The sequence below is a fragment of the Hemiscyllium ocellatum genome, chromosome 1 (genome assembly GCF_020745735.1).
Source record: "Hemiscyllium ocellatum isolate sHemOce1 chromosome 1, sHemOce1.pat.X.cur, whole genome shotgun sequence".
Lineage (NCBI taxonomy): Eukaryota > Metazoa > Chordata > Chondrichthyes > Orectolobiformes > Hemiscylliidae > Hemiscyllium > Hemiscyllium ocellatum.
Window position 1 is genome coordinate 35,597,562 of NC_083401.1, and position 72,089 is coordinate 35,669,650.

General features: G+C 42.3%; 1 protein-coding gene across 2 annotated transcripts; it reads left to right on the forward strand.

Annotated features, from left to right (window-relative positions):
• The first annotated feature begins 210 nt into the window (after positions 1 to 210).
• tacc3 (transforming, acidic coiled-coil containing protein 3) lies at positions 211 to 54,286 on the forward strand. 2 transcript variants are annotated; one of them, XM_060828737.1, is made up of 17 exons: positions 211 to 387; positions 11,172 to 11,310; positions 13,188 to 13,339; positions 15,169 to 15,230; positions 16,393 to 17,506; positions 22,031 to 22,085; positions 26,431 to 26,638; positions 30,865 to 30,923; positions 36,081 to 36,199; positions 38,116 to 38,179; positions 38,329 to 38,478; positions 40,384 to 40,460; positions 40,568 to 40,611; positions 40,781 to 40,941; positions 49,967 to 50,073; positions 53,675 to 53,795; positions 54,092 to 54,286. In XM_060828737.1, the coding sequence occupies exons 2-17, from the start codon at positions 11,173 to 11,175 to the stop codon at positions 54,155 to 54,157; spliced, it is 2,697 nt and encodes an 898-aa protein (XP_060684720.1). In that variant the 5' UTR covers positions 211 to 387; position 11,172; the 3' UTR covers positions 54,158 to 54,286. The 2 variants fall into 2 exon arrangements, with proteins under 2 accessions (XP_060684720.1, XP_060684728.1); XM_060828745.1 differs by having other exon boundaries at positions 211 to 263.
• Positions 54,287 to 72,089: the final 17,803 nt, after the last annotated feature.

A 72,089-nucleotide genomic window follows, 5' to 3' on the forward strand; every position in this document is an offset into this window, starting at 1 on the left:
AACCACAGCAAAGGATGAGAAAATAACACACCCGACACCGCCAACAACGCATGCGCGGTGCCAACTCAAGTAAACGCGAGAAGAATGAACAAGGGAGGGGACCGCCACTGATTGGCCCCTTTGAAAGCAGTTGAACTCTGACCCGAAGGCACCGCTGCTTCGAATTGGCCGCGGGAATAAACGGCCAGATTTCAAAATTTGCGCGAGGAGGACAATTCGAGTTGGAGCCGCGGGAGCAGGCGGAGAGTAGGAGCTGGCCGCAGGTAATACCTGTCTGTACCGTCATTATCATCCAACACCTGGAGGGTGAAGGAGGCGGGAGGAAGGGACGATCATTTCTCGGGTGTGCGGCTTTTACTCCAGATTGCCTTTGCTTTAGTTGAAAAGGTAATGCATCTCTTTTGGGTTTTTAGTCTTCGCTCTATCTTGTTTCTGTGCCCGGGAATTCCTTTTGGGTTTCTTTTCTTCCCCCTCCTTCTAGACCGGCTGGGCTATTTACTGCTGAGCTGCTGATCTCCTTGACCAATTCTCTTTATAGTTTGCACATCATTCCAAACATTTTGCTGTTCATGCAATATCCCCGAGTACGGTGTTGTTTTTATATATATAAAAAAAAAGTGGCGTGAGTGTTGCTGGCTGGACTGCCCTCTCTCCTTGTTGCCGACCATAAGGAGGTAGTGGCAAGCTGCTTTCATGAATCACGCTTTGGTGAAGGGGCACTCAATGTTGTTAGGGCGGGGGATGTCAAGACTTACATCCAGTAATGTCCGAGGGACGGCAATTACCTTCCCAAGGTGAAATTGAGGACTGCAGATGCTGGCGATTAGAGTCAAGGTGTGGTGCTGGATAAGCACAGCAGGTCAGGCAGCATCCAAGGAGCAGGAAGGTCATCATTAAATTTACAAGTCAGTGTTGTGTAGGTTGGTGATGAATTTGGGTGCTCCCATGCACTTGCTGCGCTCATGTTTCTAGTCGAAAGTGATGTTGTTGTTTTGAGGAACTTTGGTGAATTTATGGTGTCCTGCAGATGATGGGTGTTGCTGCTACTGTGTGTCATTGGTGGGAGGAGTAGGCTGCTTTGTGCTGGGTTGTGTGAAGCCTCTTGAGCTGTACTTATCCAGGCAAGTAGGGAGTTTTCTATCCTAACCCTGATGATGAGTCCAAAAGTGTGGTGCTTGAAAAGTGCAGCTGGTCAGGCAGAATCAGAGGAACAGGTGAGCCAATGTTTCAAGCATAAGCTCTTCATCAATAATATGACTTTGATATCCAGCACCTGCAGCCCTCCCTTTCTGCACACTCCTGATGATTCCTTGTACATGGTGTACTGACTTCAAGGAGTTGGGTAGTGTCAATTGCTGCAAGATTTCTAGCCTCCCCTACTTTTAGAACATAGGAAAGTACAGCACAGAACAGGTCCTTTGGCCCACAATGTTGTGCTGTGATTTAATCCTTATATAAAATATGGTAATTTAACCTATGCACCCCTCAACATTGCTATCCATGTGCATGTCCAGTAGTGGCTTAAATGTCCCCAGTGACTCTGCTTCCACCACTGCTGGCAATGCATTCCATGCATTCACAATTCTGTGTAAAGAACCTACCTCTGACATCTCCTTTAACCTTCCTCCTAATATCTTCAAACTGACTTCTCGTACCTGTCAATCCTTCCCTGGGTTAAAGTCTCCAGCTGTTGACTGTATCTATTCCACTCATTATTTTGTACACCTCGATCAGGTCTCTTCTTTCCCTCCTCCTCTCCAGAGAGAAAAGTCTGAGCTTTTTCAAGCTTCTTCATAAGGCAACCCCTCCAGTCCAGGCAGCATCCTGGTAAGCTGCCTGTGCACCCTCTCCAAAACCTCTATCTTTCCTATAGTAGGGTGACCAGAACTGGAGCTGAAAAATGTGTTGCTGGAAAAGCACAGCAGGTCAGGCAGCATCCAAGGAGCAGGAGAATTGCTGTTTCGGGTGCAAGCCCTTCTTCAGGACTCTGGTTCCTGAAGAAGGGCTTATACCTGAAACATCGATTCTCCTGCTCTTTGGATGCTGCCTCACCTGCTGTGCTTTTCCAGCAACACATTTTTCAGCTGATCTCCAGCATCTGCAGTCCTCACTTTCTCCTTTTTGACCAGAACTGGACACAATATTCCAAGTGTGGTCTCACCAGGGATTTGTAGAGCTGCAGCAAAACCTCGTGACTCTTAAACTCGATCCCCCTTTTAATGAAAGCCAAAACACCATATGCTTTCTTAACACCCCTATCCACTTGGGTGGTAACTTTGAGGGATCTATGTACTTGCATACCCAGATCCCTCTGTTCCTTCACACTGCCAAGAATGTAGCTGCTATATTTAGGTGATGAGTCCAGTTGAGTTTCTGATCAATGGTAATTTCCAGGATGTTGGTGGGGGATTCAGTGGTTACACCATTAAAGGATTGTGGTTAGATTGCCTTTTATTGTTGATTGTCACTACCTTACATTTGTGCGCTATAAACATTTCTTGTCAATTGTCAACCTAGGCCTGGATATTGTCTGATCTTGGCTTTGTGATTGGACTGCTTCACACACTAAGCAGTTGTGAATGATGTTGAATATTGAATATGTGAACATCCCATGCCTGAATTTTGGTGGAGGGAAGATCGCTAGTGAAGCATCAGAAGATGTTTGGACTTAAGACATACCTTTGCAGGGGTTCTGCAGATTTTTCCTGAAGCTGAGATGACTGACATCCAGGGAGCTGCTGACTGTCTGGCAATCCCTGTCATTACCTCAGGGATGGTCAACTTATTGGGATTGTATGGAACACCTCCCCACTCCCCAGTTGTCAGTGGGCAAATTTGTAAGGAGGTTTCGGTTATCTGTAAGAATAACAGGGTGGTTATGGTAGGGGTTTTGAAACATAGACTGGGACTGCTGTAGTGTTATGGGTTTAGATGGAGGGAAATTTATTAATTGGTGTGCACTGCTGCTGTTGTCAGTGGTGGAAGAAGTGGGTTGCTTTGTGTTGGATTGTCAGAAAATTTTGATTTACTAAGTATATCCACATACTAGAGAAGGTGTAAATCTTGACCCACTCTTGGGGAATGAGGTATGGTCGCTCAGTGGTTAGCACTGCTGCCTCACAGCATCAGGGTCCAATGTTTGATTTCAGCCTCTGGCAACTCTGTGGAGTTCGCACATTCTGTGTTTGTGTGGGTTTCCTCCAGGTGCTCCCACAGTTCAAAGATGTGCAGGTCAGGTGAATTGGCCACGCTCAATTGCCCATAGTGTTAGGTGCATTTGTCAGAAGGAAACGGGTCTGGGTAGGCTATTCTTCGGTGAGGACTTGTTGGGCCGAAGGGCCTGTTTCCACACTGTGTATGGAATCCAATCTAATCTGGTTACCATGGATGAGTTGGACTGATGGGTCTGTTCCTGTGCTGTACATCTCTCTATGACCTGGAAGTGTACCATCAAGCCAATTTTATGGCTCTCACTGAATCCCATGTGATCTAACTACAACCAGTCTACCATGTGGAACCTGACTAAATTAAAGCCTTCAATGTGGATAACTACTGCTGTGCCCTCATCTGTCATCTTGGTCATATCCTTAAACTCAATCAAGTTCGTGGGACAAGATTTCCCATGCGGGATTAATGGTGCCAGAAAAGCACAGCAGTTCAGGCAGCATCCAAGGAGCAGGAAAATCGACGTTTCGGGCAAAAGCCCTTCATCACGTATTCCTGATGAATACGTGATGAAGGGCTTTTGCCTGAAATGTTGATTTTCCTGCTCTTCAGATGCTGCCTGAAATGCTGTGCTTTTCCAGCATCACTAATCTAGAATCTGGTTTCCAGTATCTGCAGTCATTGTTTTTACCTTGCGGATTTCCCATGCACAAAGCTATACCGGCATCTCCAGTCAGGCCTTGCCTGATCAAATATATAGTCTTTGTCTCTCAGAATCCCCTCCCAACAACTAATCACTGATGTTGGGGGTCACTGGTATGTAGCTTGTAGGTATTTTCTTGCAGTCCTTCCTAAATAATGGGCACCACATTAGCCACCATCCAGATGTCTGGCACCTCACGTATGGCTCTGACTTTGGGGTGCTTTTGTTAGTTATTGGCAGCAGTCTCTGCAATTGAACAGAAATGTTCCAGACAGTAAGTATTTTAAAAGCCTGTGGTCTGGAGTTGGAACAATAGTAGAAAGCTGAATGGTGAAGGATCACCGGTTCAACACAATGGAAGTTACAAAAACTGACAACACTTTCGAGCTAACTAATCATCAGTTTAGTCCTTTTTTTAAATGTCACTTCAACTTTGAACAAGTGGAGAGATGGCAGTTGAGTTACAGCTTGAAATTGAAATCTCTAACTGAGGTATGTGGAGGCTCTATTTTAGCTTGTGTTAAACCCAACATTGATTGCTGATTTACTATGGTGTATTGAAGACAGGGTGAGGAAGAAAATTACTGACCATGTTGTATTGAATGGGACAGACGTGGTGGATGAATTGCTCCTGCTGTTATCTGGGTGTTGTCTGTATATGACAACTAAGATGCTTCAGGTTAATATTTCTTATTGCTGAAAGGGGTTTGCCTATGAAAAATACTGGACAAGGATAAGTTTTTGGTGACACCAGAAAAAGGTGTTGTGAATGGCTTCTTTGCCTTTTACAATTTGATTTTGTTTTTAAAAATGGGACCAGCAGAGTTTGGTCCCAACCAGTGGGACGGCTGGTGGCATTGTGCTGGAGGATGATGTGATCAACTGGATCAAAGCTTGCAGATTTGTCAGAGGGCCAGGAGGATAAGTTTCAGTGGAAGATCCATTGATTTGAGATGCACATCTTTGCAATTGGGCTTCTTCTGCAAACTGGTATTCTCCAGTGAAATTGAGAAATGGTTCAATGTCTGAAGCATAGCAAACACCATGGATCTTAAAATCCTAGTTGTAATGTTGAAGACCTGGGTTCCACAACTAGCAGCATCTCTAGCCGAACTGCTTTAGTATAGCTATAATATTGCTTATGCTGCAAATGTGTTGCTGGTCAAAGCACAGCAGGTTAGGCAGCATCTCAGGAATAGAGAATTCGACGTTTCGAGCATAAGCCCTTCATCAGGAATAAGAGAGAGAGAGCCAAGCCGGCTGAGATAAAAGGTAGGGAGGAGGGACTAGGGGGAGGGGCGATGGAGGTGGGATAGGTGGAAGGAGGTCAAGGCCTCCGTGCCTACTTTCACAACCAAGACTCCCGCCCACCCTCTGACGACCCCTTCTCCCGCCTCCAACACACCCCATCCACCTGGACACCCCGTGCAGGCCTCCTACCCGCCCTCGACCTCTTTATAGCCAACTGCCGCCGTGACATCAACCGACTCAACCTGTCCACCCCTCTCACCCACTCCAACCTCTCACCCTCAGAACGTGCAGCCCTCCACTCCCTCCGCTCCAATCCCAACCTCACCATCAAACCCGCAGACAAGGGAGGCGCGGTGGTAGTTTGGCGCACTGACCTGTACACCGCTGAAGCCAAACGCCAGCTCGCGGACGCCTCCTCTTATCGCCCCCTTGACCACGACCCCACCTCCCACCACCAAACCATCATCTCCCAGACCATCCAGGACCTCATCACCTCAGGGGATCTCCCATCCACCGCCTCCAACCTCATAGTCCCACAACCCCGCACCGCCCGTTTCTACCTCCTGCCCAAAATCCACAAACCTGCCTGCCCCGGCCGACCCATTGTCTCAGCCTGCTCCTGCCCCACCGAACTCATCTCCCAATACCTCGACACGGTCCTGTCCCCTTTAGTCCAAGAACTCCCCACCTACGTTCGGGACACCACCCACGCCCTCCACCTCCTCCAGGATTTTCGCTTCCCCGGTCCCCAACGCCTTATTTTCACTATGGACATCCAGTCCCTGTACACCTCCATCCCCCATCACGAAGGACTCAAAGCCCTCCGCTTCTTCCTTTCCCGCCGCACTAACCAGTACCCTTCCACTGACACCCTCCTTCGACTGACTGAACTGGTCCTCACCCTGAATAACTTCTCTTTTCAATCCTCCCACTTCCTCCAAACTAAAGGAGTTGCCATGGGCACCCGCATGGGCCCCAGCTATGCCTGCCTCTTCGTAGGATATGTGGAACAGTCCATCTTCCGCAACTACACTGGCACCACCCCCCACCTTTTCCTCCGCTACATCGATGACTGTATCGGCGCTGCCTCGTGCTCCCACGAGGAGGTTGAACAGTTCATCAACTTTACTAACACCTTCCATCCCGACCTGAAATTCACCTGGACTGTCTCAGACTCCTCCCTCCCCTTCCTAGACCTTTCCATTTCTATCTCGGGCGACCGACTCAACACAGACATCTATTATAAACCGACTGACTCCCACAGCTACCTGGACTACACCTCCTCCCACCCTGCCCCCTGTAAAAACGCCATCCCATATTCCCAATTCCTTCGTCTCCGCCGCATCTGCTCCCAGGAGGACCAATTCCAACACCGCACAACCCAGATGGCCTCCTTCTTCAAGGACCGCAGATTCCCCCCAGACGTGATCGACGATGCCCTCCACCGCATCTCCTCCACTTCCCGCTCCTCCGCCCTTGAGCCCCGCTCCTCCAACCGCCACCAAGACAGAACCCCACTGGTTCTCACCTACCACCCCACCAACCTGCGCATACAACGTATTATCCGCCGCCATTTCCGCCACCTCCAAACGGACCCCACCACCAAGGATATATTTCCCTCCCCTCCCCTATCAGCGTTCCGCAAGGACCACTCCCTTCGTGACTCCCTTGTCAGATCCACACCCCCCACCAACCCAACCTCCACCCCCGGCACCTTCCCCTGCAACCGCAGGAAATGTAAAACATGCGCCCACACCTCCACACTCACTTCCCTCCAAGGCCCCAAGGGATCCTTCCATATCCGCCACAAGTTCACCTGTACCTCCACACACATCATCTATTGCATCCGCTGCACCCGATGTGGCCTCCTCTATATTGGTGAGACAGGCCGCTTACTTGCGGAACGCTTCAGAGAACACCTCTGGGCCGCCCGAACCAACCAACCCAATCACCCCGTGGCTCAACACTTTAACTCCCCCTCCCACTCCACCGAGGACATGCAGGTCCTTGGACTCCTCCACCGGCAGAACACAACTACACGACGGCTGGAGGAGGAGCGCCTCATCTTCCGCCTGGGAACCCTCCAACCACAAGGTATGAATTCAGATTTCTCCAGCTTCCTCATTTCCCCTCCCCCCACCTTGTCTCAGTCGGTTCCCTCAACTCAGCACCGCCCTCCTAACCTGCAATCCTCTTCCTGACCTCTCCGCCCCCACCCCACTCCGGCCTATCACCCTCACCGTGACCTCCTTCCACCTATCCCACCTCCATCGCCCCTCCCCCTAGTCCCTCCTCCCTACCTTTTATCTCAGCCGGCTTGGCTCTCTCTCTCTTATTCCTGATGAAGGGCTTATGCTCGAAACGTCGAATTCTCTATTCCTGAGATGCTGCCTAACCTGCTGTGCTTTGACCAGCAACACATTTGCAGCTGTGATCTCCAGCATCTGCAGACCTCATTTTTTACTATAATATTGCTTATGTATGCTGATGTGGGTGTTTGCCCAGGTACATTCTGGTCACAAGTCGAACAAATTTAAACTAGTCTATTACGACCCAAGTCTATACCCATCTGCTAATGACGGGAGTTATCTTTGATAGTGTTACCAAGTGGCACCTGCTCAGTGATATTGGCTTCTGCTAGTGCCACTCCAAACCAGATCGTAACTGTTGTCTGAAATATGGAAGAATTTCTGGTTTGGTGAATTACTGCATGGACATGAAAATTATTCTGAATATTGAGGCATTGAGCTTGATGTTGAAGCTGTATTAGGCTTTACTCCATTTGTCTTTTAATAGAGAAGCCGCAAGAGATCTTGATACCTTTTGCCATCACTGGCTCCTGGTAGATTGTTATGATTAACTAATATAGCTTTACCTGTAAGTATTTTAATAATCTGTATTAGTTTAGGCAAGATGGGTGCCTGTCTTAACATGCAAGTGGTTTATTTTTTTTACTATTTGTTAGGCTGCTGGGATTGCATAGAGCACATCACTCCCCTAGAAGATGAGTTTGGTTTGATTTTGAGCCATTTTTTATCATAGTTTCTTGTTGTGGTTCTGTTCGCCGAGCTGGGAATTTGTGTTGCAGACGCTTTGTCCCCTGTCTAGGTGACAATCCTCAGTGATTGGGCTCCTCCTGTGAAGTGCTTCTGTGATCTTTCCTCCGGCATTTGTAGTGGTTTGAATCTGCCACTTCTGGTTCAGTTCTAGCTGTCCGTTGCAGTGGTCGCAGATGACAAGCAACATGAATTTGACTGGGACAGCACTACTATTATAGGACAAACCAAACAGAACAGCCAGGGAATTCCTAGAGGCATGGCACTCATTCACAGATCCAATCAATAAGCACATCGACCTGGACCAATATACCGACCACTGCAACAGACAGCTGGAACTGAGGACCAGAAGCGGCAGATTCACTACAAATGCTGGAGGAAAGACCGCAGAAGTGCTTCCCAAACAGAGGATGTCACCTAGACAGGGGACGAAACGTCTGCAACACAAATTCCCAGCTCGGCGAACAGAACCACAACAACAAGCACCCGAGCTACAAATCTTCTCTCAAATTTTCTTTTCGATTCTTTGCTTTTTGTTACAGTGCCCTACTGTGGGTTATTTAAACCAATCTATTTTAAGAATAGAACACATGACATTGGTGCTTGCACTCCACCCAAACATGGTAATACGTGAGCAGAAGTCTATGGGAGCATTGACAAAACTCTTCACTGCTAACTGGCAATAACTTCGTTTTGGCAGACAACAGCATTGCCATTTTCAAATCCTTTGCCATTGACTAGAAATGTCACTTTTGTACAAAAACAAGTAAAGTTTCATATTCTGCAATAAGTCCTTTCCAGATTGCAAAACTACCTCTCCTAGTAAGGGTGAGTGTAGTTCTGAAAGCAACTTTACCAATCCAAGGCAATTAAACTTTTAATTTTAACATAGTGCACGGGATGATTTGACTGCATTCTGTACCACCAACATGCAGCAATTTCATAAATTTTCAGCAGCAACTCTCATACCTCACTATCTTTGTGCCTCAAAACTGGATGGCAGATGGAATGTGACTGACCAGTCAGCGTCTCCATAATCTGGAAGTCTAACCCTTCATCTCTGGGTTAAAAACTCTAGCAGGCCCTTAACTGCACAATGGGATAATGGTAAGGATTTTAGAGGGTGAGGGTGAGATTTCAGTTATCTGGATAAATTTGGACCTTTTCCTTTTTCCTTCCTCTTTAAAAAGAGGAGAGTTGTCAGTCCTCCAAATTGAGATTGCTAGACAAATTTGAAGAAAATTGTGAATGCTGTAGCATTGAGTGATAGACTTGGAATTTCACCTGATCCCTGAAATGGTGCAATTAGATTGTGTGGATTTTGGAAGAAAATGAGGATATGAATCAGTTTGCAGAGCTGAAGGCTATAAGGTAGCCAGCCATTCTTAGTGGCTAGTTTAGCTACTTTTTTTCATTCATGCTAAGTATATTTGTCAATTTTCCATTCCCTGTATTTAATGACTCTATCAATTAAATGTCCAATCTTTTAAACTCGTGAATTGATAGTGAGAAAATAAATCTGGTATAGGAAAATAAGAATTTGGAGCATCAGTAGGCAACTCTGCTCTTCAAGCCCACTCTACCATTTAACGTGCTTATGGCTGATCTTAATCTGGTCTCGACTCTGCTTTCCTGCCTACTCCATATCCTTTTTATTCCAATTTTTCCTCACAAACTTATCTATTTCTTAAATCTGTACTCTGGGGCAGTGTGTTCTAAAGTTTCTCAACCCTCAACAAAGTAGTTTCTCTTCATATAACTTCTGAACTCCAGTAACCAGCCCAAGTTGTTCATCCTCTCCTCATGTGACAGTCCTTTCATTGCTGGAATCAGTCTGGTCAACATCCTCTGAACTGCCTGCACGTCATTCCACAAGTCAGGAGACCATAACTGAACACAGTATTCCAGATGTAGTCTCACCTGCTCCCTGTATATAATTGTAATAATGTAGCTTATATAACTGTAATAACACTGCTTTTATAATCCAGTCACTTGGCAATAAATGCCACGATTCCATTTGCCTTTCTTATTATATGCTGCACCTGCATTTCCCTTTCTGGCAATTCATGCAAAAGGACATCCAGATCTTCCTATACTGACGCACTTTAATTCTGCTTTCCTTTTAAATAATTTGACTTTTTATTTTCCCCCCAAAATGGATAACTTAATGCTTACCACATTAAACTCCATCTGCCAGATTCTTGTCTTTTCTCAATATTCACATATAAACCCTTTCTCCTCGTCCTGCTTTTCCACCTATCTTATCAGCTGTGAATTTTGTTACTGTCTGCTTGTAGATCCATCATATAGATGGTAAATAGTTTAATTCTAAGAACTGAATCCTTCAGCACCCTACTAGTTATAGTTTGTCATCCAGAAAAAGACCAGTTTTATCACAATTCTGACAGTCAACTAAATCCCTACCCAAGCCAATACTCCTACCCCTAACCCTGTGGAACTAACCACCTGTATCAATCTTTTGTGGCACCTTGTCAAAGATCTTCTGGAAGTCTAGATATACCATCGGATACCAATTAATCACTTTGCTGGTTACGTTCTCAAGGACTTGAAGGGCGCATTATGCTTAACAAGCTTCATGAAATCATTGAACTTTGCTTCCAAATGTTCAGTTATTTCCTCCTTTGCTGAATGACTTCAACAACTTGCATGCATCCCCCTCCCCCCCCCCCCCCCCCCCCCAAAAAAAAGACAAGGTCAAACTATCTATAGACCATAAGTTGGAAATTGTCTCTTTTTGAATGTTATATTAGCATGTTCCTAATCCACTGGTACTTCTCTAGAATCTAGAGAATTTTGGTATATCATAAGTAATGCATCTACTATCTCTGCTACCACCTTTAAATACTCTAGGGTGCAAAACTGTCAGGCCCCAAGGACTTAAAATTGAATTATTTTTATACAATGTTTTAAAAATTGGTATTTTATGGAAATCTAGACTGCTTCTCCAAGTGAAGATTGACTTTTTTCTCTCACAGAATGAATTTGGGTGAAAGCATTGCAATAATGAATGAACAATGTGAGCCATTAACGCTTGAGGCTACAGGGAAGCCGTCAATTCTTCGAATGTCTCAGAAGGAGAACTTCCCTCCCAAAGGGTCAATGAAACTATCAAAGGTAGGCTATCAAGTTAATTTTGTTAATAGGATGTGGGTGTTGCCAGTTAGGTCAGATTTCATTGCCCACTTTGTGTCAAGGGGAAATGGTTAGATTTCTCAATTATTATAAGACCATAAGACACAGGAGTGGAAGTAAGGCCATTCGGCCCATCGAGTCCACTCCGCCATTCAATCATAGCTGGGCATTTCAACTCCACTTACCCACATTCTCCCCGTATCCCTTAATTCCTCATGACATCAAGAATCAATCGACTTTTGCCTTGAAGACATTTAACGTCCCGGCCTCCACTGCACTCTGCGGTAATGAATTCCACAGGCCCACCACACTCTGGCTGAAGAAATGTCTCCGCATTTCTGTTCTGAATTGACTCCCTCTAATTCTAAAGCTGTGTCCACGGGTCCTAGTCTCCTCGCCTAACGGAAAAAATTTCCTAGCGTCCACCCTTTCCAAGCCATGTATTATCTTGTACGTCTCTATGTCTCCCCTTAATCTTCTAAACTCCAATGAATACAATCCCAGGATCCTCAGCCATTCCTAGTATGTTAGACCAACCATTCCAGGGATCATCCATGTGAATCTCAGCTGGACACGTTCCAGTGCCAGTATATCCTTCCTGAGGTGTGGGGACCAAAACTGGACACAGTACTCCAAATGGGGCCTAACCAGAGCTTTATAAAGTCTCAGTAGCACAGCGGTGCTTTTGTATTCCAACCCTCTTGAGATAAGTGACAACGTTGTATTTGCTTTCTTAATCACGGGCTCAACCTGCATATTTACCTTAGAGAATCCTTGACTAGCACTCCCAGATCCCTTTGTACTTTGGCTTTATGAATTTTCTCACTGTTTAGAAAGTAGTCTATGCTTTTATTCTTTTTGCCAAAGTGCAAGACCTCACATTTTGATCATGTTGAATTCCATCAGCCATTTGCTGGACCACTCTCCAGTAGCCTCCCACTTCCTCAGTACTACCTGCCTGTCCACCTAACTTCATGTCATCGGCAAACTTCACTAGAATGTCCCCAGTCCCTTCATCCAAATCATTAATATATAATGTGAACAGTTGTGGTCCTAACACTGAACCCTTTGGGACACCGCTTGTCACCGGCTGCCATTCCGAAAAAGAACCTTTTATCCCAACTCTTTGCCTTCTGTCAGACAGCCAATCCTTAATCCATCCCAGCAGCTCACCTCGAACACCATGGGCCCTCACCTTGCTCAGCAGCCTCCCGTGTGGCACCTTATTAAAGGCCTTTTGGAAGCCTAGATAGACCACATCCAGTAGGTATCCCTGGTCTAACCTACTTGTCACCTCTTCAAAGAATTTCAACAGGTTTGTCAGGCATGACCTCCCCTTACTAAATCCATGTTGACTTGTTCTAATCAGACTCTGCTCTTCCAAGAATTTAGATTCCATCATTCAGGATGAGGTTTCTAGAATTTTACCAATAACCGAGGTTAGGCTAATTGGCCTATAATTTTCCATCTTTTGTCGTGATTCTTTACTTTAAAGGACTGGCAGCCCACGGTTTGAATTAAAATTTCATTTTGGAAGTATTGAAGAGCTCAACCTATTCCGATCATGTTAAATTTCAATATAGTTGGCTTAGTGCTCTGGCTCCTAACTTGAGCTTCGGACCTTCCATGTCAGTTCCCCTTACATTTCTTAGCATCTTGTATAATCTAATGATGGGGATACAAGTGCAAGAAAACTAAGCACACTGCTGATATTTTCCTGAAGTGCTGATGCATTTGTTTTTTCAGATTTAAGTGGAGCATACCAGCTGAATTTAAATTCAATGCATTTGCCACAGGTGCATGCTGTAATATTGTTGGTATGCTTTGACAAAGTTTAAAGGTGGTTTTTGTTGTATTAGGTATCTTTTCAGACTCCTATAAGAGATCCTGTTACACGCAAAGTTCTCAGTGCACATCTGACTAATAGATGTGATGCTAATTCATTTGAGGCTGGAATAAGTAAGAAGAACACTGAGAATCGAGGAAATCCTGATGTGACTGAGACAAAAGGGTAAGAAATATTTTGGATTGTTAAAACGATGTAAATTGTACATCGGCATATGGTGATTTTCTAGATGTTTTGCACATTTTGGCTGTTTAAGTTGACTGTAATACCATAATCCTTTTTGGGCTTTTAAGGGTGCTTTTCACTTGTTCTTGTCTTGCAAGTAAGCATTTGTCAAATTAAGGCAAAATGAATATTTGTTTTTGTCAGCCCTGACTTGCTATAATCTGCCTCAAGTTTTTGGATTGAACTTCTGGCTGGGGAGCAGCTGGATTAGTGAGGCTGTATCAAGCTTATGTCTCTTTATATTGCACATAGCATTTCTTCCTCAGAATGAAGAACATTTTCCTTTTCTGCCCTTCCATGTCACATTTCACCTTGCTTCTCATAATAGTAACGCCTAACTTTGACTCTGCGTTTGGTTGGCTAACTTACCTGTTTCCGGTCTTCTCTCACACTCTTCTTAAACAGGGGTTTTGTGTTAGTGATTTCCTGCCCTTGAGGACTTCTGTCTCCAATAATCCAGTGATCTTGAAAGATCACCACTACCATCACAATCTTCTCAGCTATCTCCTTCAGACCTCTGGGGTGTAGTCTCTGTCATAGATTTACAGCACAGAAACAGACCCCTTGGTCCAACCCTGTCCATGCCGACCAGATATCCCAACCCAATCTAGTCCAACCTGCCAGCACCTGGCCCATATCCCTCCAAACCCTTCCTATTCATATACCCATCCAGATGCCTACATCCTGTCCCTCCGGATTCCCTCCAACAATTTTCCCACCACTGACATCTGGTTCACTGGTCTATAGTTCCCTGGCTTTTCCTTACCACTTTTCTTAAATAGTGGCACCACATTACCCAATGTCCAGTCTTTTGGCACATCCCTATGACTATCGATGATACAAATGCCTCTGCGAGAGGCCCAGCAATCACTTCCCTAGCTTCCCAGAGTTCTGGGGTACATTTGATCGGGTCCTGGGGATTATCCACTTTGATATTTCACGATATCCAGCACTTCCTCCTGTGTAATATGGCTGTTTTTCAAGATGCCACCATCTATTTCCCTGCATTCTATATCTTCTAAGTCCTTTTGCACAGTAAACACTGATGCAAAATACTTATTAGTATCTTCTCCATCTCCTGCAGCTCCACAAAGTCTGCCTTGCTGATCTCTCCCTAGTTACCCACTTGTCCTTTGATGTATTTGGAAAAATCCTTTGGGTTCTCCTTAACTCTATTTGCCAAAGCTATCTCATGTCCCCTTTTTTGCCCTCCTAATTTCCCTCTTAAGTATACTCCTACTGCCTTGGTTTAGTTGATTTTATCCACTGTTCACTGTCCCCAGCACCATCTCCTTAGGGATGGCCAGTACCATCACCTCTGCCCTCCATTGCGATTCTGGCATGCTGCTAGTGTCTTCCCCTGTGAAAACTGATTCAGTTTTTCTGCCTCTTTGTTCTGTACTATTTCAGCTTCACATTGACAGTGGTCCGATGTCATCTGTTGCTTTTTCATTTTCGTTTATTTAAAAATATTCTCGGGATACTTTTTATTCCAATTAACATGAAGATGCCAGTGTTTGGCTGGGCTGGACAAAATCAGTCACATGACACCTGATTGTTCAAAGGTATATTTAAAATAAGTTTTCAGGGTGCTGCCTCTTTGTCAGGTGAAGTGTAATCCAATTAGTTGCCCTGTCACTACTCTTTTGTGGTAGTTATTTATTTGTTTCTGGTCCCTTTTGCTCTTTGAATATTCAGTAACTTGAGATTCTGTTGTTACTTTGTATCTGGCATCAGAAGTTTTGTTAAACATTCTGTTCCCATTACAGACGCACAAATTGTGGAGGTGCATCTGACTCTCCAGAGTCTGATCTGCAAGCGGAAAACACAAGTAAGCAAGCACTCATTTAAACTGGTTTAACTGACATTGAGTTAAATCTAAATACTTAATTGAAGAGTATACCAATTCTAATGTTTACTGTGTTCAAAATTTTAAAGAAAAAAAGCCATGCTTAAAATGGGGTATTTACAATGTGGAAACTAACTTGAGTGCAGAACAATTACTGACATTTCTTTGTGTGAAGTTAAAAGAAACAAATCAGTAGTTCCTGATGCTTTTAGTGCTCAGTTACCAATTACTACATTAACATTGTTATGGAAATATGGCAATTATTTACTGGAATACAGTGCATATGAGAAGCAATATTGAACAAATTTCTCTAAGTTCACCAATCCTGTGGTGCCTCTCCTGTATTCAAGAAGGATTGGAAGTTCAGGCCAGTTCCTCTACATTTTCCAGTTTCCTTTGTGCCATCTTTGTATGCATCCAATCTGTTTTTGGGATTATCAAGTTATTTAATATAAATCAACCTGTTTAGAGTTGCTATGACCCACCTCTGGAGCAGGTGGGACTTGAAGATGGATCTCTTGGTCCACGGGTCAGATTATGACCACTGCATCACAAGCAGGTTTTTAAAATTATAACCAGTCTTTCACATCTACTTTTAAATTTGATTTCCTTGTTTTAAATGCTTGCCCCTTTTTGCACTATTTTCTCTATAAAATGAGAAGTCCTTATTTCACACCATTCCTATCACTACCATGTATAGATCAGTCATGGCATCCCTAATCTGACTTAATCTTGTGTTTTAAATTATCCTTTTATTCTGTTTATGGTAAACGTCTCATCCTGTTCAGTCCTGATGTCATTCACTGTTTAACCTTCTTTGCTTCACATGTTCACTTGATTGGTTTGTCAGTTGTCAGCCTTCCTCTTGGTTTTCTTTCTTCCTCTTCTCCCTCTGAAGTGCTCTAACTTTTTGGTTGCCTTATTCATTTCCTCCATAGGCATGTGTTTTCCTGACAGTACCATTTTAACACTTCCTACAACATACTGATTTGCTATTTAAAACTGCTTTTACTCTTTTAATATTTAAAAAAAAAATTAGGTTTTGGGTATAAGGTTTATTTTTAAGACTTCACTTTTAGGTTTTAATGAAATTTTATGTACAGCATGATTGTGGCTGATTCTCAATATTTTTTGCTATTGTCAGACACTAAACAGTCAACTGCTGATATTGACCTTGGCAATGAAGAGCATACTTCATCCAAAGGAACCTACACTCTTGATTTTGATATGCTTGATGTGATCAACCCTTTTATTGGTGTGTCAAAAATCCTGAACTCCCCAGCAAAGAAATTGACTGGCACAGAGCCAGTTAATCTGGAACAACATGCTAACATTTCTTCAACTAATGATCAGACTGTGCCTAACAACATTGAACAGCTGTCAAAAGCCACTCTCTGCAACAGCAATGCCAACAATGGTAGAAATGAATCAGCAGATACCCCTTTGCAGGTGGAAAGTCAAAGTAACAGCACGGAACAGGATTACGGAATGCTCATGTCACAGACCTTGTGTAACTTTGAGGAGGATGGTCTTGAGAAGATCAGTCCTAGCATAAGTCAGCAAAAAGTACAAGTTTCACAACTTCCCTTAAAAGAGTCTCTCAATCTTGATCATAATACTGATTCTATGACCCCATTCCAAGTGGCAGATCCAGGTCTACCATTTGAGCAGAATCAGCCTTCTCTACTTGGAGAAGATGTTGACCTGGTGCAACCAGTGCAATTGGAGGTTGAAGGCCAGGAACTGCCACCAAAAAAGTTGGGTGAGAGAATAGGTCTAGCTCAAAATAAAAGGGTTTGCAGCAAATCTGAGAAGCAGTCTAAGGAAGCTACAAAGCTGGATGAGAAAAATGATCCTGATGATGCCTTTGTCCCAAAGATGGAGTATAACATTGAATGGGATAAATTGGATGACCCAAATTTTAATCCCTTTGGTGGAGGTTTTAAAATTGTTAATTCTCCCAGTCTGACTAAAGCACCAGTAGCTCATTCTGATTTACCTTGTGAAAAAAATCCAGTTCAAAATTTTGAGTCGACTGCAAAGGAAATGAGTGAGGTTCTGAGGCACAGTGAAAGTTCTCAAAGTTCAGCTGAGCTACCAGTAGACAAATCTGATGGACTATCTGTAACAGATGATACAATAGAAAATGTGGAGCCACTTGGAAAAGAAATGGAAGTGGCACAGAAGCCAATAAGCTTTGCTCAGACAATCAACAGTAATGAAGCTACTACTCAGCCACTCAAGCAATCATCCAAAAAGTGAGTAGATAATCACTTTTGTCAACAATCGCTAAGGCATTTTGTAAATGTGCTTTTTTTTCACTTTTGTCTCTCTTGGGTCTAGGTCACCTTTTTTCTTTTTGAAAGATCCAATATTAGATCATTGTTGACAATGCTTGCATTTACTTCCATTCTTTGTTACCTTGGGACCAGAATAGTTGCTGTGATTTTGAAAAACTACCTACCTCCCTCCAGTTGAGGCAGTGTCCTAACCAAGAAAAAGGATTAGGCCTTTGCTGTTCTTTTGAGCCTTCCCTGCCTTTCAATGAATCATGTGGCTGATCTGATTATAGCCTTTTAGTCCACTTCTTTACCCAGTCCCATAATCTTTGATTTCCCCACTGAGTTAAAAATCTGTCCAGCTCTGCCTTTATTTAATGACCTGATCTCTTGCTCACAGGGAAAGGAATTCCATAGGTCAATAGCCTTAAGTTCCATTTTAAATGGGAGATACCTTTCTAAAACTGTATCTCTAATTCCAGATAAATTATGCAATCTAATTTGTAGAGCTGTGCTTTTTTCAGTTTCTCTCATTTGTAGCCACTGAAACAGCTTTACAGTCCATGTAGGACCCTTTACTGGACTACCTGTTTGGCCAAGCCAGTTCTGTATTTCACCTTGGGAGAATTATGGCATGTTTTTTAGCCCCCCTCAGTTTTATAAATCTTATTATTTCTTTTCTAAATTCCAGTGAGCAGAGGTTTAAACTTTCTTCAAAACAATCCCTTTAAATAACTAGTGTCAGGAGTCCAAAAATGTTCAAGGAGTTCTCGATGCAGTCTCTAGAATGCCCCATAGAATTGTGGCAAGACTTCATCTTTTCATAGTTAATCACTATTTCAAAAATGACAACTTTCCATTGGCGCTCTTTTATAATTACATAATGTATAAGAGGTTAAAATGCAGACTTAAGGACACCCCTGTACTGCAATTGTCTATTTATTTACATGTGCTTTCAAACCAGACAAACTTATTTTTCTCAATGTTAATTTCAACTGTCAAATTTTTGCCCACTTGCTCAACCATATCCCTTTGCAGATTTTATTGTCCTTTCAACTTTCCTTCCATACTCTACCAAATTTGATCACTGCTCAGTTGGTCCCTTCTTTCAAGTGACTAACTGATTGTAAATAGTGAAGGGCTTTACCCTGAGCCTTATGGCATTTAACTCTTGCAATTTGCTAGCCTGAATGGCCAACTTATTTTGAATGTTTGTTTGTTTTTGGTTAGCTATTCTATTTTTTTGTTACTTTTAACACCATGCACTCTGCTTTTGTACAACAGCCTTTCACTTCATATAGCACTGCCTTTTAATCTGTGTTTTTGGAAATCCAAAAGTGCTGGTTACCCTTTTTTTATCCACACTGGTTATTGCATCCTCCATTTTGACTAATTTGCAACCCATTTTCTCACTATTGGGAGATGTATATAAATAAGAATTGGGAGCAGGAGTAGCCCATTCAAATCCTTGAGTCTAGTCTGCCATTCAATAAAACCATGGTTAGTAGGAATATGTTTTTAAATTTGCATTATTCCTTATCCCATAGCCTTTCACCTTTTTTTGTTTTAACAAGAGTCAGACCACTTGTTAAAAACTAAGGACTCCGCTTTCACACTTAGTGTTCCAAAGATTGAGCTTAAATTTCACCTTGATTTAAGTGAGTGATTCCTCATTCTATATTCTTCCATAAGAGGAAACATTCTTTTCTTCATCTACCCTGTCACCTCTTGTCTTAAACTCTCAGTGGATGCAAGTACAGCCTGACCACCACCACAACAGCACCCCACCCATCCATCCCAGGTCTTAGTAAATCTTTGAACTGCTTTCAATGCCGTTTTATCCATCCTTTTTAAGTGTGATGACTAATACTGCGCCAGATGCAGTTTCACCACTTCCTGGTAAAACTGAAGCATAACCTTGTATTCCATTCCTGTCATTACAGATGAAAAACATTCCATTGGCATTTCTAAAGGCTTGCCATGCCTTTTTGTACTAACTCTGCAATTCATATGCCGGAATCTCACTTCACTAATCTACTTTATTTTAGTGGTGGCTCAGTGGTTACCTCTGCCTCCATGCCAGGGACCTGGGTTTGATTCTAGCCTCTGGTGATTGTGGGTGCTCCATGCTCAGGTCTCCTTCCACAATCTAAAGATGTGCAAGTTCGGTGAATTGTCCATTGCGTTCAGGAATGTATGGGTTAGGTGCATTGGTCAGGGTAAATGTAGAATAATAGGGTAGGGGAATGGGTCTGGGTGGGTGAGTCGGTGTGGATTTGTTGGGCCAAATGGCCTGTTTCCAGACTAGGGATTCTATTCTATAGTTCAATGTAGATTTTTTTTGATTTTTGTCTAGCTTCCTGTAGTGATTTCAACACTTGCAATGACATGTCAGACTAACTAGCTTGTAATTTCCTGATTTAACACATTTTCTGAAAAGATATATACTTGCAGCTTGATCATAGCACATCTGAGAAAATTGCAACTAACACCCCGTTGCAGCTATCTTAAGACTCTCGGATGCGGGCTTTCAGATTAATGCTTTTAGGTTTTAGTGCCAATATCTTTCATGGTTCTTTTCCTCTTGCATGTTCAATTCATTTTTGTTTTGGCCCTGATTTTTCTAAATCCGGCTGGTTTTATGATCTCTTTGCAGAAACATAATAATTATGGTGCAGATGATGGCTATTTGGCCTATGAGTTTGCATTGGCTCTATTATTGTTTGCCTGTATCCTTTTCAGCCAACCCACCACCCTGATTTGGACTGCATTGCCATTAGTGTTGCAGGATCAAACTTTTGTCTTGAACTTAATTGCACTGTGGTTCTACTCAGTCTTGAGGAGTATAGCAAGTGCACCACGACCACCCACCAAGTGCAGTTAGGAATAGTCATAAATGCTGGATAGCCATCAACAGTCCTCCCATGAATGAGTTAAAACTTACAGCAATAATTGTGTATCTTTCTTCCAAGCCCTGGTTGTTTCTTGACTTATGATAAAATGTGTACAGGGCTTTTAAACTAGTCCATCAGTGGTTTTGTTGAGGGGGGACAAAGCTCCCATTTTAAGTTCAATGACTCTTCTGACCTTTTTTGTTCTCAGAATCAGTTTCCATCAAAACTGATTCTGTATTTGATCCTCTGTCCAAGGTTACTTTCTCTCAACTGATTTCTTAGTTTAAGCTTGCTACCCACTTCTGAAATATGCCCATTCTAAAATATTATGCCTGAACAGTGTACATTTTTCAACCATGCCTCTAATAGTCATTACACTCCACAACTACCAGTCACTGGCCCAACATTAACTATTTTATCTCCGTACTTTGATTTGAACTTGACTAACCAAATGCTTCAGAACCCTGAAGTGTCTATCCCTGGACTGCATTATATTTACACTCCATTGGAATTTTCCATGTTGTAAAGCCTTTTGATTTGAGATATGAAGATCAATGTGTCGTTTGACTTGAGATTTATTTAAGCTTGCCAATTATGTCTGGGCTTAGTTTACCAAATTTGGCCTAGCCTGTAGGTTTGCATCAATGCTCAGTTTTTCTTAATTGCTCTTGGAAGTGGGTATAAATTACCTTGTGCATGGATTTAAGATAAACCATTTTCGTGGTGAGAACTGATTTGTGGAACTTTGAGTCAGGTTGTAAAAGAAACTAAGACAGTTGTATTTTTGATTGGATTTGGGTTGCAAATGTACAAGAACAAACTCGAAAACAGTCAGTTTGTCATGGAATAAAATTCCTGGAGATAGATACCAAACAAAACTACCATCAGATTGAAAGTTCTGGAAAGCTCCTCTAACCTCTTATTTGCTCTTGGAAGGCAACTGTTGACTTTCCAAGGTGCCCAGAGTCTGAAAATGAGTGATCAGACTTCTGCTACTAATACAAATTAAAATTTAAAAAAAGGATGTTTTAAATGAGCTGCAGAAATGATTGTATATTCTGAAGTTAGAAGCCCTTTCTACTTGCTGTTTTACCAAACTTGAGTTTAGCCTAAAATGCAGTATCAGCTTAAACTATGGGGAAAGAATCAATTATCCTGATTTTTAAGATGGCCGATGTTTCTGGTAGCATATGGGTTATACCTCAACTTGTCTGCCTTGCCTGTTTGCAAATGTGAATGAATATTTTGTCTTTCACGAGGGTGGGCTTTGTTTTTGTTCCTTTGGCATTTCAGGATGTTTTTCTGCTTTTTAGAGTCCTATTCCTTAATCCTTGGATAAGTCATTGGAAACTGTTCCAGAGCAAAGATTTGTGGCCGTGGCCATGCTTGATGAGAATACTTTTTTGAATGGCTTTGTGCACCTGCTATTTGTTGCTTATGGTCCATTCATGTGTTTGAAGTTGCAAATAAACTATTGTAATTTCTTCTTCCCATTGTTGTCATTCTAGACATGGAAGTTTGTCCATTGTTAAACCTCATTTTGCTTTGACAGTCTATTTGAATAGATTTGACTGATCAAAAATAATTGTGCTGATCTTAATATTCGCAGAAACACTTGTAAAGTTAAACCAATGATGGAAGTCTCTGCAATTCCCTGTGAACAGGTGGGTCTGAATTTCCAAGTATTTGCTGGTCTGATAAGGATTGTCTACAATCTAGTAGAGTGCTACTTGGATCACAGACTTCCACTATTGCTATTGTATCTGACTTGAAGGAAGGTATTCATTTGTATTTCAAGCAAATCTTGTTGGATTGACAATATGAAGATGGGAATGCTGTAAAAGAATGTATGCTGAGTAGGTAAAATGGCCCAAACAATGGGCTGAATAGCATCCTGTACCATAACTTCTGATTTGTGTAGTTGGGTTGGCCTGAAAACTGAAGGGGGGTGCCGATATCTTGGTGGCCAGGTTTGCTAATGCTACAAGGGAGGATTTAAGCTAGGTTGGCAGGTGTGGGATCCTCAACAGCAGGGAGGCAAGTGCAAGGCTGGAGGGAGATCCAGTAATCAGTAAAGTGAAGCAACTAGTCAGGCTGGAACATAACAGGAAGCAAGGAATGCCTGCTGGAATAAATTGCGTTTATTTCAATGCAAGAAAGCTGACCAGTAAGGCTGAACTCTGGGTGTGGATTGGTATGTGAGAGTGCGATCTCAAACATTGCAAACGTAGTTAAGGGAGGGTTAGGACTGGCAGCCTCATGTGCATTTTTTGATTTGAGGTGAGTAGTAATCAGTTGAAATAATTTGAAGGGTCATCCAGTGAGGCTTTGTGGGAGGAGTGAAGAAATAAGGGGACAGTGATGTTAGGGTTGTACTATAGGAGACACTGAACTGTAGCTGCTGGAGATCAGAGTCTAATTGCAGCGCTGGAAAAGCGTAGCTAGTCAGGCAGCATCTGGGGAGCAGGGGAGTAGATGTTTCAAGCATAAGCTGTTCATCAGGAATCAATGGGGATTAGAGGAGCAAACATTGCAGGGAGTTTGGAGACTTGCAGAATTTAATTTTCCTAATATAACCTGGGACTGTGAACATTTAAGGGCTTAGATGGGGTGGAAGTTAAGTGTGTTCAGGAAAGTTTCCTCTAGTATAGAGGGCCCTACTTAGGGGCAAAACTAGACCTCCTGTTATGAAATAGGGCAGGACAAGTGAGGTGACAGTGGAGGTGTGACTTGGGGACCAGTGACTATAGACCTATTAATTTTAAAATAGTTATGCAGAGGGACAAGACTGATCAGTTCAAGTTCTAAACTGTGGAAAGACAAATTTTGATGGAATTAGACAGGGGTTGTTTGAAGTAGTTTGTTTCCAGGCAAAAGGACTTCTGGCAGGCAGGAGGCCTTTAAAAGTGATAGCTAGAGTTTAACGTCTGCTTGTTCCTGTGAGGGTGAAGGGCATGGTTGGCAAGAATAACTAACTCTGGTAAGAGATTTTGAGCCTTTGACCAGAAAAAAGGAGGATGCATGGCTAAGGTACCAGCAGCTGGACCAAGGGAATCCCTGGAGGTATACAAGGGATACAGGAGTTTACTGAAAGAAATCAGGAGGGTGAAAAAAGGGGCATGAGACTGTCTTGGCTGAGAGGATTAGGGTGAATCCAAAGAGATTTTTTAAGTGTATTTCAGGAAAAAGAATAACTAGTGAGAATAGGATCCCTTAAGGGCCAAAGTAGATATGTGCAGAATTTCAGCCAATAAATGAGATCCTCAATGAATATTTCTCCTGTGTTCATTGTGGCGAAAGACACGAAGACTTTGGAACTTAATTTACTGGTGATATCTTGGACAGTACATATCACAGCAGAGGAGGTGTTCAATGTATTAGAATGTATGAAAGTGGATAAATCTCATGGTCCTGACCAGCAAAGCCAAGAACACTGCAAAAGGCTAGAGAAGAAATTACAGGGGCACTGGCTGATATTTTGCATCATTAGCCACAGGTGAGGTCCTAGAAGGCTAAAGGTAGTGAATGTTGTGCCATTATTCAAGGGCTGCTCAAAAAAACTGAACTAATACCAGTAGGCATAACATCTGTGGTAGATTAAGATTGAGAGATAAATGCATTTGCAAAGAAAGGGTTGGATTAGGAGTAATCAGCATGACTGAGTGGGAGACCATGCCCCTCAAATTTGAGTTCTTTGAAGTGACCAGAAATGTTGACAAGGGTAGGGTGGTAGATGTAGTCAATATGGATTTCAGTAAGGTCTTTCAGGTTCCAATGGTGGTCTGCTGTGGAAGGTAAGATCACATAGAATCTAGTATGAGCTGGCAAATTGGATACACAGTTGGCCTGATGGTTGGAAACAGAAGTTAATGGTTAAAGGATGCTTGTTGGACTGGAGGCTTGTGGGTTGTGGAGTGCCTTGGGTCTGTGGGCCTGTTACTGTTATCTGTATCAGTGATTTGTATGACAATGTACAGGTATGATTGGTACGTTTGCAGATGACTTAAAATAGATGATTAACCTTTCTCACTATCCACTTTATCAAAAATTGCAGCAGGACTTTATCAGCTGGGGAAGTGGACTGAGAAAGCAAATGGAATTTAATATAGATAAGTGAGGTTTTGCTTTTTTTTTGAAAGTCAAATCAAGGTAGGCATTTCATGGTGAATGGCCTTGAGTGCATTGGAACAGAATGACATTGGAGGTCAAGTTCATAGTTCTCTGTGGAGTCACCGGTAAACATGGCAATGAAGGCTTCTGGCACACTTGCCTTCAGTCAGGGCATTGAATATTGAAGTTATACAGGATTTTGGTGAGGCTGCACTTGGGTATTCAGTTTTGATCACCTTGCTGTGGGAAGGATGTTATTAAACTGTAAAGTGTGGAAGAAACCTACAAGGATGTTGCCTGGACTTGAGGGTCTGAGCCATAGGGGAAAGTTGAACAAGCTAGGACTTTTTCTTTAGAGTGTAGGAGACTGGAGGTGGATGTTATGGAAGTGTATACGATCATGAGATGCATGGATAAGGTGAATGCATTCAGGCACTTTCCACAGTTGAGGAATTGAGGAGTAGAGGGTTTAAGGTTGAGGGGAAGGAATAAAGAATCCAAAGGACCAACATTTCTAAGCATATGGAATGAGCTGCCAGCAGAAGTGGTTGAGATGGGTATACTAAAAACCTTTCAAAAATCATTTGGACAAATACATCAGTTTAGAAGGATATGGGCCAAGTGCAGGGAAATGTGGTTCATGTGGAAGGACGTTGATTGGCATGGACTAGTTTGGGCCAAAGGACCTATCTCCATACTGTAGGACTCTGACCTGTAACAGAAAGTTGATTCTGTAAATGATTCCAATGGACTGTACTGCAGCAGGATCTAGGTGTCCTTCTGCATAAAGTCAGCATGTAGATACAAAGTGTAAGACAAATAGAATGCATGCCTTATAACAAGGGAGTTAGAGCAAAGGAAGTGCTATTGCTCCCTTGAAATTCAACGATATTACCTTTGCTGAAATCCCTATTAGTCACATCCTGGGGGTGTTACCACTAACCAGAAACTGAATTGGACTAGTCATAAATACTATCTCTGCAGCAGCAGGTCAGGGGCTAGCAGTCTTGGAGCAAGTGACAGCCTGTCCACTAACCTTGACTGAATGTAGCTCCATCAACAAGCCTAATGCCATTCCAAGTCAAAGCATTGCAATTAGGAAGATTCAACATTTGTTACCTCCACTCTTTCAGCAGTGTACCATCTACAGCATGCATTGCAGTACCATGAGCTCATTTTAACAGCATCTTCCTATCTGTAACTCCCAAATAAACAAGGCTAACAGGTGCATAGAAATGTCACTGCTTGAACATATTCCTCCAATTTCGCCCTCCTTTCTGGCTCTGAACCATATTACTTCCATTCACTGCTGAATCAAAATCTTGGAACTCCAGAACAGCTGCAGATGTCCTCACCTCCAAAGACTTCCTGTTCAAGAAGATAGCTCCCAGTTGCATTGCAATTAGATAGACAATAACTTTGGATGAGCCAGCGACCGCCACATCCTTGAATTTATTTTAGTAAGTAATTGAGTGTAGTTCACAATTGTGATCTCCAGCACTGACGTGCGCACTCCCCAGAAATCAGCCTTGGTAACCATGTGTCTACAACTGTTTCCTATGACTTTTTAATACCTCACAGGAAATTATTAAATTTTCTTTTTCTCTTTTAAAAAGTGATCAAGTTTTAAAATTGCTTAATTCTTGAATTTAAAAGACTCTAGTTGGACTACAACAGTGCCATATAACTTCATTTTGATTTTGTCATGTGTATTTTGCAGTAATGATAAAATATAGTTAAGCTTTTGTTTGTCTCAAAGGCATCATTTTGAATAATTTGAGAAGTGGGGAACTTTGGGGAAAGACAGATATAGCTCTGAATCCATCAGTGCATCATGAAACTATATGTGGTAGCTGAAGATTTCCAATTATGACCTGACAAATGTATTCACTCTCTTAGGATCCCATCTCTTCACCTGAAGTTGAAAATATTGAGATGAGGCTGCCACTCAATTTTGAGCGAATAATTGCTGATGGCAGAGTACCATCAACAATGACTGATGCAGAAATACTGGATGGTATTGACTTCGGCTTCTCTGTGCCAGGATCCTCCACATTCCGTAATGTTATTGAAAGTGAAACTGAAGAATTCAGGCCTGCTGACCAAAGTAAGATTGCTACCTTGTCAGTCAAGGAATAAATCAAGCCTACTGTTTCCTTTTATCCAAGTCTGTCTCTTGACTCCTGCTTAAATTCTTTCACTTCAGCAGTAATTGAGCATTTATATCTGCAATCCAGCTGTCCAGTATTTGTTTTCTGTTCATATCAGACATGATTTTTGCCTTAAGACCAGTGGAAGATGGTACTAACCTAAGGTAGTAGTTCTAATTTGTGCATGAATATTAACATTCATTCAGAAAATGAATGTGAAACAAGGAGAATTAAATTCTTAGTGACAAACTTCAAAACCTGTCATGTCATAGTTTGGACTTGTAACATTGTGGTTGGTTTTGCTTGATTGTCATGTAATACTCCACTGCAAAGAAATAACCCTCTCTGTTTAAATATGACTGATTTCAAGCCCCTGCAAATACTTTAGAGCTAGGTTTTCCCCAAAAAAAGTTCTTTTTAAAATTTGAATTTTGTCACATACTCACATGACTACAGTCACAAGTTTACAAGTCACCCCTTTAGCTCCATCTGAGGTGAGTTTTGAGAAGATTTGTAACTGAGGTTGAGGTTCTGGATGTAGGTTTGCTTGCTGAGCTGAAAGGTTCATTTCCAGATGTTTTGTGTCCATACTAGGTAACATCTTCAGTGGGCTTCTGGGCAAAGCACTGCTTTCCATTTATGTTTGTATTTCTTTGGGTTGGTGATGTAATTTCTCTTCTTGGGGGTGGTATTTGGGGTCTAACTGTTCTTGTTGACAGAATTCTGGTTGGAATACCCTGCTTCTAGGAATTCTCATGCGTGTCTTTGGCTTGTCCTAAGATGGATATATTGTCCCAGTCAAAGTGGTGTCCTTCCTCATATGTAAGGATACTAGTGAGAGGGTCATGTCGTTTTGTGGCTGGTTGATGTTCATGTGGCTAGTTTTCTGCCTGTTTGTTCAATGTAGTTTGTGACCTTTCTGTCACTTTTTTTGTAAATGACATTAGCTTTGCCTGTTGTCTATATAAGGTCTTTCAAGTCTATTAGCTGCTGTTTGTGTTGGTGGGCTTGTGGGCTAACATGATGCCTTGGTAAACAGGCAGAAAACTAACCACCAGGACACATGAACATCAACTAGGCCCAAAACGGTGTGACCCTCTCACTTGTATCCTTAAATATGAGAAAGGACAACACATCCATCCTCGGACAAGCCAAACAGACATGCACGAGAATTCCTAGAAGCATGGCATTCCAACCAGAACTCTATCAACAAATTCATTGACTTGGATCCCATCTACCACCCCTGAGAAAAAGAAACAAAAAAATGACATCACCAATTCAAAGAAATGCAAACTCATAAATAGAAAGCAGGAGTTATCAGCAGTGCTTTGCACAGAGGCCCACTGACAATGTTACTTAGTATGGTGACAAAATGTCTGGAAATGAACCTTCCGGCTCAGCGAGTAAACTTCCATCTGAGGTAGCAAGGCACCTAGCTATAGATTGGGTGGGCAGAGAAATTAGAAAAATGTTCAGCAATAAATGAAAATAAAGAAACGTGATCAGGATAACAATCTTTCCAAACCAGACTATTAAGCTTCAGAGACCAGGAGTCCCAATTACATGCTGGGGCCCAGAGTCCAAGGCCACACTGGCTTTCCTCCTGGACATCACTGGCCATGAATGGGAGGGGAATGAGGAGTGCAGAAGAAATCGATTGAGTGGGCAAGATCCAACTCAGAAGTTCTAATCTATCACTTCGAACAGTCTAATACTGTTCTCTTCATAATAATTTGTGTTTGTAAATTATGAACTTAGTGAGGTTTTTGGTTGAGCAGGGATTTGTTTTATAGATTAGACATTGCTCCTTAAAGCACCCTTTTTCTTTTCCACCAATTGATTTTCTGCACAAGAACAGAGTTTCTAAATGCCAGTTAGGCCATGTCCACTAGGTATTTACATAAAGACTAAATGGAGCCATACAGTTGTTGGAACTCAATCCAGATATTGCTGCCTCATGACCCCTAAATTTTGCTTTGTGACTGACAGCTTTGTGTGACAGTGGCTTGGTGGTTAGCATTGCCTTCCGACACCAGGGACGCTGGTTCAATTCCACCTTCAGATGACTGCAAACTCCATAAAGGCATTCCAAGTCTACGTGACTTGCTTCCAGGTGCTCCAGTTTCCTCCCACAGTCCAAACATGTGCAAATAAGGTAGATTCGGCAATACGGCCAGGGATGTACAGGTTAGGTGTGCGAACCATGGGGAAATGCAGATAGGTCTGGGTGGGATGCTCTTAAAAGGGTCAGTGTGGGCTTGTAGACCAAATGGCCTGTTTCCCACTAAGTATTCTATTCCAAGCTCCTAAGATTACTGTCATTACACGATAACATCTGGTGACTGTCAATCATTCCCTTCTTCTCGTCTTCCCTGGGAAATCTTTGCCTTCTCTTGTTGCAAGTTCCATCTCTGACCATTGTGCTGGCTGCCATCAACATTTAGTACAAAAGTACTGTGGATACGGAGTAAAATTTAACTCAAAAGGTACTGGAGTGATTGTGTAGGTCTGGCAGCATCAGGGAATTTTAGGTCCATGTTTCTTCTGACTGATAATGACATGAGAATCACTTTGTAGGTAACAGGGAAGGCTTTTTCCTCTTCTAATTGGAGTAATTGTTCTTGTTTCATAACTGTGTCCAGAGCTTTTTGGCTAAACAGATGGCTGCCTTTGGTCAGGTATGAAAAATGGCATTCATAATTCAGTTGTGCAAATCTGGCATAAAAACATGTCACTAGAGAATCTTGGCAAAGCTGACAGCATCTGTGTAGAGAAGCAAGTTGGCATTTGGGCCCAATGATTCTTATGAACAGTCCCATTGGGCATCAGTTTTGAACTGTCACCAAGAACTCTGCCTTCTCCCTAAAGATGCTGCCAGGCCTGACGAGTTCCACCAGCATTTTGTTTTTGTTTGCTCATCTCTTGGAGAATCTGTGGTTCTGCTATAATGTGACAACTGTTCCTCTGCAACTTCACCCTATGGAAAACCACTCTATAGAAAATTGCATTGTGGAAGATCATTACTGAGCAGTTACTGCAATTATCAATTAGAAAATTAATGCTATCCAAACAGTGTCCACAATTGTGTTTATAGCCAATTCATGCTATTGAAATAGATGTTATAGCAGAATGACTTTTTCAGCTGCTTCAGGGAGTGGTTTGGAAATGACAGCAACTTCAAAACAGAAAATCATCCATTGGTCTCGAGCCAAAACCAAATGAGGATTTGAAATGAACATCTTTGTTACTAGTCGAGAGCATAAGTAGATACTGAACAAAAATTTGTAATGCAGATTTAACATGCCCAATTTGAAGTGAGAATTGGACAAGTCAAGAAAGTGGACCACAGGCTTTTTGTTGTGAATAGTTTGGAAATAGGTTTTTCAAACATTTGGCTCAAAGCTCTTTCCATTTTAATGATTGCATTTTTTTTGTCTGTCAGCACATAGTTAACTTCTCTGTGCTTGTGCATTCCTCCTGTGTCCCATTTTTTGATTTGATCTAGAGCAAAAATCTCCAGCTGAATTGAAGCCCATCTTATTGCATCTGGTCCTCTAATGTTGTAGTATGCTTTGTCTTGTGCTTTGATTCAAATGCCTTAAAGGGAATCCATTTTAGTTAACCTAATATTAGTGATGCAAATTTAATAATGACTTAGATTTGCTGAGGGGTTAAGGAATGGTAACTATTACCTAGATATTAATGTCCCAGCTTGGAAATTAATCTTTTTGGGTATGAGACAAGCAATCTTAATTGGATAAAGACATAAAGTTGAATGCCAAATGAAAAGGCTTCATGCACTCTCTACAAATATTTTGAAGTAAAGACTTGAAATTTGTAGAATGTGTCCATGTAGTATAGGTGTGAATTTTTAAGCTTATGTTGCAGAATTGGGCATGAATGTTTGGTTATTTTAAGAATGGAGACTTTTTTGATTGGCAAGTCAAACAATTAGTGTTTATCTACTCTGGTTCCACAATATCACTTCCTTCACAGTTCTTGAAGTTTGAGAAACTTGGTTGGCTATTTCAGTTGATTGGATCAACAATCATACATGAATTGGCTTCTATGATGACCTGACACCATGTTTTTGGTTTGACTAATATATGCACTGAACTTAAACTCTTCATGTTTGGTAATGATTGAATTTGTATCTTCAGCTGTTTTAGTTTTTTGTTTACAGTTCCAGCTTTTAATGATCCTATAGAAATTGATTACCTGGAGCAGTTTGGCCACTCTTCAGTAAGTATGGAAACTGGTTCAGTAATTTACTCTGACCTGTTTGTTTTCATTAATTTCAAATGTTGGAATTCACTAATTACTGAGTAATAGAGATACAGCATGAAAACAGACCCTTTGGTCCAACTTTCTATGCTGAGCACATATCCTAAATTAATCTTGTCCCATTTGCCAGCATTTGGCCCATATCTCTAATCCCTTCCTGTTCGTATACCAATCCAGATGCCTTTTTTAAAATGCTGTAATTGTACTAGCTGCTTCCACTTCCTGTGGCTGCTCATTTCATACGCTCTCCACTCTCTGGAAAAAATTGCCCCTTAGATACCTTTTTTAAATCTTTCCTCACTTGTGTTAAACCAATGCCCTCTAGTTTTGGACCTGGACTATTTACCCTATCCATGCCCTTCATGATTTTATAAACCTCTATAGGGTCACCTCTCAGCATCTAATGCTATAGGGAAAATAGATCATAGACCAATAAAGCGCAGAACAGGCCCTTTAGCCCTCAATGTCGTGCCAATCTGTGAACCATTATAAGCTTGTCCCCCTACACTATCCCATCATCCATGTGCTTATCATAGAATTGTTTAAATCTCCCTAATGTGACTGAGTTAACTACATTGGCAGGTAGGGCATTCCATGCCCTTACCACTGAGTAAAGAACCTGCCTCTGACATCTTGAATCTATCACCCCTCAATTTGTAGTTATATCCCCTCGTACAAGCTGATGTCGTCATCCTAGGAAAAAGACTTTCACTGTCTACCGAATCTGATCTTGTATGTCTCTATCAAATCCCCTCTTAGCCTGCTTTCCAATGAGAACAGACCCAAGTGTCTTAGCCTTTCCTTGTAAGACCTTCCCTCCAGACCAGGCAACATCCTGATAAATCTCCTCTGTACACATTCCAATGCTTCCACATCCTTCCTGTAATGGGATGACCAGAACTGTACACAATATTCCAAGTGCAGCCACACTAGTGCTTTGTATAGTTGCAGCATGACATTACGGCTGGGGAACCCAATCCCTCTACCAATGAAACCTAACACGCCATATGCCTCCTTAACAGCACTATCAACCTGGGTGATGGCTTTCAGGGATCAATGTACATGGACTCCAAGATCCCTCTGCACATCCCCACTACCAAGAACCTTTCCATCAACCCAGTACTCTGCCTTTCTGTTATTCCCAAAGTGTACCACCTCCCATTTAGCTGCATTGAGCTCCATTTGCCACTTCTCAGCCCAATTCTGCAGTTTATCTAAGTCTCCCTGCAAACTGAAACATTCTTCCAAACTATCCACTACTCTGACATTAGTGTCCTTTGCAAACTTACTAATCCATCCACCTATATCTGCATCTAAGTCATTTATAACAATGACAAAGCAGTGGTCCCAAAACAGATCCTTGTGGCACACCACTAGCAACCGCACTCCAGGTTAAATATTTTCCATCAACCACCACTTGCTGCTACCTTACAGAAAGCCAGTTTCTAATCCAAACTGCTAAATCACCCTCCATTCCATGCCTCTGCATTTTCTCCAGCAGCTTACCATGTGGAACTTAGCAAAGGCTTTACCGAAGTCCATGTATACCACGTCAACTGCCTTACCCTCATCTAGTGCTTGGTAACCTTCTCAAAGCTCATTGAGGTTTGAAACACGACCTGCCCTTGATGAAACCATAAGACATAGGAGTGGAAGTAAGGCCATTCGGCCCATCGAGTCCACTCCGCCATTCAATCATGGCTGGGCATTTCAACTCCACTTACCCGCATTCTCCCCGTAGCCCTTAATTCCTCATGACATCAAGAAACCATGTTGACTATCTGAATTCAATTTGTTGCTTGCTAGATGATAAATCCTATCTCTCATACTCCTTTCCTACAACAGAAGTAAGGCTCACTGGTCTATAATTACCTATGAGAAACTCGTCTCTACGGAGTTTCTTGAACAAGGGCACAATATTTGCAATCCTCCAGTCCTGGTATTAAACCTGTAGACAATGACTACTCAAATATCAAAGCCAAAGGCTCTGCTCTCTCCTCCCTAGCTTCCCAGAGAATCCTCCGATAAATCCCATCCAGCCCAGGGGACTTGTCTAATTTCACTCCTTCTAGAATTGATAACACCTGTTCATACCTAACCTCGATCCTTTCTAGTCTAATATCTCGTACCTCATTCTTCTCCTTACAATATTCTCCTTTTCCTGAGTGAAAACAGATGGGAAATGTTTGTTTAGCACTTCTGATCTCCACAGGGTCCACACTACTTCCCACTTCTATCTTTGACCCTAATCTTACCCTAGTCATCCTCGTATTCCTCACATACCCATAGAAAGCTTTAGGGTTCTCCTTTATTCTAATCGCTAAAGACTGCTCATGTCCCCTCCCTGCTCTTTATTCCCTCTTTAAATCCCTTCCAAGCTAACCTATCTCTGTCACCTCATCTGAACCATCCCATCTCAATGTCACAAGCCTCCCTCTTCCGCTTAACCAGAATGTCTTTAGTAAACCATGGTTCCCTTACTTTATTGCTTTCTCCCTGCCTGACAGGGACATGCCTATCAAGGACACACAATATCTGTTCCTGAAACCAGCTCCACATTTCGATTATTTCCCCATCCCCTGCATTCTGTTACTCCAATCTATCCCATTCATTATTAAGTACCAGATCCAGTGTTGCAGACAGCCTGTTCTATAGTCTATTAACAACACCGCATACTCAAACTACTGTACCTGTACCTCAACACTGGCTGAGTTTCCTCATTTCCCCCCCACCCCCCCCACCTTGTCTCAGTCGGTTCCCTCAACTCAGCACCGCCCTCCTAACCTGCAATCTTCCTAACCTCTCCGCCCCCACCCCACTCTGGCCTATCACCCTCACCTTGACCTCCTTCCACCTATCACATCTCCATCGCCCCTCCCCCAAGTCCCTCCTCCCTACCTTTTATCTTAGCCTGCCTGGCACCCTCTCACCCTTCCTGATGAAGGGCTTATGCCCGAAACGTCGAATTTCCTATTCCTTGGATGCTGCCTGACCTGCTGTGCTTTAACCAGCAACACATTTTCAACTGTGATCTCCAGCATCTGCAGACCTAATTTTTTACCTTATGGTATTTCCAGTCAATATTGGGGAAGATGTCCCTCAATGACCACATTCCTTTCATTCATATCCAGAATTGTTTTGCCAATCCTCTCCTCTGCCTCCCTGGAACTTTTGTGGAAGCCTATTTTTAAAAAAACTCCCAGCAATCTGACCCCTCCTTGTTTCTAACCTCTGTCCATACCACCTCAGTAGATGAGTCTGCATCAAAAGTTCTTTCAGCCACTGTAGACACACTTCAAGCCAGCTTACTGTCTGCCTGCATATTCCTATGACCATGAAATCCTGTCCATGTCCTCCTCACACTCAACTGCCTGTGCACTGCAACTGCACCAGTTTCCCACCCCCCTGCTGAGCTAGTTTAAACCCACCTGAATAGCAGTAGCAAATTTCCCACCCTGGATAATAGTACCCCTCTGATTCAAGTGAAGCATCCTGTTTGTAGAGCTTTCTCATTCTCTAGAACGAGCCCCAGTTATCCATATACCTGAAATGCTCCTTCCTGCAGCCGCATGTTCAGCTGATATATCTCCCTATTCCTCATCTTGCTATAACATGGCATGGGTAACAAACCAGAGAACTTTGTTCTAGCTCTCAGCTTCCACCCTAGCTCCCTGCAATCTTGCCTTCCATCCCCATCCCTCTTTCTACCTATGAGGTTGATACCTATGTGTACCCACAACTTGGGGCTGGTCACCCTCTCCCTTCAGGTCCTCTAAGACATGACCTGAGACCTCAGACCCTGACACACACCAACCATGAGTCACGTTCATTCCCAACAAACCTTCTATCTGACAGAGTCCCCAATGACTAATACACTCCTTCTTTTCCCCACTTCCCTACTGTGCTAGAGACCTGCAACCCAATGCATGCTGCCCCCCCCAAAAAAAAAGTATACTTGTTTCTCAAAAGGACGCCACAGGGAATCTCTGCACTGAATTTTTTCCCCCTTCTAACAGTTACCCAGCTTTCTTCGTGCCTACTACTTCCCTGTAGCTTGTCTATCATTGGCTCTGCCTCCTGAATGATCCGAAATTCATCCAGCTCTCGCTCCAGTTCCTAACACTCTCTTGGAAGAGTGAGAGTTGGGTGCACCTCCTGCAGATGTACTTGGATGGGACACTAATGGTGTCCCTCACCTCAAACATCATGCAGGAGGGACATTCCTCTGCCTGCACTGCCATCCCTACTAGTCCCCTTTCTTTGAAAATAAAAAAGCTTACCTTCCGCAAGGACCATTTCCTTCGCCAGTCGTTGGTTCGTGCCACTCTCGCCACCAATTCCCTAAGTAACTATTGATACAAATATCTCGGCAAGTAAACTTGAGCATTAAGCCAACATACTTCATTCCATGTTGGATAATAGTATAGCCAAGTGTCTTAGGTTAAAACTGCTTGTGTTAAAAATAACTTGTATACTGTATTGCTTCAGTTTAAACTTTTCTGACTACTGGAATGTACCTCTAATTCTCATTCCATGAAGCATTTATTTACTTCTCCTGATGCTCAGTTCAATTGATGCTTTGCCTCAGTTAAGTCTGTTATTTTGACTTGTGTCCACACGTGGGAAGAGATGAATGTGTGAAATTGGTGCTATGATTGCTGATGCATAATTTACCAAGTAATAATGTTGGCGAGTCCGTATAATTTGTCTTCAACCCTGGGCTTCCCATATGGATAAGTCTGCATTGTCTTGTGCTTGGCTTTTTTCAGGATGCTACTAACACATATTGCAATCTTGGAATTTAAAATTTCATCCATTCTCATTTTCTTTCCACTTACCAATTATCTATCTATCTTAATATCCCCTAATAAAAGATTGTAATTTGGTTTGAAGTCTACTTGCCTGTTATCGAACCAGTCTAACTCTAGTGAAGTGCCATACTACTCTGGACTTGCAGCATTGCCCCAAGTGTGCTGGGTGGCAGTGACATTTTGAGATCTTGTCTTGCCATGTGTGAGATATTTAGTGAGAATGCAAGCTAATTTTCATAACATGCAGACATCTAGTTTTAAAGAAATTTTAAATACTGAACTTAATGTAGTTTTCTATTTTCAGTTCCACGCCTCTGCTTTAAGAAAACAATCTCTCTACCTAAAGTTTGATCCTCTTTTAAGAGAGAGCCCTGTTCGGCACATTGAGTCCATTCCTGTTTTGGCTAATGGAACGACTAATGGGTAAATCAGTTATTTAACTTTTACGTAGCTGACAGGCGCCTGAACCAATAGAATTGTACTTCTAGAATTGTGTTCTTATGTAATTTTTTGTAAGAATCTAGTCTTGGCTTTGAATTCTGTTGAAACTTAAATGGAAGAAAATAAGTTTATCAGATTTGTTTTTGAAATTTAAGTTTGATTGACTTTCTGTAGCATGCAGTATGTCTCTCCACGATAAAATAAGTCATGCAGCATGGAAAAAAACCTTTTCTTTTTGGGACCAACTCATCCATGCTGACTAAGTTTTCTAAACTGAACTAGTCTCCCGCTCCCATACACCTTAAACCTTTTTCCTAATTCATGTATCTATCTAATATTTTTTAAACCATACCTGAACCTATCACTTCCTCAGTGGTTCATTCCACATACAAATCGCCCTTTTGTTGGAAAGTTACCCCTCAAGCCCCTTTTTAAACCTTGCTCTTCTATTAAAGCATATGATGTCTAATTTGAACTCGCACCAACCTAGGGTGAAGACCTTGGTTCTTCACCTTATCTATGCCCCCAAGATGTTATAAAACTCAAGGTTGCCCTTCAGCCTCCTATGTGCCAGCAAAAAATGTCCCAGCCCCTCCTTATAGCTTAAAATGCAATAGTCCCAGCCAAGTCTTTTCTGGACCTTCTCCAATCTAATAATATCCTTCCCATAGAACTGTACAGAATACTCCAAAAGTGGCCTACACAATGTCCTGTTCAATCACAACACTGCTCAGACCACTGAGTACAGGAGTTAGGACAATGAAGGGATGGCTGAGATCAATATGGTGGGGAAGGCAATAGGTAAATGTAGGTGGGGGGCTGATGGAGGGTGGAGTGGATAGGCGGGAAGGAAAATGGGCAGTTCAAGAGGGTGGTGCTAAATTGGAGGGTTGGATCTGGGATGATTTGGGAGGATGGAAGATGAAACTGGTGAAATCTGCATTGATATGGTGATTGGAGTGTCCCAAGGCAAAAGATGATGCATTCTTCCTCCAGTTGTCAGGTGGCTTGGATTTGGCAGTGGGTGAGTCCCAGACTTGAGTATTCTTGAAGAGCTGCTCCTAGAAGGAATAATTTCACTTCAGGATATCCCAGCTAGTCTTCTATTTCAAGGACTGTGATTTCTGCACCACATGATCATCAATGCTCAAGTGCATCTCCACTTCCTACACCTGTCATTGAAACCCACCCCTCCAACTCCAAGGATTGAATCCCCTGTCCCCCTCTCGGTAACTAATCTCTGAATGCAGTGCATTATCTTTCATTTCCACCTCCAGAGATATATCCGCTGCACCACCACCAATCCCTATCTGCATTCTGCAGAGACCATTGCCTCCACAATTCCCTCGTTAAGTCCATATCCACCCACCTTCCACTCTTGGCACCTTACCTTGCTGCCACAAGAGGTGGATCACCTATGTCCACACCTATCCTCACACCTCCATCCAAGGCCCCAATGGATGCTTCCACATTCAGCACAGGTTTTCCTGTATGTCCAAACACCTGATGTACTGTGTCTATAGCGCTCAACGTGGTCTCTGTACACTAGGGATACAGAATGTCATTTGATGTCCAGTTGAAAACTCATTAACGTTTAGTCTCCGTAGATGAGAGCAACCTAACAATACAAATATTACTTGTTTTCCTTTTACTTTGGGTTTTTTACTTGCAGGGAGGGTAAGTGACAATCCTAAATATTCAAAGTAGTCTCTACTAGGAGTGTGTGTGCATGGTCACTTGCTAATGTACTATGCCTTGATATGAAGTTGTTACTTCCTCTAATATACCTGGTTCTGAATGTAGGATCTAAGTATCTAGGAATGAGATGCTTAAATTTGTAGATTCACAAACTAAACATTTTTTCAACATTTTTTCTAAAACCACTTTTTCTTCTGCAGTTCAAGCATTGTGAATCCTGAAACCAGACCTGGTCGTCATACTGAAAATTCAGAAGAAATGGTTGTAAGTTATTTCTTGCAACGAAACCATTGTAATTTTAATATCCAAGCTCCTTATTTCATAACTGCAGGTTTTGTTAAACAGTTATGCAAAGATCTCTGGTCTAACATCTTGATCTAATTTTCTGAATCTGCTTTTTAAAAACATCTTAGGATATTAATGCTTTGGTCCCTGTGCCATCCTCTGTCAATCCAGTATCTGATTTCCCATCAGTTACTCATCCCACTGAGGATGCCATTATTGAAGTGCTCAAGTACAGCCAAAAAGACATGGATGCTGCAATTCTGGCGGTAAAGGAAGAGGTAAGTAGGAGATTCTGGTTTTTCATTATACAAGATTTAAATTTTTGCAGGTTTCCTCTTAACACTATATTTCAGTTGCTAAACAGGACAACTTTTAATGAAAAGTCATGTCTTGCATTCAGCAGGATGCCACTTCAATAATACAAATGCATAAATGTGTAGCACTTAATTTACACAAGGCCAAATATGTTGACTGGGCAGCAAATTGATTCTGGATTAAACTTGCTCCATGATGCCCTTGACACTATTTTTCCTGAGTGTGATCTCTATGAATGCATGTTTTGTTGCCTGAATGATCTCCATTTGGTTAGTATACCTCTTGGAGAAGTCAGGATGTTTTTGCAAAAGTCAGCTGTTAAAGATTCAGACTTAATTAACCTTTTGCATGGCCCACATGACCTCAATGTCCCAATGTAATGGCTTAACAAGCCACTCTGCTGTATCAAAATAATTATTGTGAACCACACTGGTTTGAGAATGTACCTCTTGAGTGAAATTTAGAATATGCAATAAATGCTGACCTTGATTAACTGTTCCAACTGCCACCCTCCCTAAATCTCCAGAATCAATATCATATTTTGTTTTGCCCCCTTTAATATTCCTACACTGCATCTTTTTAAACTTCTTCCTTTCATGGAATGTTATCAATCACTGAGACAATACTTGTTGTCTTTTATACTTGCCCTTAAGTGGCTTTATGGCTCTTTGAGGCAGTTGGTTCAAACATTGACTCCAGGTCCAAAGCAATCTGGGCTACACTGAGTATGGATGACTGCTGCCTTATTCCTCTGGGATGGGAATTTTCAGCAGTCAGCCAGTTACCATTACTGACATTTGCATTCAATTTTTTTTTACTAATTGCGTCAATTCCGACAGCTGCTGTGCTCAGATTTGAGCCCAAGGCCACAATGTTAACATGGACCTCTGGTTTACTAACTCAAATCTTGATATTACTATTACACCATTTGTCTTGAGCTTTGGAATTGTGAATCAACCTTTTAACTGGTAAGTTAATGCCATATCTTAACACTTCACTTCTCAAGCATAGTAGCTGAAGTATAGCACGAGCTTTAACTCGGTTCAAGCCTGTAATTCTCAAATTGACCACCTTCTGACCTAGTGATTAGGCCAACAGAGCCATCCATCAATTCCAAATCTTAAATTCTCTGCCAATGTCTTGTCTCTAGGCTTGGCTGCCCTGAAATTTAGAAAGTTGACTTAATTATGGATGGAGGGGAAATGACCCTGTTTTCGCTCACTGGATGTCCCCGACTATAGTGTAGTCTTAAATTAGAACCCAAAATTTTGTTAAATTAGGGAACACCTCTTGTAAAAATGGTAGGAGTTCGAAACCTAAACTAATGACAAATTTGTTTTCAAGCCTTTAATTTTTTGAACAAAGTGCTTGAGAAATTTTGAGTTTGGCAGCATCTAATATGGCAGTGATTTGATTACAGCAATCTATTTTGAGCAAAACTTAGATGCTTTCAGACCTTGTGACTTTCTCCATACTTTGCATTTGAGAATTTTGCTTTTGTGCTGATTGTTAATTAAACTGAAGTAATGAGGGATGTGAAATGGTTGTGTTGGAGATTAGCTCTGATCTCCATGTTGGAACCTTATGGAGACGAGATGACCCCAACTCTGTTCTTGCCTCATTCATGTTCTGAGTGCCTTTTTTTTCAAACTGTATCCTCCAGGATTCCTTGCCATGACACTAAAAATTGTAACCTTTTTTGAATTTTGGTATTTCTTGCTTGTCTATTTTGATAGACCACTGAATGTTTTGATACGCATTCAAGTTCACTTACTATATCAGATCAAATTCTCTGTTCAGTGCTTTTTAAACTGACTTCTGGAACTTTAGATTTGTTTTCAACAAATGAATCTTTTTTTAATCTGTAGGTTAGTCATCAAGAAGCCATGACTTTAGAATGGAAACAGAAATTTGAGGAAAGCTTTGCACAATGTGCAGAAATGAAGTAAGAAACTTTTTTGCATAAAGTTTGCTTGTAACTTTTGGACATTAGATGTTGCCTCTGTTTCCATTTTTTTAAAGCTAATGACTTTTTTGTATCTTGTCTCCTAGAAAAATTGTAAATGAATATTCTGAGGTGACCTTTCAAATGATGGGTGAGTTTTATTATCTTGGTCACCATTTCAGGCTCTTTATAGTGAAATCTTGACTCAGTCTGAAAATAACTGAAAATTCATGTGGCTTTTGGGAAGCTTTTCTTATCTGGTGTCTTGAATGGAGTCTCTAAATTGTGTGGAAATAACATGTGGATCGTTTTGAATTTAGAGGAATCTGGCAAGAAAAGTGAATTGGCCAAGGCAGAAATGGAAAAACTAACAGAAGAAAAGCTGCAAGCCTTGAAAGAACTAAACTCAGTTGAAAACTCATTTTCTGAGTTGTTTAAGCGATTTGAAAAACAAAAGGAAGCAATTGAGGGTTACAAAAAAGTAAGTGGTACCTCAGTAATTCAATAGAATGTGCTGTTACAACTTTGCTACCTTCTGGATTGTGATTTCGATTGAGTGGATATTGGGAAGTAAGTTTAAGGCTTCTGAGGAAGAGCACCTTTAGCTATAAATTAAACCTTTTTTCAAAAGTGATTACTGGATTGAAGTTCACAGGCAAGAGTTTTAGGTTGTATTCAGAACTTTCCGGTGTTTACAGTTCATTGAGAGAAGGCATTGTACCATCTATTTCTTGGGATTAAGGTGGATTGGTGGTCAGTAGAGGAACATTTTTGGAGGCATGTTAATGTGTCCCAAGGTGTAGTTTGGCAATGAACGAAGATCAGAGCAAAGTAATAACTGGCAGAAAGCCAAATTCAATAGCAGTAAGTTTGAATCTGAATCCAATTGGAATTGAGTTTGGCAGACAAACCACAAAGTGAACAGTGGGCTTCATTTTAAGATTGTAAGCCTAGAAAAGGAAAAGTCAAGGAAAAATTGTGCTTGCTTGATAAAGATTTTGAAGCAGGAAAAGTAATTGTCTGGTAGGTAATAGAGAACTAGGCTGGATACAGAGGGATCCAAGGAAACTGAAGCCACAAGCATGGAAAATAACTCGTTGATCACATAAGAACCCAAAGTTTTCGAGCATAAGGTATTATAGGAGTATGGGAGCAGAACAGGGCAATTTCACAGTCTGTTCCACTATGTAATCATGGCTAATGTGTTTATCAACCCCATTCTCCTTTGCAACCCTTGATTCGGTTACTAATCAAGAACCTATTAATCTTGGCCTGAAAAACACCCAATGACTTGGCTTCCACAGCCTTCTGCAGAAATCTGTTCCACAGGTTCACCGTCCTTTAGCTGAAGAAACTTCCCCGATCAGTTCTTCTTACAGATGTGAAGCACAGAAGCAGATCTTTTGGACCATATCAACCAGATATCCTAATCTAATCTAGTCTCATTTGCCAGTACTTGGCCCATTTTCCTCTTAAACAATTTCTATTCACATACCCATCCAGATGTTGTAATTGTACCAGCCTCCTCCCCTTCCTCTGGCAGTTCACTTCATGCACACACCACCCTCTACATGAAACAGTTACCCCTTGGGTCCCTTTTAAGTCTCTTCCCTCCTTTCTTCCCCCCCCCCCCCCCCCAAACCAAACCTACACCCTGTATTTTTGGACTTCATCCCACCACTCCATAAGAAAGACCATATCTGTTTACCTTATTCATGCCCCTCTTGATTTTATAAACCTCTAAGGTTACTGTTCTGCAAAGGGTCATGCCTTCATTCTGAGTCTGTGCCCCTTGTGACAAAGTGCATCCACTCCTCCCCTGTCCCAGGCTTCTCAGTATTCTAAGTTTGAGATCCTCATGCTTCTAAAGTCTTAAGTACAGATCCAGATAAACCTTCTGTAAACTCCTAACGCCAGTGCATTTTTCCTTGGATATGCCATTCAGCTGCTCAGTATTCCAAGTGTGGTCTGACCAGAGCCACGAACAGCCTCAGTACATTCCTGTTGAAATGTATGCTAACACTGCATTTGCTTTCCTAACTGCTACCTGAACCTGCATCTTAATGTTAAGAGAATGCTGAGCTAGGGCTCCCAAGTCACAAGATTTCAGACTTTTTAATCCATTTATAAAACAGTCAACATCTGTTGTCCTCCTACTGAGTGTGAAACTCTGCATTTCCCACAGTTCTCCATCTACCTCTTTGCCCACTCTCCTAGCTTGTCCAAGTCCTTTTGCAGTTTCCTGCTTCCTCAGTAGTAATGTTCCTCCATTATCTTTGTGCCATCTACAAGCTTAGCAATATTGACCTCCATTCCTTTGTTCTTTTAATGTATAACTTGAACAGTAGTGGTCTGAACAATGACCCCCCCCCCCCCCACTGCCCAGAACGCCACAACTCACTGGCTGCCATATTGCAAAAAACTTTTTTTTTAAAATTCCCACTCTGCTTCTGAACAGTCAGGCAATCCTATATACATGTCAATACTTTGCCTATAAAACCATGGTCTTAGTTTATTCAGGAGCCACCTGCATGACATAAGTCTTCTGGAAATCTAAATAGCTCATGTCCACTGGCGCTCTTATCTAATTTGCTCAAGAATTCTAATGGGTTTGTCAGGCCTGACAGTCCCTTGACAAAGCTGTGCTGACTGAACCTTATTTTACTATGCACTTCCAAGTACTCTGCAGGAGGGAGGAGGAGTATTCTGCCTGGAGGTCAGTGACCCAGTGGCATACCGCACAGATCTGTTCTTGGGCTTCTGTCTTTTGTAGTTTTTATCTTCTACTTGAAGTAGAAGGGTGCGTTAGTAAGTTTGACAATAACACTAAAGTCTATGTTGTTGTAGATAGCATTGAGGGTTGTTGCAGGCTATAATAAGACATTGACAGTATGCAGAGCTGGGCTGAGAAATGGCGGATGAAATTCAACCTCAATATGAAGTGATTCATTTTGCAAGGTCAAATTTGAATGCTGAATTCAGGGTGAAAGACTGGATTCTTGGCAATGTGGAGGAACAGCAGGATCTTGGGAGCCATGTACATTGATCCCTCAAAGTTGCCTCCCAAGCTAAGGGTTTTTTTGTAAATGTTTATTTGCAATTTTTAAAACTTTTTTAACTTTAGGGTTGTTAAGAAGGCAAATGGTGTTTTTGCTTCATTTAAAGGGGGAATTGAATTTGAGCTGCAAGTTTTTGTGCAGCTCTATAAAACTCTGGTTAGACCACACCTGGACCAGTTCTGTTTGCCTCTTTATAGAAAGGATGTAGATGTTTTAGAGGGCGCAAAGGAGATTTACCAGGATGCTGCCTGGATTGGAGGGCTTGACTTATGAGGGGAGGTTGAGTGAGCTAGGGCTTTTCACACTGGAAAGAAGAAAGAGGCGACTTGATAGAGGTGTACAAGGTAATGAGAGGCATAGATAGCCAGAGACTTTTCCCAGAGCAGAAATGGCTGTCATGAGGGGTCATAATTTTAAGGTGATTGGAGGAAGGTATAGGGGAGGTAGGTGTGTGGAATACATTGCCAGTGGTGGTGATCAAGTCAGACACTGGGGACATCTCAGCGACTACTGGACAAGCACATGGATGATAGTAAGTTGCGGGGTGTGTAGGTTGGAGGGTGGGGTTGGGGGGTGAGAAAGGATATCATAAACAACTCCAAGTTAAACTGAGTGGAAGCCTCAGCGCGCACATTCATGCTACTGTTGTTGGAGCATTTTATATTTTGAAAATAACTTAACCATGGGCATGGTATTATCTTCTCTCAAGCTGCTCAGCACCTGTCCCCCAAACTCTCTACAATAAACCTGGACAAACACATCTGAAAGCCACAGTATTGTCACAAAAGGACCAGCAGCAATAGGCTAGTTGATTTTGACCTCCTGGGAATCCCTTCTAGAAACTTTCAGGGCAAATCTAATTGGGTGAGTGGGCAAAGGCATGGCAGATGCAATATAATGTGGATAAAAGATTATCCACTTTGGTAGCAAAAATAGGAAATTGGCAAGTTATTTGTGTGGAAAAATGGTACCCTGCTGTCCTCATACATCACTTGCTGAATGTATCCAGGTGTTTGACACTTTCCTTCAAAGTTGGTTGTCAGCTTGTACACTATAAATGAACTACCATTTTTAACCTAAAAGTCTCATGTTCCAGAGGTGTGTAATAACATGCCTAAACTTTTTTTAGGAAAAAATCAAAGTGATTGCACATGTCTGCTTGTTAAGATCATAAGACCGTAAGACATAGTGGAAGTAAGGCCATTCGGCCCATCCGAGTCCACTCCGCCATTCATTCATGGCTGGGCATTTCAACTCCACTTACCAGCATTCACCCCATAGCCCTTAATTCCTTGTGACATCAAGAATTTATCAATCTCTGCCTTGAAGACATTTAGCGTCCCGGCCTCCACTGCACTCCGTGGCAATGAATTTCACAGGCCCACCACCCTCTGGCTGAAGAAATGTCTCCGCATTTCTGTTCTGAATTGACCCCCTCTAATCCTGAGGCTGTGTCCACGGGTCCTAGTCTCCTAGCGTCCACCCTTTCCAAGCCATGTATTCTCTTGTATGTCTCTATTAAGTCTCCCCTTAATCTTCTAAACTCCAATGAATACAATCCCAGGATCCTCAGCCGTTCCTCATATGTTAGACCAACTATTCCAGGGATCATCTGTGTGAATCTCCGCTGGACACGTTCCAGTGCCAGTATATCCTTCCTGAGGTGTGGGGACCAAAACTGGACACAGTACTCCAAATGGGGCCTAACCAGAGCTTTATAAAGTCTCAGTAGCACAGCAGTGCTTTTGTATTCCAACCCTCTTGAGATAAGTGACAACACTGCATTCGCTTTCTTAATCACGGACACAAGCTGCATGTTTACCTTTAGAGAATCCTCGACTAGCACTCCCAGATCCCTTTGTACTTTGGCTTTATGAATTTTCTCACCGTTTAGAAAGTAGTCTATGCTTTTATTCTTTTTGCCAAATGCAAGACCTCGCATTTGCTCACGTTGAATTCCATCAGCCACTTCCTGGACCACTCTCCCAAACTGTCTAGATCCTTCTGTATCCTCCCCACTTCCTCAGTACTACCTGCCTGTCCACCTAACTTCGTATCATTGGCAAACTTCGCTAGAATGCCCCCAGTCCCTTCATCCAAATAATTAATATATAATGTGAACAGTTGTGGCCCCAACACTGAACCCTGCGGGACACCGCTCATCACCGGCTGCCATTCCGAAAAAGAACCTTTTATCCCAACTCTTTGCCTTCTGTCAGACAGCCAATCCTTAATCCATCCCAGCAGCTCACCTCGAACACCATGGGCCCTCACCTTGCTCAGCAGCCTCCCGTGTGGCACCTTATCAAAGGCCTTTTGGAAGTCTAGATAGACCACGTCCAGTGGGTTTCCCTGGTCTAACCTACTTGTCACCTCTTCAAAGAATTCCAACAGGTTTGTCAGGCATGACCTCCCCTTACTAAATCCATGTTGACTTGTTCTAATCAGACTGCTCTAAGAATTTAGAAACCTCATCCTTAATGATGCATTCTAGAATTTTACCAACAACTGAGGCTAGGCTAATTGTCCTATAATTTTCCATCTTTTGTCTTGATCCTTTCTTGAACTAGGAAGTTACAACAGCCATCTTCCAATCATCCGGGACCTTTCCTGACTCCAGTGACTCTTGAAAGATCTCAACCAATGCCTCCGCTATTTCCTCAGCCACCTCTCTCAGAACTATAGGGTGTATCCCATCGGGGCCAGGAGATTTATCAATTTTAAGACTTTTCAACTTTTCTAGCACTCTTTCGTAATGGCAACCATACTCAACTCAGCCCCCTGATTCCCTTTAATTGTTGGGATATTACTCATGTCTTCCACTGTGAAAATTGACGCAAAGTACTTGTTAAGTTCTCCTGCTATTTCCTTGTCTCCCATCACTAGGCTTCCTGCATCAGTTTGAAGTGGCCCAATGTCTACTTTTGCCTGTCGTTTGTTTCTTATGTACTGAAAGAAACTTTTACTATCATTTCTAATATTACTGGCTAGCCTACCCTCATATTTGATCCTCTCCTTTCTTATTACACTTTGTTATCCTGTTTGTTTTTGTAGCCTTCCCAATCTTCTGATTTCCCACTGCTCTTGGCCACTTTATAGGATCTCTTTCTTTTTCTTTAATACATTTCCTGACTTCCTTTGTCAGCCATGGTTGTCTAATCCCTCCCCGGATAATCTTTTTTTTTCTTGGGGATGAACCTCTGTATAGTGGTATATCCACAAACTCCTGCCATTTTTGCTCTTCTGACTTCCCCGCTAGGCTCTGCTTCCAGTCTATTTTTGTCAGTTCCTCTCTCATGCCCTCATAATTACCTTTTATTTAACTGTAACACCATTACATCCAATTTTTGCCTTCTCTCTTTCAAACTCCAGACTGAACTCTACCATATTATGATCGCTACTTCCTAAGGGTTCCCTTACTTTAAGATCTCTTATAGAGTCTGATTCATTGCAAAGCACTAGGTCCAGAATAGCCTGCTCCCTTGTGGGCTCCATGACAAGCTGTTCCAAAAAGCCATCATGTAAGGAATTCATGGAATGCTTTTCTTTGGATCCACTAGCAACGTTATTTAGCCAGTCCACCTGCATAATGAAGTCTCCCATGATCAATGTGACCTAGCCGTTCTGACATGCCTTCTCTATTTCCCGGTACATGTTGTGCCCCTGGTCCTGACCACTGTTAGGTCTGTACACAATTCCAATTATGGTTTTTTTGCCTTTGTGGTTCCTCAGTTCCACCCACACAGACTCCACATCATCCGATGTTATGTCATTCAATGCCATAGATTTAATTTTGTTCTTAACTAACAAGGCAACCCCACCCCCTCTGCCCACCTCCCTGTCTTTTCGATAAGTTGAAAAACCTTGGAGGTTTAACTGCCAGTCCTGACCCCCCGTAACCAAGTCTGTGATGCCTACCACGTCATAATCATTCACTATTATCTGTGCCATTAGTTCATCTGCTTTATGAATGCTACGAGCATTCAGGTAAAGTGCCTTAATGCTAACTTTCTTATCATTAGAGATTGGAAGTCATATGATGTCCTAAGTTATCCTTGCTTTCTTCTGCATTCCCAGTCTGCCTCAATTTTAAATCCGCCTGGACACATGCTATCCTGCTGCTTATCTTTCCATTTAACGCCATATCTTCCCCGCCCCGTGCCCCCAACTCAGAAGTTTAAAGTCCTACTGACCACCCTATTTATCCTCTTCGCTAGAACATTGGTACCTGATTGGTTCAGGTGGAGACCGTCCCAACAGTACAGATTCCCCCTTGTTCCAAAACTGATGCCAATGCCCCATGAAGTGGAATCCCTCTTTCCCACACCAATCCCTTAGCCACGTGTTTACTTGCCTAATTTTCTTGTCCCTATGCCAATTGGCACGTGGCTTGGGCAGTAATCCGGAGATTATGACCCTTGAGGACCTGTGCTTCAATTTCCTGCCTAGTGCTTCGTAATCCCCAAACAGGTCCTCCACCCTAGTCTTAACTATGTTGTTAGTACCAACGTGGACCACAACAACTGGATCCTCCCCCTCCCACTCCAATATCCTTTCAAGACGGTCGGAGATGTCCCGCACCCTGGCACCGGGCAGGCAACACACCATGCGAGACTCCCGATCCGGCTTGCAAAGGATACTATCTGTCTCCCTAATTATAGAATCCCCTATAACCACTACTTGTCTATTAGCTCCCCCCTCTTGAATGGCCTTCTGCACCATGGTGCCTTGGTCAGTTGGCTCATCCTGTCCAGAGCCCTTTTCCTCATCCGAACAGGGAGCAAGAATCTCGTACCTGTTGGACAAGGTCAAGGGCTGAGGCTCCTCCACTCCTGAACTCAGGTTCCCCTACCTGCCTCATTTACAGTCACACTCTGTGCCTGATCACTAGCTGAATGTGAATGACTTAATATCCCAGGTGTGACTACCTCCTGAAACAAAGCGTCCAGGTAACTCTTTCCCCCTCCCAGATGTGCCGCAGTGTTTGAAGCTCAGATTCCAGATCATCAACTCTGTTCTCTTGCATTTACACATAAAGTACATTTAAGCAAACATTCTGTAGAAGGAAAAATTACTGACGAATGCATGTATGTGGTCATGAAGATAGTTAGCTAGTTTGTTTCCATTCATGTCAACGTCACTGACCAGACCCACAGTTGACTGGCTTGCTGGGCCATTTGAGGAATGAAGAGCCATGATATTGCTGTGGGTCTCGTTCTACATGTAGACTTTGGGTAAGGGAGGCTGGTTTCCTTCATTCCAGTCCATTGTGGTAAATATTCACTAAAGAAAATAATCTCATGACAGTTACAAGTCCAGTGGCATTTGCACATATTCAGCTCAAGTGCATTGCCTTTACTTTAAATTTGCTTCATTGGCTTTGCCAGTAACCTTAACAATGTTTGTTTGTTCTCAAGTGCCACTATCATTCATTCAATTTGTCTTCTATAGCTAAGCTACTACTGGGAAGGGAATTGCTCCTTCAAATTGACAAGACTTTTTAAGTTATGTCTCCATACATTTTTAAATCTAGAGTGTGGGGTCTGGAGGTGAATATGTTGATGGTTCCATGTCTGAATTTTTTCTACTTCTGGTGGTTTTTGGAAAATGCTATCAAAGGCTTGTCAAGTTGCTGAAGTGCATTTTGTGCAGGATGTACTACTAATGGTACTTGTGTGCCTGTCACTTTGGGGAGTGCATGTTTATAGTAAAGGATATGGTATGAATTAAGTGGGCTACTGTTGTCTAGGGTAGTTCAGCTTTTATTGGAGCTGCATTGATCTTAACTTTCAGCATTGTAATTAATGGGCAGGTGTTGTAAATTTTAGTTGCTACAGAATTGCTAGCTGACCTATTCCTGTAGGTGCAGTCATATGGCTGGTCTAGTTCTTGGTCGATTGTAACCTTTGTGGTATATTTTGGAAATTCAGTGGTGGTATGGATTGTCAGCAAATGCTATTGCAAGACACTTGCATAGCACAAAATGTTAATGTTACCCATCAGCTCAATCCTAGTGTCCAAACCTTGCTTATGTAAACCAATTTCAATGTCTGAAACAGTTTTTTTTAAACAGCAGTGAACATGCTACCTTCTGACCTTGATAGATAAGTTATTAATCTACTGAAGAATTCTACAGATGTCCGAGGACTGGCATGTTTGACTCTTGAATTGCTTATCCACAATACTGAAACTTTTTTTTTGATATCATTGATCAGTCAGTGAGCTTTTCAGTGCCCCAGAATTCCATTTACTGTCGTCTTATCCATAATCTTGATTTGTCCTAAAGATTTGGACTTAATCATCAATCTGTTTCCCAAAAGGTGTTTTTTCCTCAGTATGCATTAGCCATATCATGCCTGCAGCTGTGCCTATTCTGCCTAAGTATGTGAAACATGGCAAAGTCAGATATTAATACATAATTTGGATTTTGTTTACTGAAATCTCCAGAATGAAGAATCACTGAAGAAATGTGCCCAGGATTATCTTGCAAGGATTAAGAAGGAAGAGCAAAGATACCAAGCTCTGAAAGCTCACGCTGAAGAAAAGTTGAATCAGTGAGTATATCCATGGTTTCATTGCTTTGTATTGAAATTTCACTGAGCCAGATTTCTTCATTAGCAATCACTTGCTATTGAGTACAATTATCCACCTAGGAAATTCTGATAGTGACCATGGGTTCAGTGTTTTTATTTCCTTTTTTCTGTTTGAGCCCAATCTGGGAGTTGCATCCCCAACCACACATGGCAGTGGCTTCCAGAAGGTGGAATCAGTTCCTAACCTTAATCACTGGCATTCCTTTCTATGGTTTCTTTTCCATGCTTCCTCTTGCCAATGGGTCTTAAAGTTTTGCCTGTTTGTACAGGAGGTTCCACCAAGTCGGTTTTGAGTGAAGGTCCCATTGCATTTGTTGTTGCAGCAAGTCCTTGAAACATTACTTTGTCCTACTGTTCAAGTACATTCCTTGAGCTGGGTGAAGATTTGCTTTGGTAGTTGGTTTTTGGCCAGTCCAGAAGAGTTGGTTTCAGATCATCATTTTTAATGCTGGTGCTATTGGCTATTGAAAGACACTTTGTTAGTACACCTGTCCTTGGCTGCTGTGGAGAATCATGCAACAGTGTTGGTGCTTCTCGAGCAGTTCCCCGTTACTGTCCCTGCCTTCACTCCCTCTTCAAAACCCTCTTTTGGTGCCTCTGCTCTATTATTTCCTTTTAGACTTTTTTGTTGTTTGGCTTCTGTTTTGAGTTTGCAGTGTTGAGCTCCATCATGTGGTAGGCAGTGTAGGTAGTTATGCCTGTATCAACCAGATTCTGATGCTAGATTGAGTGGTCAAATAAAGTGGATCAAATGAATCATTATTGCATGAAATTATTAATTGTTGTTTACAGGTTAGTTAGATTGTAGGTGACTTGGAAGAATGAAATGAATGCACTGAAGCGAAGTTTGCAGACCATACAAATGGAAAGGCAGGCTGAGATGGGTATAAAGTTTTGAGATATTGATTGCTAAGTGAGCAAAAGGTTGGCAAATGGAGTATACTGTAGGGACAATGGGATCTTCACTTTAGAAGAGAAAACAAAACTTATCTAAATGGAAAGGAATTGCAGAAACGAGCAACACAAAGGGACTGGCAGGGGAGGGACACTGGTACATGTGCACAAAACAAAGTTTGCACACAGATGCAGCAGTTGATCAGGAAAGCTAATAGATTGTTAGGTTTATTTCAAGGAGTTTGGAGTATGAAGATTAGGGAAGTTCTACTGCAACTGTACAAGATGCTAGTGAGACTACATCTAAAGTACTGAGCAATTTTAATCCACTTAGTTAAGGAAAGATATCACTTCTATTCTAGGCAATTCAGAAGATTCAGTAGGATGAGCCCTATTATTGAGAGATTGTCTTTTGAGAAAAGATTAAACCAGTTGGGATGCCACTCTTTCCCATTTTAGAAGAATGGGAGATGATCTAATTCAAGTGCATAGGATTTTTATGGGATTTGATAGGGTAAATCAGAGCGTAGTGTCAGAATAAAATGGCACTAATTTAAGATGGAAATTCATCTGAGGGTTGACAGTCTTTGGAAATGCAAACAAATTACTGAAACTCCAGTCTGGCAGTATCTGTGGAGAGAAAGCAGAGTTAATATCTTGGGTCCAGTGATCCTCCCTCAGAACAGGCAGGAGTTACATTTCTGAAAGCTGTGACTTTGTGAGGAGTTGCACTACTGCAACTGTCAATTGCTCCACCACCAAGCCCCAACTCTCCTGTTAAAGTCATCACTCTGGAAACATTTTGAATCCAATGCAGTCCCTTTTTTACCTAAGCTTTATTGCTCTCTCTAATAGGCTAACTTCATAGACAGAATTCCAGAAAAATTTACTCCTTTACTTCAACCAAACCAAATGCTGTTGGCAAGTCTTGTCTTCAGTTTCAAAACATTAAGCATACTCTGATCATGCTTTACTTTGTACTTATTCATATTGCATTAAAACTAGTCATTTAAATCTGTGAAATTGCATCCAGTAAAACTGCACTGTAGTTGATCAAGTAGTTGACTCTTTGCCCTCTGAAATGGCCTAGCGTGCCAGCCAGTTGTATCAACTACCATTGAAACAAAGAAGAAAATGGACAGGATTTCTTCCAACAAACAATAGTGTACCAATGAACTTCAGGAGTTGAGGAATGTCATATTGAGATCAATTTCAGTCATGCTAAACCTGTAAATGAATATTTAATTTTTTGGTTATCTGATGCTTATCTGAACAAGACAGGCAGGGAAAATTTTGTTCTGATAACTAACTGATCTGATTGTAAACCAGCAGTAATTTGAGTGCCAGTTATCCAAACATGCCTCTGTTATCTAGCAATAGAGGAACCGTTTTGAATCTAAATGAGATGGGCAGCCACTATTGTTCGTATAATTGATTATTCAGTTAATTGATTTTCCTCTGGGGGCTGAGTTTTGTGAAGTCTGCTCCCTGTTCGGGAAACTAGGTGGTGGCAGCAGCAGCATGTCAAATGTGAGCCTCCCAACCCTGTCTGTCCCTGACCCTGTCCAACACTGTCCCCATCCAACGCTTGCCACCCTCCAACCACCATCACCACCACCCCCACGGCAGCTGGACTGTACCCTAACAATCAGACTGCTGCTGCCTTTGTGGGCTAAGTTTCCAAGTTACATGTACACGTACACGTGCACACAGCAACGTTTCGATAAATGCCACCTCTGACCTGTACAGGACAATATTGGAGAGATTATCTGGGGAAGGGGGAGGTTTAGGGTGCACCCCTGTGGAGAATTCCAGGGAAAGTGTAGGGGGAAGAGGGGGCTGGAGGTCATTGAGACTGGACTGTCCAGATTGTACTTGGCACCATTTCAGTGAGCAGGGTTCATTTTTAATCGTTGAACCTGTAAACAAAAGACTTCATCAGGTTGAAACAGCTTAGAAACATTACGTCAATCGGAACCTTTATCTTTCGGATAATCAAGATTCCTCTGTACATGCCATAATGCGGTTTAACTGATAGCAATGCTCAGTTGCCTAATGCCGTTTTCTCACCCCTTGATTTTGTTTGGATAATGCGAAATGTGGATAATTGCTGTTTGTGTAATCGAGATTGTACCATAGTTGTTGAATGCTGCATTATTGAAGGCACTGTTTAACAAACTGCTATTTTGTGACTAAGAATGATGTCAGTAGGTTTGCATTTAGTCTCTAGAAATATCTAGTTTTCTGGTCATGAATTCATTTTGTTTAGTAATCAGAGATGGAACAGTGATTAGCAATGCTCCCTGACCGCACCAGGGACCCAGGTTCAATTCTACTCTCTGGCAACTGTCTTTGGAGCTTGTGCATTCTCCCAATGTTTGCCTGAGTTTCCTTCCACAGCCCAAACAGGTGCAGGTTAAGTAGATTAGCCATGGGAAATGTAGGGTTACAGGGTTAGGATGAGTATGGGTGGGATCCTCTTTGGAGGGTTGCTCTGGATTTTGGTCCAAATGACCTGCTTCCAGGCTGTCTGAATTCAATCAGCTTATCAACTTTCGAATTAATTTGGTTATAAAAAAACTTTGTAGATTCTCTCATTTCTATTTTCCTCTTGGATATTGAGGGAGAGGGAAACTAATTAAACTATATTATTTTTTTTCCTGAAAAGAGCAAATGAAGAGATAGCACAAGTGCGTAACAAGTACAAGGCAGAGGTTGCTGCTCTCCAGGCCCAACTACGTAAAGAGCAAATGAAAACAAATTCTCTGGAGAGGAGCTTGGAAGAAAAGGCAAGTAAATTACAAATGTTAAAATAGATCACTTCACTGTGGATGTGCCTCTCCAAGTATTCAATGTTTTTCTCTACGCAATAAATGTGAATTTTGCAAATAAGTACAGCAATATTGAAGTAAGTATTTTGTAATTTGAGCTAAAGCTAAGTTGCATACAACCTGCACCTGTGGGTTGATGGCCACTAAAGTTCTACATCACACTACAGAAATAAGCATTTGTATAAGGGATGGTGGGATTCTAGTCAGTGTTATCTGAATCTTATAATAAATACAATCATTTTCTATCTCTACAGACTAAAGAAAATGTGGAACTATCTAAAATTTGTGATGAACTTATTTCCAAGATGGAGAAGATCTGACTTCTTTCCTCATCTAACTTGTAAAATCTAATGTATTCTGTTCTGCTCCATTTTTGAACTAAACTATTTGTATTTTTTATGATTGAATATATTGTGTTTCTAGAAGCAAATAAAGTTTAATATTAGCAATCTGTCAAAATGCAAGATTTCTTGGTGACCTTTTGTATGTATTTAAGTCCCAATTAGTAATCTCTCTTCTTAAATGCTAGCAATTAAGTACTTTTTGATCAGGGTCTAATTGTTTTGTGTAATTTGGAGAATACCTGGACTGATCAACACTTTCATTTAGTTGAAAACTTTCTGCATTTATAATTTAACCAAGTGAAACTTTTTGTTTATTGTCACTTGTATTGAAGTACAGTGAAAGTGAGCAGTACAGGCAGATCAAATACACTAGGCTGAAGGATGTAAAGAACAAAAGCTTTAGATAGAGAGGCATACAGGTAGCATTGCACAGAGCATACAGGACAGATCAACATTAGCAAGATTTCTTTGAAGCTTGAGTCCAAATGGCTGGAAAGAAGCTGTCCCTGAAACAATTAATGCATGCGTGCAAACATCTGTCTTCTGCCTGATGGATGATGTTGTAGTGATCATTACCCTGGTGCAAAAGATCTTTGTCAGCAGCCTTTCTGTAGCAGTGGGCCATATAAATGGAGTTCATGGATGGAAGGTTGGCACCTGTGGTGGCCTAGGCTGTTATGATCCTGAGCAGAGCAGTTGCCATACCAGGCAGTTATGCACCCAGACAGTATGCTTTCAGTTGTACATCTCTAAATATTGGTGGCAGTCCTTTTATGGGCATGCCAAATTTCCTAAGCTGCCAAAGAAAGAAGAGGCATCATGACTGCAACTGCATGGGAAGACCAGAACAGGTTGTTGTTTATAGTCACTCTGAGGGAGCTTAACATTCTCCACCATTTTGACCTCTTTCTGTTAATGTAGATGGGTGCTTGTTTTCTTTCTGAAGCCAATGATCAGTTCTATAGTTTTGTTGTTGAGGGAAAGGTGCTCATTGCACCATGTCACAGAGCCTTCTGTCTCCCATCTGTATTTTGACTTTTTGTTGTTAGATATCTATCCTATGGTAGTGCAGTCAGCAAACTTGTAGATGGTGTTTGGAATTTGGCAACATTCTGGGTATCTAGGGAGGACAGTAGGGGGTCGAGGATATATCCTTGGAGTTGGGGGGTGGCTCCAATGTTGAGCATTACTGTGGAGGAGTTGCAGTTATCTATTTTACTGATTGTGGTCTGGGAGTCAAAGCAGAGGGCAGGGCAGAGATCAAGATCACTAGTTGAGGTCAATCTTGAAGGGTTAATAGTGTTGACTAATGTCTACCTTCAGTGAGCAGGAACCTGATGTAGGTATCCTTTTTGTCCTAGTGAACTTCATTAGCAATAACATTAGTAGGAAGATGCTACCTGTGCCATTTTTGTACTGTTTGGCTGTACAGAACTTGAATATTGGTGGATAGAGGCATATTGCTAAAGCTCTTGGTCCTGGGACATGAGACAAATGTGTCCTGAATATAAGATGGTAAACAATTTATACCACCGGAGAAAAGAGTATGAAGTCTGTAAGTCAACTCTCTGGCTGAGGTGTTCCATAGATTAAGCAATGAGGAACACTCCCATGATTCTAAGTAGTTGAAGAAAATACACAGCTTGACCATATTCACCTATTGTTGGCAATGAACAGCTCCTTTTCCTGTTCCCAATAGCTGTAGCAGACTTGGTCATCCACTTGACATCCTGGAAGACTTCAACAAAAACCACGTGGTCCAAGGCTGCCCTTTTGAATCTCAAAAGTGCCTTCAAATTATTTGGAACGGCAATGTATCTTACACTTGAACAGGGGAAGCCAGTCTTTTTTTTTCATGCTGCCATTATGTAGTATTTCCCATCAGTCCAAAGATGTTTTGCCTATCTGAGTTAAGTATACGAATTTCATTTCAACTGTTATGCCATAAGTCCTAACTTTTTGGATGTAGGATTGCTCACTGAGCTAGAAGGTTTGTTTTCAGATATTTAGCCACCATACTAGTAACATCTTCAGTGAGCCTCTGAGTCACTAGTGGTGTAGCCTGCTTTCTATTTTTGTTTCCTTGGTTGGTGATGTCATTTTCTGTGGTGACAATTTCCTATGGAGATGTCATTTACTGTTTTTCTCAGGGGTTGGTAAATGGGATCCAAGTCAATATTTGTTGATTTGTGTTCTGGTTGGAATTAAAACAGTTGGAATGAACTTAAGGCCTTACACAAACAACAAGCAAAACTAACATCATTTACAAAATACCTTGCAAGAACTGTGACAAACAGGCAGAAAACTAGCCACCAGGATATAGGAACATCAACCAGCCACAAAATGACAGAACCCACTCCTTAGTATCCTTACGTACAGATGAGGAAGGACACCGCTTCGACTGGGACAACACATCCATCAGAGCACAAGCCAAACAGACACTTGAGAATGCCTGAAGCATAGCATCGCAACCAGAATACACAACACTGAGCTGGGTCCTGTTTACCACCTGAGAAAAAGAACTGGATATGACATTAGGAAATGTCACTGCAATATATGATATCACTAACCCAAGGAAACTCAAACATATCAATAGAAAGCAGGCTACACCACCAGTGCTTCATTTGGAGGCTCTGATGTTACCTAGTGGTGACAAAACATCTGAAAACAAACCTTCCAGCTCAGTGTGCAAACCAGCATCCAAAATCTCACCCTGAGCTACAAATCTTCTCAACTTTGATCAAATTGAACAAATTATATTTTGTCACGGTTTTTATAATCCTGAGTACAGAATATACTCAACAATCCTATTCTATCTCAAACCAAATTTAAATGTACTATTCAATATCACTGCAATTTTGCAGCACTTGCTGAATCTTAAATTGCAAGCTGGGAATCATTCTCTGCAAACAAAACAACTGTGCTCTAGTCTTTCCCTCTTCAATTATCCAGAAGCATGGAGCACTTGTCATTCCTGGTTGCTTTGGTTGAGTTTAAACCAAACCACACTCTTAAAGTTAAGTTGGCTTGAAATGTTAACAGCACTTGTCCTGATAAGTGCAAAATAAAATTGCAGCACAAACATTGCTGAAATGTCCTTAACACCAATCTTTCTCACTTTTAGATTACATTTTGTACATTATAGCAATGGTGCCATTTTTATAGTGCTTGAGGTAGGGCTAGGAGAAAGTGAGAACTGCAGATGCTGCAGTACCAGAATGGAAAAACACAGCAGGCCAGGCAGCGTCCAAGGAGCAGGAGAATCTATGTTTCAGGAATGAGGCTGGTGTGCCTGGTGGGCTGAGATAAAAGGTTGGGGGGGTGGGGGTGGGGGGTGGTGGTGCTGGGAATACAATAGGTGGAAGGTGGTGAGGATGGGGGTGAGGCCAGAAAGAAGATTGCAGGTCAAGAGGGTGGTACTGAATCTGGGGGTTGGGACTGAGATAAGGTGGGGGAGGGGAAATGAGGAAGCTAGAAAAATCTACATTCATCCCGTGTGGTTGGAGGTTTCCTAAGTGGAAGAGGAGATACTCTTCCTCCAGGCATCGTGTGGTCAGGGTCTGGTGATGGGGGAGGCCAAGGACCTGCATGACCTTGGCGGAGTGGGAGTGGGAGGGGGAGGGGGAGTTAAAGTGTTCAGCCGTGGGATGGTTGGTGCGGGTGTCTCAGAGGTGTTCCCTGAAAAGTTTCTGCAAGTAGGCGGCCTGCCTCCCCAATGTAGAGGAGACCACATCGGGTGCTGCAGATACAGTAAATGATGTGTGTGGAGGTGTAGGTGAATTTGCGACGGGTATGGAAGGATTCATTGAGGCCTTGGAGGGAGGTGAGGGGGGTGGGGGGAAGGTGTGGGTGCAAGTTTTGCACTTGCAGGGGAAGGTGCTGGGAGTGGAGGTTGGGTTGGTGAGGGGTGTGGACCTAGCAAGGGAGTCGAGGAAGGAGTGGTCTATCTGAATGCTGATGAGGGTGGGGAGGGAAATATATCCCTGGTGGTGCGGTCTGTTTGAAGGTGGAAATGGAGGATGATATGATGTATCCAGAGGTTGGTGGGGTGGAAGGTGAGGACCAGTGGGGTTCTGTGCTGGTGGCGATTGGAGGGGTGGGGTTCAAGGGCGTAGTTGCGGGAAGTGGAGGAGATGCGGTGGCCATTTGGGTTGTTCGGTTGTCTAATTGGTCCTCCTAGGAGCAGATGCAGTAGAGGAGAATGAATTGGGAATATGGGGTGGTGTTTTTACAAGGGGCAGGGTGGGAGGAGGTGTAATTTAGGTAGCTGTGGAGTTGGTCGGTTTGCAGTAAATGTCTGTGTTGAGTTGGTCGCCCGAGATAGAAATGGAGAGGTCTCGGAAGGGGAGGGAGGAGTCTGAGACAGTCCAGGTGAATTTGAGGTTGGGGTGGAAGGTGTTAGTAAAGTGGATGAACTGTTCAACCTCATGGGAGCACTAGGTAGCACCAATACAATCATTGATGTAGCAGAGGAAAAGGTGGGGGGTGGTGCCAGTGTAGCTGTGGAAGGTGGACTGTTCCACATATCTGACAAAGAGGCAGGCATAGCTGGGGCCCATGCGGGTGCCCATGGCAACTCCTTTGGTTTGGAGAAAGTGGAAGGATTGGAAGGAGAAGTTGTTAAGAGTGAGGAGCAGTTCAGTCAGTCGAAGGAGGGTGTCAGTGGAAGGATACTGGTTGGGTCGGCGGGAGAGGAAGAAGAAGAAGTGGAGGGCTTGGAGGCTTTCGTGATGGGGGATGGAGGTGTACAGGGACTGGATATCCATTGCGAAGATAAAGCATTGGGGGCTGGGGAAGTGAAAATCATGGAGGAGGTGGAGGGCGTGGGTAGTGTCCCGAATGTAGGTGGGGAGTTCTTGGACTAAGGGGGGACAGCACAGTGTCAAGGTATGCAGCGATGAGTTCGGTGGGGCAGGAGCAGGCTGAGACAATGGGTCGGCCGGGACAGTCGGGTTTGTGGATTTTGGGCAGGAGGTAGAACCAGGCGGTGGGGGGTTGTGGGACTATGAGGTTGGAGGTGGTGGATGGGAGATCTCCTGAGGTGATGAGGTTATGGATGGTCTGGGAGGTGATGGTTTGGTGGTGGGAGGTGGGGGTCATGGTCAAGGGGACAGTAGGAGGAGGTGTCCGCGAGTTGGTGTCTAGCTTCAGCGGTGTAAAGATTGGTGCGCCAAACTCCCACTGCACTTCCCTTGTCTGCCGGTTTGATGGTGAGTTTGTGGTTGGAGTGGAGGGCTGCGCATTGTGAGGATGAGAGGGGTGGACAGGTTGAGGCGGTCAATGTCGCGGTGGCCGTTGGATATGAAGAGATTGAGGGCAGGTAAGAGCCCAGCACGGGGTGTCCAGGTGGATGGGGTGTGTTGGAGGCGAGAGAAGGGGTCGTCAGAGGGTGGGCGAGAGTCCTGGTTGAAGAAATAGGCACGGAGGCGAATGCGGCGGAAGAAATGCTTGATATCTAGCCGTGTGTCGAACTCATTGATCCGGGAGCATGGGGGATGAAGGTGAGACCTCTGCTGAGGACTGATTGTTCATCCTCAGAGGGGGAAGCCTGGAGGGATGGTGACAATACGGCAGGGCTGGGAGCTAGGACCTGGCGTGGGGCAGGAGTTGGTTGTGGGGGCGGAGTTGATCGTGGTTGTTTAACCTTGATTGGTTTTAAAGTGTCACTAGCCTCAATCTGCACAAGTTTAAGCTTTATTTGTTGGGTTTTTGCACCATTTTAAAAATACCTACACCTTACAATAGTTGTCTGGGGCAAGTGGGACTTTAACTTGAACCTTTCTGACAATGCACCGTGCTACAAATCCCTAATGCCCTAGTGTACTTTCTTTCAATCTAATATTGATGGCCATGCATTTGGCGACATTAATCCATTTGATGCGGTTTTGGTGTCCTCATCACATCAATTTCATAAGCAGCCATTTAAGAACCTGTCATAATCCAACACTTCTAAGCTTGCTTCTATCATCTACAATTGAGAACCCAAAGCTGTTCATTGCAGAAAGGTACTAGTCACCTATGTCCAACTGGAGAAGTAGCAATTATAGTCACTATCTCCGATCACTTGGCTAGTATTCTAACAACGTGGGGATGTTCTTCCAACCGCTTTCAAATGAACAAATTACTTTCATCCTGAACTGATGTAGAGGGGTTTTTCAGAAATTGGAGATCAGTCGGGCAGTTCTTTCAACTTTGTTTATTTTTGTGCAGACGTGGAATTGTGGTGGCAGATTTTCAGCCTGAAAAGAGTCCTCCAGTCCGGTGTAAGTAGTCAAGTGATTATATAATTAAAATGTTGTGGTCCCTCCACTACCACTCAGGCAAGGAGTTCCAGATGTCCAGCACCCCCTTTTTTTTTAAGAAAGAAAGAAAAATGTCTTAAATTCCATCTAAATCTCCTGCCTTATCTTAGATCTACAGCCCCTGCTTATTGATCCCTTGAGAAAGGAGAAAAATGTCTATCTAAATCTGTCTTAATTTTTTAAAAACTCAATTAGATTTCCCCCTCAGCCTTTCTGCTCCTATGGAAAAACAACCTTGCCCTCCCTAGTCTTTCTTCATAACTGAAGTATTTTAGCCTAGGTAATATTCTGGTGAATGTCTTCCACACCCTCTAGTCCAACTCCACTTGTGGCTAACTAAGGTCTTGTACAGCTACATAACTTCTCTGCTCTTGCCTTTTATTAATGAAGACATTAAAATACAAGTATCCCGTATGCTGTCTTAACTACCTTATCCGCTTGACATGCCTTCAAGGCTCTCAAGGCACTCCTGAGGGACACTGACCCTCTTTCCTATGGTCCTATCATTTTATAGTTCATGCCCTTGCAAATTAGAAGGGCTAACAAAGCTTACTTTTATTATTAAATTTATTTGAAGTGTTCTGTCCTGTTGTCTAAGCCTACTTTGCTATTTGCTATAGCACTAATTCTTTGTATTATCTGTGAACTTACTGAACTACATCCATGTATAGGTAATAAATATACACTACACCCAACAAGGGCCTTCCTAGTTCACAAAGAGCCTTAGGCAAGTGCCCTCTGCCTCCTGTGCTAAGCTAATTTCAGGTCCAATTTGCCAAAATGCCTGTGATCACATGCCTCTTAGCCTAACCAGTGTCCCATGTGAAACCTTGTCAAAAGCTGTACTGAAATACATATGGATGCCATATAATGCACTATCCTCATCCATCAATTTAGTCGTCTTCTAAACTCCAAACTTGTTAGCCATGATCTAATGTCAAAACCATGCTGACTATCCTATTAATTTTTGCTTCCAAGTGACAGTTAATTCTGTCACTCAATTTTTTTCCAAGTTTCTCTACCATTCATATTAGAATCACTGGCCTATAGTTTGTTGGCTTTTTTCCTACTACCCTTCTTGAGTAATGGTTTCACATTGGCAGTTCTCTGGCACCTCTCCTGTGTCCAGAGAAGATTAACATCAGGGCCCTTGACATTTTGTCTCGTGTCTTCCACAGTCACTTTGAATGTATCTGATCTGGGCCTGTGGGCCTTTCCAATTTTAAGCCTGCTAAAATTGATGGCAATTTGTTCACATTTCAGGCCTCTTCTCTGATTTCTATGACTTCATGGGTCTCCTCTATCATGAATACAGATGACGTGTGCTCATTGAAGACCTCAGTCATGTCTTTTGGCTCCACCCACAGTTTGTCATTTAGGTGTGTAATGGAGCCCACTCTTTCCCTGGTTATCCTCTTGCCCCTGATAAACATAGAACAGTCTTGGAGTTTCCTTTTATTTTGCAAGTCTTCTCATGAATCCTTTTTGCTTTCCTAGTTTTTAAAGCAGCCTTCCTCCCCTCCTCTCCCGCTCCCCCCCCCACACCGCCCCAGTACTTTCTGTATGCCACTACAGCTTCTGGTGTTCTGATTCCTTGGTATCTACCGCAAGCTTCCTGTTTTTATCTAATTCTATTGATTTCTCTGTCTGAGGTTTAGGTCCCACTGCTCGCCTTTACAGAAAAATGTTGGTCTTCACCCTCACTATTTTCTATTTGAAAGACTTCCACTGCTGTGATGCAGATTTCCATCCAAATTGGCCTTATCTTAATTAGCCTTCCCCAATTCGAAGCCTTTATATCTGGGGTCTATTTTTGTCCTTTTCTATAGCTATCTTAAATTTTAATGAGTTACGGTCACTATCGCTGGTAGTTCTCCAATATTGGGTCCAACACGGCCCTATCTGTTATAGGGCTTCCTTCATGCTGACTTTAAAATGCTGTCCTGGAGCCATTCAAATGTTGCTCTTTCTCAGCCTCTTACAAATTGTCTATCCAAATAAATATTAGAAAAGTTGAAATTCCTTCCAGTTCTTACCCTTTTATTTTTATGTTTTAAAATTGGCTTCAATGCCTCCCTTTTTATGTCTCCATTACTGCGTGGGGGTTTGCAAAACGCACTCAACAATATGACTTGCCCCTGTTTTTGTTTGAAAATTCTACCCATGTGGCCTGCCTTGAGAGTCTTCTATGATATTATCCCTCCTGATATCAGTAGTTGACTGAGCGATACTGCAATACTACCTCTTCACATCTCTCCGTGTCTCATCTGAAGATTCTGAACTTTGGAATATTGAGCTGTCAGTCCTGCCCCTCCCTCCACCATGTCTCCATGACAATGATATATTCTCCTATGTTAATGATTGTGGATGTGATGGGCCGAAGGACCTCTTTCGGTGCTGTAGATCTCTATGACGGAGGTGTCTGGTTTTCAACTAGTGTGGATGTGATGGGCCAAAGTGTTCAGTGGATCTCTATGACTGAGGTTTCAGAGGCTACGGGCAGCTCTATGATTAGTACTACTGCCTCACAGTGCTAGGGATCCGGGTTTGATTCCCGCCTCGGGTGACTGTCTAAGTGGAGTTTGCACATTCTTCCCGTGTCTGTGTGGGTTTTCTCTGCGAGCTTCAGTTTCCTCCCACAAGCTAAAGATGTGCACGTTAGGTGAATTGGCCATACTAAATTGCCCATATAGAGTCAGAGATGTACAGCATGGAAACAGACCCTTCGGTCCAACCCGTCCACGCCAACCAGATATTCCAACCCAATCTAGTCCCATCTGCCAGTACCCGGGCCATATCACTCCAACCACTTCCTATTCATACACCCATCCAGCCTCTTAAATATTATGATTTGCAGATGCCGGTGTTGGACTGGGGTGTACAAAGTTAAAAATCACACAACACCAGGTTATAGTCCACCAGGTTTAATTGGAAGCACTAGCTTTCGGAGCGACACTCCTTCATCAAGTGGTTGATGAAGAAGCAGCACTCCAAAAGTTAGTGCTTCCAATTAAACCTGGTGGACTATAACCTGGTGTTGTGTGATTTTTAACTCTTAAATGTTGCAATTGTACTAGCCTCCTCTACTTCCTCTGGCAGCTCATTCCATACACGTACCACCCTCTGAATGAAAAAATTGCCCCTTAGGTCTCTTTTATATCTTTCCCCTCTCACCCTGAAACTATGCCCTTTAGTTCTGGACTCCCTTACCCCAGGGAAAAGACTTTGCCTATTTACACTATCTGTGCCCTTCATAATTTTGTAAACCTCTATAAGGTCACCTTTCATCCCCTGACGCTCCAGGGAAAACAGCCCCAGCCTGTTAAGCCTCCCTGTAGCTCAAATCCTCCAACCCTGGCAACATCGTTGTAAATCTTTTCTGAATCCTTTCAAGTTTCACAACATCTTTCCGATAGGAAGGTGATCAGACTTGCACGCAATATTCCAACAGTGGCCTAACCAATGTCCTGTACAGTCGCAACATGACCTCCCAACCCCTGTACTCAATACTCTGACCAATAATGGAAAGCATACCCAATGCCGCCTTCACTAGGTTGGGTGCATTAGTCGGGTAAATGTAGAGTAATAGGGTTGGGGAATGAGTCTGGATGTGTTGGGCTGAGTGGCTTGTTTTCACACTGTAGGGATTCTAGGATAGAGTAGACAAATTCCCCAGACATGAACGAGTTGTATCCCAGGCTGCTACAGGAGGAAATCCCAGGCACTATGATCCAAATTTTTAATTTCTCAATATCCACAGTGGAGATGCCAGAGGATTGGAAGACCACTAATATGGTTCCAATTTTCAAAATGGTTGATAGAGATAAACCAAGGAATTAGTGAACCTAACATCAGTGTTAGGGATATTCTTGGAGAAAAACCTGAAGGAGAGAATGTATGTTTAATTGGGGATAAGCAGCATAGTTTTGTCAGAGGGATGCTGTGATGTGGAGGTTCTAGTGTTGGACTGGGATGGACGAAGTTAAAAGTCTCTCAATGCCAGGTTATAGTTCAACAGTTTTATTTGGAAGCTAGCTACCTGATGAAGGAACAGCTCTCCGAATACTTCCAAATAAACCTGTTGGCCTATAAACTGGTGTTGTGAGTTTTAGCTTTGTCAGAGGGATGTCATGCCTAACAAATCCAGTGGAAAGTTTTTTGATGAAGTAACTAAGCATGTAGACGAGGGTAGTGCAGTTGATGTAATTTATATGGATTTTAGCAACATCTTTGATAAGGGCACGCATGCAAATTTGGTAAAGAAGGTATTAGTACTTAGGTTTCGGGCAAGTTGGATCCAAAATTGACTTCATGGTAAGAGGCAGAGGGAGGTGATATAAGGCTGTTGAGGTGCCTGAGTCCAGTAGTGTACTAAAAAGATCAGTGCTGGGTCCATTATTGTTTGTGATAAATGCAAACAATATAAGAAAGAATGTGGGGAGTGATGGTAAGTATGTTTGCAGATGACACAAAAGTGGTTGAAAGTGAGGAAGAAGATCTTAGGTTACAGGAGGATATAACGATTGGTCAGATGTACAGATCAGTTGCAGATAGAATTTAACCCTGAAAAGTGTGAGGTAATGCACTTTGGAAGAAGTAACAAAACATGTGAGCATTCAGTGAGTGGTAAAACACTAAGAAGCTCAGAGGAACAGAAGGATCTTTGAGTGTTTATCCACAGATCCCTGAAGATGGGACAGCAGGTGAATGAGGTAGCTAAGAAGGCATATGGGACACTTGCTTTTAACAGTCAAGGTATAAATTATAAGACCAGGGAGGTTGTGTGGGAACTATACAGATCTTTGGTTAGGCCACAGCTAAAGTACTGTGTGTAGTCTGGTCGCAATTGGAAGGATATGATTGCAATTGAGGTGATGCAGAGGAGATTCACCAAGAGTTACCTGAGATGGAGCGCTTTAGCAATGGAGAGAGGCTGAATAAGCTCGGATTGTTTTCTTTGAAGCAGAGAATGTTGACGGGGGACCTGACTGAGGTATATAAGAATATGAGGAGCACAGACTGGATGGATAGAAAGCAGCTGTTCCCTTATTTGACAGGGCAATAAAAAGAAGGCACACACTAAAGGTGTAAGTAGGGAGTTGAGGAAAATTTATCTCACCAAGAGGGTGATGAAGGTTTGGAACATACTGTCTAAGAGAGCAGTTGAGGCAAGAAATCACACAATCTTCTTACCAAATCATTCCTTAGCAGTAAGTCAATTCCACTTATTGGTAAACTATGGACAATGCCTTGTGTTACTGTTCTAGACATTAGGTCTCATTCTAGGTGCACTTGATATAAAGGTTTCAGTATGTAATCCCTACAAATACAATAGTACAACCTCCCTGGTTTTATACTTTATACCTTGACTGTTAAAGGCAAGTGTCCCATACACCGCCTTAGCTACCTCATTCACCTGCTCTACCATCTTCAGGGATCTGTGGATAAACTTGGCATTCATGTCACTTTGTTAGAAATGCTGTGCCTTTTCCAGCGAGTGTTTGGGTGACTTCTGTAGCTCTAAGTATGGCTATAGGCTTAAAAAAAACTTGGATCAGCACTTGAAATGTCATAATTGTTCAAGGCAACAGGCCAAGTGTGGAAAGTGGGACTAGTGAAGATTTTGTGTAGCTTTGACAGGACAGACTTAATGGACTAAAGGGCCTCATCTGTACAGTTTAATTCTGTAATTCTAAACCTGCAGTCATACTCAGAGTGAAGGTTAAAGCTTCTGTAGTAATGACAAGGTCAAGTGAAGTTAAGAAAACAGCAGTTATAGGAGAAGTTGCTCGTGTTTTTCTTTCATTTTCCTTCCTGAGAATTGGCTAAACAAAGTTCATCATCAGAAGTTGATTTGGTGCCACAGACAAATATTTGATAATCTGAAACTTCCTTTGAAGGTTTAGTTAATCAAAAGAAAGTGTTCTGTACGTATTTGCTGACAAAGGCTCAGAAAGTCAAACTACTGCTAAGTAGCCAAATCAGCTGAAACTTTAGTTGAATCGGAAGGAATTACAAAATGCTGCTTTATGGAAAATGGGATTCTGACGAGGAAGTTTAGACCTCCAGATTTGTGAATGAAACGTGAACAGTGGTTCACCAGATTGTGACACTGCCCAAATATTGTCAAGAAATATTAAGAATAGTCCATGAAATTCCTATGGCAGGACATGTTAGAATCCGGAAGACCCAAACATGCATATATCAACATTTTTATTGGCCAGGTCTTCGTGAGGATGTGGTACAGTTTTATAAAACATGCCATATCTGCCAGATTGTAGGAAAGCCGCAATATGTAATCAGACCAATACTCTAATTCCCAAACCAGTTTTTAAGGAACCATTTAGTATGGCATAGATTGTGTGGGGCCTTAAGAAAAAGGAAAAGTGAGATACCAGAAAATCATCGCTATCGTGGACACAGCTACCTGATTTTCATAGCTTTAAGAACAATCAATGCTAAGGTAGTGTCAGAGAGATTATATCAGTCCTTCACTTGATCTGGATTGCCAATGGAGGTTTAGTTGGATCAAGGTTCCAATTTCATGTCTAAAACTTTTCAGGGAGTTGAGTTGTAGGTGTTTTCAGAAAGTCTTCAGTATGTCACCTATAGACATAAACAGGAGACCGTGAGAACAAACGATATAGGAACAGAATTAGGCCATTCAACCCATTGAGTCTGCTCCACCATTCAATCATGGCTGGTATGTTTCTCAACCCCATTCTCCTGTTTTATCACTGTAAACCTTGATCCCCTTACTAATCAAGAAGCTATCCATGTCTGGTCTTAATTATAGTTGACCTCCACAACATTTTACTGCAATGTGGTCTACCGATTCACCATCCTCTGGCTGAAGAAATTCCTCCTCATTTCGGTTCTAAAGGGCCGTCCTTTCACTCTGAGGCTGTGCCCTCGGGTCCTAGTCTATTCCACTCATAGAAACATCTTCTTCATGCCTGCTTTATCCAGGCCTTCCAGTATTCTGGGCGTTTCAATCAGATTCCCCACATATCCTTTTAAACTCCATCTCATGTAGACCCAGAGTTCTCAACCACTCCTTATAGAACAAGTCCTTCATCCCCAAGTTAAAAATCACACAGCACCAGGTTATAGCCCAGCAGGTTATTTGGAAACTCTAGCTTTCGGAGTACTACTCAACCACCTGAAGGAGCAGTGCTCTGAAAACTAGTGCTTCCAAATAAACCTGTTTGACTATAACCTGGTGATGTGTGATTTTTAATTTTGTGCACCCCAGTCCAACACTGACACCTCCAAATCATTCACCCCCAGGATTATTCTTGTGAACCTCCTTTGGACTGTCTCCAAGACCAACACATCCTTCCTTAGATATGAGGCCCAAAACTGCTTACAGTATTGAGTATGTAACCTGACCCGAGGCTTATACAGCCTCAGAGGTACATCTCTGCTCTTGTATTTGAGCCCTCTTGAACTGAATAGCATTGCGTTTGACTTCCTAACCACCAACTGAACCTGCATGTTAACCTTAAGAGGGTCCTGAACTAGGACTCTGAAGTTCCTTTGTGTTTCTGATTTCCGAAGCCTTTCCTCATTTAGAAAACAGTCTATGCCTCTATTCTTCCTGTAATGTGCATAATCTCACACCTTTCCACATTGTATTCCACCTGCCACATCTTTGCTCACTCTCCTAGCTTGTCCATGTCCTTCTGCAGCCTTCCCGCTTCCTCAACACTATCTATAGTACTCGAAATCCTCAAAGCAGAATTTAGGACATACTGTCATAACTATCCTCATGAATAAGACAAAGGGCTACAATCCAGCAATATATGAATGTCTTAAATAGAGTAAGGTTTTACATTTCCCAATAATACTAAACTTGAAGGTAAAATGAACAGTGAAGATGATACTGACTATAACTTGACATGAATATAAGGGAAATGATGGCCTAGTAGTATTATCATTGGATTGTTAATGCAGGAACCCAGGTCATGTTCTGGGGACCCGGATTCAAATCCTGTCATAACAGATGGCGAAGTTCGAATTCAATACAAATCTGGAATTAAGTGTTTAATGGTGACCATAAAACCATTGCCAATTGTTGGGGAAAAATCCATCTGGCTCACTAATGTCTTTTAGGAAACTGCCATCCTTACCTGGTCTGGCCAACAAGTGACTCCAGACCCACTGCAATATGGCTAACTCTTAACTGCCCTGTGAGCAATAAATGCTGGCCAGTGATGCCCTCATGTTGTGAATGAGTTAATAAAAAAGTTATGTCAGCAGAGTGGGCAGACAAATGCTGGATGAAACTTAATACAGTGAAACGTAAAGTCATGAATTTGGCTGAAAGGATAGAAAGAGACAGTATAGACTTTATGGCACTGTTCTACAGAACATGAAGGAGCAGAGAGATTTGCAGTTTCATGTATGTCTGTCTTTGAAGGCGACAGGATATATTGAGAGTGTGGCTAGCAAAGCATATGGTATTTTGAACTTCATAAATAGAGGTAGCATGTACAAAAGCAGGGAGAGTATGCTGAACCCATTTAATGCCCCAATTAAGCTACAACTAGAGTATTGAATAAAAATCAGGTCACCACACCTTAGGAAAGAGGCGATGTGCTTTGAGAAATTGCAGAACAGATTAACCAAAGTGTTTCTGGAAATGGGTTTTTAGTGATTAGGTCATGTAGAGACACTGGATTCTCCTCCTTGCAGGCGAAGAGTTTGAGGGTGATTTGATGAAAGTCTGCAGGACTTGGAGATTTCGATCAGGAAAGATTATTCACTAATGGTTAAAGGACAAGGGGATTTAAGGTTTTGGGCAAAGGACCCTGGGGGGAATGTGGGGAGGACCTTTTTTTACAAAGCAATTGACCATGAGCTGGAACTTGCTGCATTTGATGTAAGAGAAACAGATGGTTCATGCTGTCAATTAAAATGTAAACATTTTAAAAATAAATTAACAATGCTGCAGGGAAAGGACGAGGGGATGGACCAACTGGATTGTTTCTTGGATAACCAGCATGGACAATGGGCTGAATGACCACTTTCTATGCAGGAATGACTATATGACCCTATGAGGCAACACACTCTGTAGAGAACCTAGAGATACTAGGATTGTTCTCAGAGCAGAAGCAGTTAAGGGGAGATTTAGTCAAGGCATTCATCATCATAAGGGTCATTGATACAGTAGATAGAAAGAAACCATTTCCACCAACGCATATAGAGGACACAAATCTTTAGCAAAAGTGACAAATATTCCAGCTGAATAATGAGAATTGTTTTCATGCAGTTAGTTTTTACAATGTGGAAAGTCCAAGCAGAAAGTGTAGTGAAAGCAGATTCAGTGGTAACTTGCAAAAGGAAATTGGATATATGGAATAGATACTTGAGGATGAGATACTAATGGTGCAACAGGGGATGAGCAGGGGAGTATGACTAATTGGATAGCTTTTTCTAAGCACAGACACAATACATGAGTTGCGTCCTTTATGATTCTCTGGATTACTACCTAAAAATGTAACTAATAACAAACTGGGAAAGCAGAAGTTGCCTATTAATCACTAGATGGCACTACAGGACAAATTTGATTCAAGGTTAATAAGCATTTGCACTGACATTTTAGAGTTTAATGTGAACAATTGGGAGAAACATTATAAAAACTTGTTGCCACATGGTATTTGAAATTACTGGAGCTACCTTAAAATAATGAGGCGTAATTGAGGTTTCAACTTGGATTTCTGTCTGTACATGTTTCCTGTATCTATAAAACTACAGGGTGTAATTTATTTTAGTGGAATAAAACTTAATAAGGATTAGATACAGAAAGCTGATCTACCAAAACCCACAGCTAATGAGTCCAACTTCATTTGAAATCCATAATCTCATGTCAGCCCACAAAAAAAGTCAGTTTTCACATTAAATTTGTTTTACAAAATAAAATCTTTTCAAATAGCTGCTGTAGCATGTTTTTATTTCTCTCTTGAAATACGCATTTTAAAATTTCTGAGCATCAATTCAGAGTATCTTTAGAAAAGATGTCATTTACGAAGACATCCTATTTTTTTCAAAAATGGAGATACTGCAGTAAATGAAACGACATTTTGGGAACATACAGAAGGCTAATTGACATTTACGTGATGTAACAGGCCACAAAGGGAAGTGGAGTCGAATCGCGGGCAGCCATGCCTCTCCCTGATGAGCTCAATGCTCAGAAGGTCAGTGAAACAATGTCTCCTACCTGGACAACATCTGCTCACTGTCCCCAGCATCAGGCAGGCCTTCTTGAGAATGAACCCATGAAAAGCGACTGGCCTGGTTTGGAGTTCCTGGCCACGTGCTCAGATCCTGTGGAGAACAGCTGCAGGAGTATTTACAGATATCTTTAACCTCTCCTTGCTATGTTGGGAGGATCCTGACAGCTTCAAGAAGACTACCAACATTCCAGTGCCAAAGGAAAATCAGGCAACATCCCTTAGTGACTACCGCCCACTGGTTCTGACCTCCACCTTTAAGAGGTTAGCATCAACTCCAGTCTCCCAGATTAACTTGATCTGCTACAATTTGCCCACTGTCACAATAGGTCCATGGCAGACGCCATCTCCCTGGCCCTACTCATCCCTGGAACAGCTAGATAACAAGCACTCTCACATCAGATTCCTATTGATTGACTTTAGCCTTCAACATCATAATTCGATCATCTCCAAACTCTGAGTTATAGGACTCTGCTCTCCACGCTAAAACTGGATCCTCAACGTCCCGACCACTAGATGGCAATCAGTCAGGAGGTGTGGATGGGGAGGAGGGGGGGTGGTGTGACTGCAGGATTTGCACTTCTTGCAGTGGCATGGGAAGGTGCTGGGTGTGGAGTGTGGGTTGGTGGGGGCGCGTGGACCTAACGAGGGAGTCACAGAGGGAATGTTCTCTGCAGAAGGCAGATAGGGGTGGGGAGGGAAATGTGTCTCTGGTGGTGGGGTCTGATTGTAGGTAGCAGAAATGGCGGAGGATAATGTGCTGCATCTGGATATTAGTGGGGTGGGAGGTGAGGAGACTGGGGCAGTTCTATCCTTGGTGCAGTTGGAGGGATGAGGTTCAATGGCAAAGGTGCAGGAAGTAGAGGAGGCACACTGGAGGGCATTGCTGATCACATGTGAGGGGAAGTTGTGGTCCTGGGAATAGGAGGCCACCTGGGATGTCCTGGAGTGGAATTGCTCCTCCTGGGAGCAGGTACAGCAGAGATAGAGGAATTGGGAGTAAGGGATAGCGTTTTTACAGGACAGAGGGTGGGAGAAGGTGTAGTCCTGGTAGCTATGGGAGTCAATGTTCTGGATACCCAGGTTTGAATCCCACCGTGGCAGATAGTGGAATTTGCATTCAATAAAAATCTGGAACTAAGAGTGCAGTAGTAACCATAAATCCATTGTCCATTGCCAGAAAATCCCATCTGGTTTACTAATGTCCTTTAGGGAAGGAAACTGCCATCCTTACCTGGTCTGGCCTACAAGTGACTCCAGACCCATAGCAATGTGTGGTTGATTCTCAATGCCCACTGGGTGATTATGAATGGGTAATAAATACTGGTCTAGCCTGTGATGTCCTCATCCCATGAAAGAAAACAAAAAAGA

What these genes read in the sequence shown, in the direction of transcription:
- tacc3 (XM_060828737.1), top strand. Translation starts at nt 11,173, where the DNA reads ATGAATTTGGGTGAAAGCATTGCAATAATGAATGAACAATGTGAGCCA. An exon ending in CTCAAGCAATCATCCAAAAA is followed by an intron (nt 17,507 to 22,030) that starts GTGAGTAGATAA and finishes TAATATTCGCAG; the next exon opens with AAACACTTGTAAAGTTAAAC. An exon ending in GCACAATGTGCAGAAATGAA is followed by an intron (nt 40,461 to 40,567) that starts GTAAGAAACTTT and finishes CTTGTCTCCTAG; the next exon opens with AAAAATTGTAAATGAATATT.